Source organism: Panthera tigris, chromosome B3 (assembly GCF_018350195.1).
Source record: "Panthera tigris isolate Pti1 chromosome B3, P.tigris_Pti1_mat1.1, whole genome shotgun sequence".
In the NCBI taxonomy this organism is placed as follows: domain Eukaryota; kingdom Metazoa; phylum Chordata; class Mammalia; order Carnivora; family Felidae; genus Panthera; species Panthera tigris.
In genome coordinates, this window is record NC_056665.1 from 128,033,908 (window position 1) to 128,105,996 (window position 72,089).

Genomic DNA, 72,089 nt, shown 5'->3' on the forward strand with positions numbered 1-72,089 from the left:
AGAACATATTTTCCCTAAAATTCACTATTTGACTCAAGTGTCTATTAACTCAAGTTAACCCAAATTAATTCAACTATCTGTTTTCAGCAGTATTTAGAGAAATAAAAGATAATTGTTGTTGATTTATATTTTTAAAACCAAAGATGTTAATATGAAATAGGGTGGGGAAAAAAAAGCAGAATGGAAGTACAACCCAGTAGAAAGGAAGCTATAATTATCTAAACACATTGTGGCCAAATCACGTTCCAAATTATCATTATAGATACCATAAAATATATTTTTTACAGTCTTTAAACAGAGTGCTGGGATCAGACATTTCCTCTCCTGTACATACTTCAAAGAATATGAAATTGAAAGAAAAACAAAACCAATAGAGTAGAATATCCATAAATAATATCAAGAAATTATTAAGCTGACCATCATAATTGTTTATCTACACTTTAGGCTACCAAAGATCCCATCAAACCAAAAAAATAGTCACAAATCATACCACTCCTGACAGCATCTCCTTTTGTCCTTCTCTGTTTTCAGTTATACATAAAATTAAAGAATCACAGAATGTACCAGATTGTATTAGATATGTAATATGAAGAAGTTTTCCTTCATACTCAGATCACACACAAATAAAAATTGTCACTGTACTGACTCCAAAGTAAGGACATGGTCCCAATGTTGGATTCTCATTGCTACCTTAAATTCCAAGAGTTTAGAATAAATTGAGAATACCTTTCAGAATTCAAAGTAGGAGTCCGCCATTATTTTATAGGTTTCCAAAAGAGAATATTTACTGTGCCCCTCCCAAAAGAATATTTAATCTGAAAATTACCAAGTTCTCTGAACAAATGGGGAAAATGAGTAAGTTTTCAGTTCATCTTGTAAATATGCAAGAGTAATTTCTGTACAGTTGAATTAAGGATTTTAATGATTTAAGTACCCTGTATATGAAATATTTTACCTGTAAAACTTTAGAGCCTTTGTGGAGTTTTAAATTATATTTTGTTACTTGATAGTATTATGGTGCTATTTTAAGATGTCTATCTTGGGGCGCCTGGGTGGCTCAGTCAGTTAAGCGTCTGACTTCAGCTCAGGTCACGATCTCACGGTCCGTGAGTTCGAGCCCCGTGTCGGGCTCTGGGCTGATGGCTCAGAGCCTGGAGCCTGCTTCCGATTCTGTGTCTCCCTCTCTCTCTGCCCCTCCCCTGTTCATGCTCTCTCTCTGTCTCAAAAATAAATAAACGTTAAAAAAAAAAAATTAAGGTGTCTATCTTAAAAAACCCAAGACACAATAATTCATAAGGCCAATCTTTCATATAAAAACAATACAAAGATTCCTGTAGCTGGTAGAAGGAGTCAGAATGGATCCTTAGATCAAAAAGAGTAAATTCTTTTTTCTTTTTTTTGATGTCAAGTATCTGTTATTTTCAACCTTATATTTTTTTTTAATTGTAGTTGATATACAATGTTACATTACTTTTAGGTGTTAAGATTACATTCTTTATCCTCCCTTTTTCTGTTGTTATTTTGTTATTCTATTCTTTGTTTCATTTCATTTACATGTTCAAGGAATATTTACCCAAGATGCATATTTTGTGTTCTACACTATTCAGGCACCTGGATACAAGAAGGAAAGTAAGACAGAATTCTGTCACTACATTTTAATGTAAACAAAGGAAATACATACCGGGGTATGTCAGAAGGTGATAAGTATCAGAGAGAAAACTAAATCAAGAGTTTGGACAGGATGTGCAGAAGACAGAGTTGATTGTAATTATAATTACAGTGGTCTAAGGACACTCTTTGTATCATGGGACCAAAGAATTGGTTAAGTTCAGCTAAGAGTAAGTAACATAGGCCTACACTTGAGCAGATCCATTTCACCTTCAGAAGTACACAGACATGGATATTTATCCCACACAGCTGTTAATTACATGTGGTTTCTCCCATAATTAATTAGATATGGCTTTGACCTTTGTCTTTTCTTTGCTTCATGTTACAATCTTTGCATCAAGCCAAACCTTTTTTTTTTTTTTTTTTTTTTTTTAATGGATTCTTAATCTCCCTTTGGTACTCTTAGTGGTATTCAATTACATTTTTCAATCTTCTTGTTTTGCTCCTTTCAGTGAGAGACATGTAGCAGTAATGTGAATTCACTGTCCAAAAAATTATCCATTTTCTTATCCAATCTGCTGTAATTGACAGATTACCCCATTTTCCAATAGAATACATGATTTTATGAAGTACATCTTGTGTACTAAGGTCATCACAGAGCTTGACAGAAATCAGGTATCATCTCAAACAGCTGTTCTCAATTGTGGCTTCATTTTCACATCACCTGGGTAACTTTAAAAATATTGATGCCTGCACCCCACATCAAGAGTTTCATTCAATTTTCTGAGTGGGACTAGGTATTGGTAACTTAAAAAATCTCCCAAAGGGCACCCATTAGCAGCCAAGGTATATGACAAACTGAATTGAGCCTTTTACTCAATGAACTAGCAATGCCAGCAGGACCTGGGTGCTTTTTTAGAAATACAGAAAAGTGGGCACCGTTCTAGACTAATTGAGTCAGAATCTGCATTTTTAACAAGATCCTAGGTGAGTTTTATGCATATTAAAGTTTAAAAAACACCGCTTTAGATATACTTATTACAAAAGGACTGTCAGTTTTGTAAGTGACTGGAACCCTGATGCAAATTGGGAAAAAAAAAAAAATTTTCGTATGAACTAATTAAGGAAAGAAGAATGTGTATTACTGTTAAATAAGAATTATGGAGGGGCCCCTGGGTGGCTCAGTCGGTTAAGTGGCCGACTTCGGCTCAGGTCATGATCTCGCAGTCCGTGAGTTCGAGCCCCGCGTCGGGCTCTGTGCTGACCGCTCAGAGCCTGGAGCCTGTTTCAGATTCTGTGTCTCCCTCTCTCTGACCCTCCCCCATTCATGCTCTGTCTCTCTCTGTCTCAAAAATAAATAAACGTTAAAAAAAAATTTTTTTTAAAAAAAGAATTATGGAATATTTTTAACTAAATATCACTTTACATATCAAAAGACTCTGAATAATTAATAATGATGATTTGGCTCTACTCTAAAAAATATAGAAATGTGTTTGTTATAAAGATATTCTACCAACTTTTAGAAATAACTTATGCCAAACAAGTTTTCTCAAGTAGGCTCCTATATCATATTTCTTTTGCTTAGTTTTAGTTGGTTAATCTTTTTATAAGAAATTAAACAAAAGTAAACATTTTATAACTATTATCATAAATTCCAAGGTAATAGAGCTAGCTTTAATGCTATTTTACTCTTCTGGGAAGCTATTTGACTGATGTTAAAACATCTGTATGTAGTTTGGGCATGTAGTATGTTATCAAACCTTTACTCACCAAAGAAATGCCTGGAAGATTTCTTAGCCTAATCTGTCCCTATCCAGCTACATTTATTACCAAAGTAAAGATGTCTGAGCAGGTGGATTTGTTAATAACAACTGGCTGTAACACTTTGCTGTGTGCATTTCAGTTCCTTAATCTTTAAGGATGAATGATGGCTCTATCCCACACACACTACCACAACCAAGTAAAATATGAAATATTACTTTCAAAGAACAGAAATATATATGTGTGTATATATATATATAGATATATATATATATATATCTATATATATATAGAGAGAGAGAGAGGGAGAGAGACATAAAATACATTTAAAATGAGGTAGTTCTGTCATTTACCACAAGTCAAAACTATAATAAAATGTCCTCATATGAAGGCAAAGTGTTACAGTCTATTACATATTCATATCTTCTTTTTAAGTGTTGAGCCATTATTAATTTAAGTAAGCAATTACTTGGGTCCTAACTGAATGCTGTAAATTCTCATCCCCCCCCATGACCCTCGAGAAGTAACTGTTCTCTAAGATGTGTCATTTGTGTCTTACGTGAGCCATTAATCACCTTCATTGATTTTAGATGAACTGAAAGTGATACCTATTTAACAGTGATACCTATGCCAAATTAATTTCACATCAAAAATGTCTCTCTGAAATTATATCCTTCATCCATATTCCTGACTATAGGTTTACATAATTTTTATCATAATTTATGCTCCATTTGACCCTCATAAGATTATTTTTCTCATTTTCACAATCAGGTTATGTTTTACTGTTTGAATGTAAGAATCCTATTAAACTGTTTCTAAGTCACAGATTGCAAATCAGAACTGGTTGTATGAATTCAGAACAAGCATAAAATGCCCCTAAGGAAAAAAAAAAAAAAAAGACTCTTCAGGAGATAAGGAACAAAGCTTCCCACTTTTACTAATATATTTGAAACCCCAAACTTGAAATGGAGATCTAAATTTGCTCAACATTTTAAAAATAAAAATGCATATACATGGTTTTGATATGCAAGCTGTCATTTTAAAAACAACTTGAAAAAACTGTCATTCCTTTTCCTCAACAGTAGCCCTTTGCTACTAACTACAGAAAAGAGGAAAAGGGAATAGGATCGAGGAATGGAGAGAGGAAAACAGGTATGTGGAGGAAGGCAGAGAGGTAGAGAGTGGGCAAGTAACATTTCAAAATGAGAAAGTTCAATAGTTACAAGTGTATATTAACAAAATGTAAATTTCCTTTGCTTGCTGCCAGTGGGAGATGGCTTATATATAATGACCGACACAAACTACATTAAAAGAACATTACAGCTGTTTCAGGAAATTCACAGTTCAGGGTGAAATATACCATATGTCCTCAATACCTACACACAACAGGGGGCATTAAGACAGCTATTAGGCTGACTCCCCGTTGTGCCTAGGTACTGAAGGACATATGGTGCCTTTCACCCTTGACTAACGTTTCCTTCCTTTCATTGTTTCCTGCAGCAACTTGAGTGCTTTCTGAATGCTGTTTTTCAATGGAAGGAAATTGAGTCTTCACCAACAACTATCCCCCACTACAATACACACATATACATAAACATCTTTCTGCTCAAAGTGATTTTTCTCTATATAATACACTGCACTGTATTTGGCAATACACACCCATGACTAATCAATCTGGGAGCAAGTTAAACATATAATAATGAGCATATTTCTATGTGTGAGCTGCAAAATAGAACAATGTATAATCTCTAAATTAACGATGGAAACATTATAGATACTAACAGAAGAAACAAAGAAGATGTGGTTAACCAAGAAGGATTAGCAGAAATGGAATACAAGTAATTCACTATTTTCTTAACCACTTGAAACAAAATGCATTTTCTCAAATTCATTCCTAATGTTCAAGAAGCTACTTTCCATGAGCCTGCTGAATCTTAACAATGTAAGAATCATCCCTTTTTTTTTTTCTCTCTCTTTCTCAAGAAACAAATACTACATATTTACAAACACAAGTTTCAGCAGGAATGACAACAGGAAAAAACAAACTGTAACGTGGAAGCAAACCAAATGCTCTAGTAGTCACTGTCACTTGCCTGCACTACGGATACTTGTCCTTCTTCCCTGTTTACCAAAATTGATGTAGTTTACATGTCTGTCTCAGGGAGGGGCGGTCTTATACCAACCTCAAGATTCAATCTATTTTATTTAGTGGTGAGCATGGAATGAAACACAAGCCAGTAAGGGCTTACGGTTTCCGCAGGCACTGCTCCTGGAAGAAGTTGCCTCACTATTAAAAAGCAAGCTGAAGCAAAGGCCAGACTTCCTTTGCCGCAGTGTGTTGCCAAGCCTGCCTGTGCAAGGCCTAGAACTCTGGCAGCCACCTGGAATGCAGGACAGTTGTTAAAGCAGAAAGAAGAAAACAAACAAACAAACAAACCAATCCCAGAAAGCAAAAACCCTCACTTTGGTCCTTGCTGACCTTGTTGAGGCCCCAGTCAAACTGTATCTAGTACTTCCTACTACAACTCCATGACACGTATTTAAATCACTTCAACAATGTTGTGATTTTTTTTCCTTCAAAAGATATATGAACATATCTTCTGACCATATTTGCTGAGGACTCAAGTTTAATGCAATGCTCACGTAAACATAAACTCCCCCCAGATAGCCATAGCTTGGAATGTTTATATTTCATGAGTATTCAGAATAAGAAATGTTGTATAATACTACTTGGTTTCTCCAGTATGTGAGACTAGGCTAACCCATTTCTTTTTGTTCATTTCTTTTACTCACACTTAGGAAACATATAAAGAAAGAGGAGATAGACTTTATGCTTTTTAAATAATAGTTTAAGAAAGTACATCTATCATATTTTTAACCACCTGGCTTTCAGAAATACTGCCAAACTACCATCAATCATATTTTGTTCACATTGGCTGGTCAGAAGAAGAAGAAAAACTAAAATATTTCAGCTTTATTCCCTCACTTACTTACCTAGTGATCTAGTCCTAACTCATTTTCCTCTTACCAAATCCCTAAAGATACACTACTAAATGGGAAAAGGGACAATGATAAAATGGGGAAAGGTGGCAAGGAAAGCAATTGAAGAATAAGAAAAGTGGGCCGATGGGATGTCAGAAAAGGCACTACATGTCTTCGGGAAGACATAACTACAGGACCACCGCATACTGTGTGTGACCTATGCTTGATCACCGAGGACCAAGTCCCAGGGATACCAAATGAGAACTCAGAGGACGTGTCCAGTGTGTTTTAAGGGACAGCCCTGGTGGGGATGGAACACAAGGCAGCTCATAGCAGAAGGCATGACACCTGGAGGAAAAGGAATGAGTTGAAGTCCAAGTGCTGCTATTTTCTCTCAATGTGTCAGTGGTCCTGGCCAACTGACCTAACCTAACCTTCAACCACTTGTGAAGAATCCTACATAGGAAGAATCATACTTAAAGCAGAGCCCTGTGGGAAGATGAAACAAGATCCCACATAAAACACACACACTGAAATGTGTAATTCACATGTTCAGCACACCCTCCAATTTTTCTGTTTCAACAGCCCTGAGACATCAATTCCTGGGAGCTGGTGAAGTTTCCCAGCTGGGTTGCAAAGACTCTTACCAGGATTGGCCCTGAGCATTGCTGAGAGAAAATTAAAATGACAACATCCTAGGTTTATTTAACTATCTTAACTTTGCAAAATATGTATTTTCCTCATGTCATATATAATTTATTCTAAACCGCCAGGAGTCTTCTAAACTAGACATCATCCCCTCTTTCAAAGCAGAACCCAGTCATGAGAAATCAGTATTCCTATTTAAAACAATCTACTTATTGAATGAGAAAGAATTAGAGCCCCATCAACTAATTCTCAGTCCAGAAAAGATTCAAGACATATTTGAGTCACTGGTACAGAAATATATCAACCTCACTTTTGCCAAATTATCCATTAAATAACTGTCAAGTTTTATTACTGTCATTCCCATGAGGTGATTAGAGTCAGGTGAGCACTATATCTCCTCTTCCCAATAGCCTCATTATCAAATGGTACCTGAGCCTAGGCTACATTTGAGTAAGAAAAAGAAAAACCCAAATCTCAGAAGCTAATATAACAAAGGCATATGTCCTGTCCATTGGAGGCTGACTAAAGGCTCTGACCTTGTCCTTGTTGTTCTCACTCAGAGACCCAGACTGACAGACAGCAACTAAAAGGAACACTGCCAGAGGCCATGGCAGAGAGCAAAGGGAGAGGCCCTGTAATAGCAATTAAATGCTCAGTCAGCTTACTAACGATGAACCTCACCATGCAATGTCCCATGGAAGACGAAGAGGCAGAAGTATTCAGTGCAAACAGTAGTGATTGCCCCCATATTTCACAATGAAAGCAATTCTTAGAAAAATTTGCCAAACAGGCAAACATTTATTACCAATCAGGCATGAAATCAGTCATATGATTATTTTTTTAACCTTTTTTTTTTTTTAATCTGGTCAATCCTATAGTTGAAAAACAACATATTGTTGCATAGAGTAGGGAGAACATAGAGCCAATGAATCTCTAGACCTGATCTAAAGGTACTAATGAGTTAAGCTAGCTGGATTCTCTAACTGGTATGACCCAAATAATTATGGGGGCAGAGCCGATGACATATCTTAAACATTGTTCATTTCATCCATTTCTAGCAAGCCATATACTAATTAACAAAATCTTTGTTGTAGATTTCTATAAGGATCTTTGAAATTTTTGAATAGCCACCTCTGGAGAGGATTTCTGTTTAGAGCACATCAAATGCAAATTGACTTTTTGCTGCCAAACAAGTCACCTTAAAACTCAGTAGCATACAACTATAAACTAGTATTTCTTATGCATCTATAGAGTCTGGCTAACCTCAGGTAAGTTCCTCATTTATCTGTGGTTGGCTCTGCTCCACATGTCTCTCCTCTTTGTCTAGGAATAACAGACTGCCAGGAATGTCCTTCTCTGGCTAAGGCAGAAACACAAAAACTCAGTCAGAAATACACAAGTTACCTTGAAACCTTGGTGCAGAATTTCACACTGTTATTTCCACCTCCTTCATTGGGCCAAAGCAAATTACATGGCTGAGACCACAGTCAATGGGCAGGGAAGTTCTTCCCAGTCATGGTGGGAGATTATCACAAAGTTACAGAGCAAGCCACGGATAGGACAACAGATGTAGAATAAGTACAGTCATTACTGCAATCTAGCACATACTCCAACCGAAAAGATAAAAATTAACTCACATACTCATACGTCACTTTTTTTGCATACTAGTTTTTAAGTTTCACAACTCCCACTGCCTTCAGTGGATTTAGATCTGTGTAGAACCCCACCAACATGACTCCTAGCTAGGGTCTCTGACAATTACTGCTTTAGTAAAAATCAGTATCTTCTGATAGTTGTAAAAAGCGTTTGAGCGGAACACAAAGGAAAGGAATTAGACCATCCTCCCAGCAACCTGAAGCAGAATAAAGACTCAAGATAAAGGACTTAATTCTACATCTATTCTGAGTTAAGATCAAAGACAGTCAATCCTCAGAATGTGAAACAAAAAGTGATATGCTTTTTTGTCCCTTTCATGTATAAAATTATACAGATGACTCACACTTGTTTGACCATACACCTGCAGTTCTTGCTTTGCAGGAGTAGGTGCAGAATTGCAGAGAGTAGGAAAAAAAAAATGGTGCTCTGTGAGATGTTTAAAAATAAGTGAGCTGGAATGATGCTATAGAATACATAAATTTCAGGAAGAATCTAAAGAGAATTTTAACTTTACCTGATACCTGGTCAAACTGTCATCACAAAAGCCTGCTGGTGGGGAGAGGGTTTTTGGGGAGTGACAAGGTGTTAAGTTCTCTTGAGCAGAGAGTCTCAGAATAAACTAGAATAATGCATGTGGTTATCTTGAAAACTGCAAGACGTATCATCATTTTCTCTGAATTTTATTAAGCAATTCTAAAGTTTATTGGCAGCAGATAAAAGCTGATATCACAACTTGGTCCATGTTGGTTTCTGCCATGCAAAGGAGACCTAACAGTGATTTCGTACAGGAAGCATATGCCCTCTTAATTACACAAAGCATTAAGTTACTTACAGAAGAATCGGGAACCATATGGTCCATTAGAATCAGAAGTCAGAAGGTAATGGAGAATAGGATTTCTGTGCTTTCTAGCTAATCAGAGATAGCATGCAATAGGAAGTGCTTTTCACAAACAAGGAACCAGTGCAGAATTTCATCTTTTCATTTGGCTTATTCAAAAGCTCTTTACATTATTCTAAGAATGGCTGTGGGAGTGAAAAACCCACCTTGATTGTTTTGACCTAATTTGTCACATCTCTGGAACAGCACTTACTAAATTGCATCATGATGTCACTGTTTATTTACTCACAGAAGCCTGGGCTCTTCTGGGTCAAGGGCTCCAGCTTATACAGCTGGGTTTATCCATTCTCACTCTTAGCAAATTCTTACTTAAGGCTGAGTTGTTTCTGATATCTCTAAGACTGCATGAAGTCTATCCCAAAGCTAATATTATATTCCTATAGAGAAAGTTGACATTTTGTAAAAAGAAAAAATATGAATAGCATTCACTTTCTGTATATAGTAGATCCTGATGATGAAAGATAATTGAATGACCATAAAGCGTGTGCTGCTCTAGAAGGTAAAAATGGACCAAGTAGCTTTATTTTGAAGTTGATACCTGTACCAAGATTGATTTTTAAGACCTGTTTTTCAAAAAAGACTTTAATAATCATTTTAATTTCTAAGTCACTAAAAACCTATATTTACAGTACATTCTCGAGTGTGTAATGTTGGAACAAGTTTTGTTTTAGATTCTACAGTATCTATGTACTTATGGTCCTTGGGAAGACGCAGCCACAAAAAAGAGGGTGAGCCTTGATTTTGACCCTGAGTTTGTGGTGAAAAGATAGAAGAGTTAAATTTGCTGGCTTTCTATTTTGGTTTGCAAAGCATTTCAGGTTGTAGGACAAGTTATGGGGAGGAAACCCACCATATTCCCCAACATATAAAAGCATTTCACTTCATTCTTTAACAGTATTTCATTAAGTTCAAAAAATATTAGAAATACTTTTGTAAAAACAAATAAGAAAAACACCTTTTTATGCAGTTACCTTACTTACAGTGCTTCTTGGAAAAAATCAAATTTATTCTAGTGAAGCATCAGAATGATATTTTCAAATAAAGGAAAGGACTTCAGTGAGTATCAGTAACCCTTTCAACAAATAAAAGCCGAAATACTTTAAGATTATCATTTTCTAAGTTGTGAAATTAAGTAGCCTTTTTAACGTCAAAAATATGCCATGGGCTGTCTCACATAAAATAATCATGAGTGTATGTTAAATAAAAAATAGATGATGGTAAAAACATACTGAAATCAACAATTCTTTAAAATAAATGTGTAGTTGTATTAACTACCATATCATGAAAATACATGCTTGTACATTTTCAAAAATAGCATGTGTTTCCACGTGTGTGTGTGTGTGTGTGTGTGTGTGTGTACTATATACGTTCAAGCAGACAATTCGTAATTTGCATCTACTTTTGGAAGCAGTTTATAATAATTTTGATGCCTGTCCTCTCTCAGGGCTACACGTGTTAAGATTCACTGAAAGGAAAGTGTGTAAATAAGTAATAGTACAAAGATATCATTTTGTTCAAATGTGGGAATTTACTGACTACATTTTATTGACTTTTGCCAAATGTGATCGTAACACTTAGTGGTTCCATTTCATGAGGTTTGGGCTTATGAAAAGAGCCTCCTCCAGGACTGAAATCCCAGGTTCACTGCTACACTAGCCATGGCCAAACAAGCCCAGAGGTCTCAAGCTCCATCTGTTTGTGTTGCATTAAATATTTATTGGAGAATAAAAATATTAAAAGGCAGTATAAATCCATGGTGACTGCACATGTGGTCCCCATACTGGATAAGTCTCAAGAAGTAGAAAATTAGGGAAGAAGGTGAAGAATTACAATGATGCACATGTGCAAAGGGTATTCTCAAATGTAAAGAAATAAGCACATTATTTAATGGAAAATTCTCATTTTTATTTATTTTATTCTCAAATTTATTTTCTCAATTCTGAGGAAAAAAGTCTTTGAAATTTAAGTAATTATAAAACCAAAAGAAAACCAGAGAAGCACAGAGTTAAAAGGTTATAGCATGTTTTTACCATAATAACATCTTATAGATGTTACTTTATTAATAAAAATGTACGTTGTACAAAGGTCTCCATAACATGTTTTAAGTCCTGTGTTACGTTTCTTCTGTTACACACCATAGCCTGCATTTCAGCTATGCCAAACTACAAGCAGATCTCCAAATTAGTGTCCTTATCCCCATCTTTACACCTGCTGTGCCTGGAATTTTCTCGGTAACTTCATACTCCTATTTCAATCTCAGATCAAATGATTCCATTTACTGAAGCCCATCAGGCTTTTTGGGGTCTGAGTTGCTACCCCTCACCGCTCAATACCACATGCTCCCTCTGCTATACCTCCTGTGACTTGTAAAAGCCAAAATTTTCACACTTTTCCTTAGATTATACGACTCTAAATATAAACACTTCATTAATCTTTGCATTTCCAGTGCCTAACACATAACAAGCCCTATGGAATAAAGTCTCATTAAGTAACATGTATATATTTGAGACGAAGCCAGCCAATTTATGATAGATGGAAGGTGTGTATCAAAGATATCAATGTTTTCAAATATCACACTATTTTTAACAAATTAAATTTAAAAAGTATAGAAAATTTACAACTCCTTTATTTTAATACAAAACAGTATTTTTCAAAGGAAATATATGTTTAAATGTACATATAAGTAATATAATCAGCCTACTGTATTATGCCTTTATAAGATCATTTTAAAACCTGGCATCAATTTTTATCTTTCTAATATGAAACACTAGCTTTACTCATCCTATAAACTCCCCAAGTATATAGTCCATGCCATAGAACTCTGTGTCTCAACAAACTAACTCATTTATCTACAAAAATAAACACCAATAAATGTTTAATTATATTGACGTTGATGATATGAAAACTGACATATATTCCCTAATTTTTATGTAATGCAAATAAGTGTAAGCTGTCCTGCTGTGTGGATGCCTTTGTCTTCTCTGGCTCAGTTAATCATCACAGAGTGAAGTGACTGCTCCTTTTGCCTAAACTCTTTTCTTGGCCCACTGCCTGAAAATATTTTATTTATATTTGAGGATTCAACCTACCCCTTCCAAAGCAAACTCTTTCCAACCCTCAACCAAAATCAGTAAAACACCCCCAACTCTGTGTTCCCACTGGACTTAATGAATGATATGTACATCACACTGGATTATAATGGTTATCTCAAAATATGACTCCTTGCCTTGAAAAGGGCCATGTAGTCTTCATTTACATATCCCCAGAGATTCACATAGTACTCTGCCCTTTGTAGATCTCAACAAATGTGTGTTTAATGAACTAATGAATGGATGATGTTAAAGACAAGCACACATTTCACATCAGTGTGCTGTGGCCATTTCAGTAACATCATATGAATGTCTAAGCAGGAAACCTTGAGCAAAATCAAACGTATAACACTGCTTCAAAAACACTGATTAATCACTGCACACCACCTGAGTCTTAAGTATAAACTGAAGTCCCGTGAATCCTGTAGGAAATCAATAAACAGTAAAAAATGATGGAGAGGCTATTTTATTAAACTGACTACATATTCTTTTTGAGAAAAAAAGTTTTTGAGATCTTTTTGAGAAAAACACATTCCCATTAAAGTAAATATCACTGACAGAATTCAAAGATCAAAAATACGTTCATGATTACTATAGCATACATTATTAGGATATACATATTCTTGCTTGCACGATGTCCTACAGAAATTGTGAAGAAATTTCACATTTGCATATCAATGTATAAGTCACCAGAAGGAACGGTTATAAAAAGAAATCTTTACCTATTATAAGAGGAAAAAGAAAAATCATTTGAGCCATATCGTTTGGTGGAACCCAAGAAATAGTTGAATAAAAATGGCATGCAACCCCCTCTCAAATACACTTATTGTAAAAAAAAAAAAAAAACAAAAAAAAAACAAAAAAAAACACAAAACAACTTTAAATATGACTCAATTGCCACCTTATCCTTAAACAACTTGGAACACAACTCATAATAAAAGATAAAAAAAAAAAAAAAAAAAAAGAAAAGAAAAGAGATCTTTGGCATCAGCCTATGTCTCAAGTCTCAAACTCAAGACCAAAAAATCTATAGGACTTAGGAACATATATATTTTTGTTGTTATACATCAAACAGGTTTTTTTTTTAAATGTTTATTTTATTTTTATTTTCTCCAGAGACAGAGTGTGAGCAGGGAAGGGGCAGAGAGAGAGGAAGAGAGAATCCCAGACAGGCTCCCTGCTGTCAGCATTGAGCCCAACATGGGGCTCAATCTCATGAGCTGTGAGATCATGACCTGAGCTGAAATCGAGTTAGACGCTTAACTGACTGAGCCACCCAGGCACCCCTCAAAAACAGTTGTTTTAGAGAGTCGTGGAACAAGGCAAATAAAAACAGCTAAACACCTACTGTCTCACGACGAGCTGCTTTATCTGCCTGTCCTTGACGTGATTTTGAGTTTCTGACCACTGGCTTAAACAAAACTTCTGTTTCATTTACACCCGTGTGTGCCAACCCCCTCCCCAGTGCTACAAACAGCATGGTCAGCTCCATGGAAAAAAGTGAGACTGCTTCTCTTTTGGTCACAATGATTTAGTTGGTATTTTGCATCATATCTACTATATGATAAACCCTCAAAAATAGCCATTGAATGAATTAGCAAATAAATAACTGAACGAATGAGTAAATGTCATCACGTAGTAACTAACAATCACTGGGAAAAATGAAGTGTTTAGTGGACCACTAGTTAGAAACCTACTTTATATATGAGACTTCTGGAAAATGTTACAATAACAACCATTTCTTCCCATAATGTACTATGTTTACATGCATTACTCCATCTGTATCACACTCTCCACCTGACGGGTAAGGAATTGCATGTGGTATGAAAGGTGAAGGAGAACAAGATAAGAGAACACATTAAAATAAAGAGCAACAGAATCACTGACCACAATTTTTAACAGTCAACAAATAGAAACCAACATAAAAATTATTTTTGTTGACAAAACTGTAGTGAAAACATGGTCACTTAGGTCAGCAGAACATAACTGAATTCTGAAGGAAGAAGGTGCTGAACACTGTTTTTAAGTGCTCTTTCAAGTGGCTCAGGCTCACCAACGTCTGGCCATAGTCAACTGAAGTCCATTATTTTGCTGAGAAACAGGAAGGATACAATTCTCATTTCTGTTTTTTTAATATAAGCTTTAGCAACCTAAGTAAAAATCCTAAAAGCACTTCAATACACATTTTCTCCTGTTGGTCTTGAAGTTATATATTAAGCAACATATTCTTTACATATGTTTTCTCCACATTTCCTTGTTCACGTAAATCAGGTAAAATAGAATCTGACTACATTCTACCTCAACGCTAAACAGAATGGGTTCAAAGTGTATGAAGAAGTTTTTCAGGGCTCAGATTCCAAGAAAGAAAATTGGTTTGTTGACTTAATTATAGAACAATTACATACCAATATTTATTCAATCCATCTTTAGTAGTGTAGTTAAAAGCACAGTTTTAAAACATATACATTTTATTCTGCTTACATCTCATGATTGGAAGGAGAAACAGTCTCTACAGCAAACACAGATATCTCCAAACTAGGAATTGTTTGCTCTTTTCTGTGTTTACAAATGCTTTGTTGGCAAATGTTGAACTTTTTATCATAACATTCCTGAATAATGCAGTGGCAAGATCTTATTTGAACTGTTTATCTGTGCTAAACTTTGCATTTTTCTCCTCATCCATTACAACCAGAAAGCCAACTTCTTAGTACTTCCTTGCCTCAGGGCTTTCTATAAGGAAAGTACAGAAACTACTTATAGCCGTTTTGTTTTATGTTGTTGTTGTTTTTTCCTCTTGATAACCTAAATTCTTTGAAAATAATAATCCCTGATCTTAAAGGAGAAGTTAACAGAAAGAAATGCTTTTAGAAATAGGAGAAAAAGAGGAAGATTCCCTTCTGGTGAAGGCAAAGTATAGGATGCCTGGTGGTCTAAACTGGGGAGATATGTTCCCAATTTCTAAACCCTCTGGTCACAGCTTTCCAAAGCCTCAGAGAAGAATGGCCTCATGGTGCACATGGTGGATAAGCCCAGCCCTAGCACCCAGCTCCGTGCACATACCACCGAGAATGGCACAGAAATTTCAAAACTAATAACATGGGGAGAAAAATGTGCTAAGACACTCTCAGCACAGACATTACTTTACATCATCAAGTTAAAGGTAAAGTAAAAGATGGTTATATCTTAATATATCATAGTTTAAATTTCTAAAGAAAATTTAACGCTACAGATCTTGACTATTAAAGTACAATGAAGTATTATTTTGATATAATTAATCAGATTGTGACTATATAATACTATATTGGAAGAGACTTAGCATATATATGTTTCATCAGACATGAAGATTCCTGACCAGATTAGGGACTATGTACATACAGAATAACCAATCCAGATCATTTATTTTACTACCTCTACTGATCAAAATAAATGAAGTCACTTGGCCCTGAATCCACATGACCCACAGATAGAAGACACTGTAAAATTTACTTTATTAGTGAACATGAAAATTAAATAGGCCAAATATAACCCAAATATGATCTGCATGTCCACTTTTCCTGTGTTTTGATTTAGGAAAATTCTAAATCTTAACTTAATGATACTAATCAATGTACCCCTTATACCTCTGCAGGCTTTGAGTTTTTAAAAGGTGTGTAATGTTTCTTCTAGATATACTTTAAGACAGATTGAGTTTTCATGCAAGACTCATAGTAGGTACCTAATCAATATACACTGAAAAAACAAATTATACTGGCAATACATAATCATTGTAAAATATTCAAATACTTTGCAAATACTTAGGAAAAATATGAAAATGTCCCTTTATTCTCCTTAGACAAAAGCACTGTTGAGTTAGTACTCTTTTTTTTTTAACTTTATGCTTATTTATTTTTGAGAGAGAGAGAGAGAGAGCGCACAAGCAGGGGACAGGAAGAGAGATGGGGAGACACAGAATCCGAAGCAGGATCCAGGCTCTGAGCTGTCAGCACAGAGCCCGGCGCAGGGATTGAACCCACGAACCGTGAGATCATGATATAAGCAAAGTCAGACGCTTAACCAACTGAGCCACCCAGGCTAACACAGAGTTAGTGTTCTTCTATATAGTCATTCCCATGCTTTTGCACAAACACGTATATGTGCATATATACATATTTTTACCTAAATGAGCTCAAAATACCTATTTTTCTATAATTTGCTGTTATGGGTTGAACTGTGTCCCCAGGAAGATATGCTAAAGTCCTAATCCCTGGTCCCTGTGAATGTTCACTTTATGCAGAAATAGGGCCTTTTTAAATGTAATCAAGTTAAAATGAGGTCACTAGGGTGGGCATTAATTCAGTGTGACTGGTGAAGAAATAAAAGGCACAGAGACGTGCAGAGAGAATGCCAAGTGATGACAGAGGCAAGCCAGAGATTGCTGGTGCTACCAGAAGCTAGGAAGAGGCAGGGAAGGGTCCTCCCCTCGAGTCTTTGGAGCAAGCGTGGCCCTGACAATATATTGTCTAGGACTTCTGGTCTTCAGAACTGTGAAAAAATAGGTTTATGTTGCTTTAAGCCACCTAATTGTGATAATGTGGCATGGAAATCCTGAATCTGTTTTTGTTTTTTTTCACAAATAATAATATTTAGACATCACTTCTAGTGTCCATATGTATACAGTTACTCCCTGGTTTTTTTGTACAATTATACTTACTGCAACATGTTTTTAACACCATTTTTTTTTTTTTTTACTCAAAGCTAGTGAATGGCCAGCAGTTTTTAAGGTTTCTTTGTGAGCATATTTCATAATTTACAGAAAGCCTATTTGAACATCAAACTTTGCAAACATGCATCAAAACTCCCAATTCCCATAAATGCAAACATAGCCAAACATGTGCTCCCGGACATTCATTTCAATAATGTTGTGAACTTACTTAAACACACAGATTTATTTTCCCCTTGACATTTAAAACATTAGATCAGCCTATCACTAGTAGGTTATTTGTGGATAGAAATAATTCTGTCTTTCCACTTACATTTTTGTTAAAACGTAACACACAGGCCATAATGTTAACCACCTAATGAATTTCCACAAACCAAATGCAGCTATATAACACAGATGAAGAATGGGTACGTTATCAGCACTCCTGGAACTATTCTCTTGTTTCCCTTCCGTCATTACCAACACCTGCTCCAAATTTGAGATTTTTTTTTTTTTTTTTAATCCATTATAAACCAAAACTGCTTGGTAATTTTCATTTCAACCTCAATATTTCCAAGTGTTTTAACCACTAGTCCACCAACCCCACTGGGCCCTGCTAAATTCTCCTGCTCATTTCCTGCCATTTGCCACCTCCCACTCTGTGCTTCAGCCACACTGAGCCACCACAATCCCAGAAACCCACTTTGCCCCCTCACGCCCCTGAATCATTGTTTTTCTCATTCTTTGTGTCTTAAATGCCCCTCCCTACCCTATGGGCTCCTTTTTCCCCTGGCTAGCTTGTACAGCATCACTTCCTCCAGACTTTTTCCTATTCCTTTTCCAAGAAGGGGGTCCCCTTCTGAGTCCTTCATGAGCATACTTTTCTTTACCAGCATTGCAGCACTCACCACACTTTCAGAAATTTGCCTGGATCCTTCTGTTGACGGCTCCCACCAGCAAGAGGACCTCCAGGATCACCTGTGGACCCAGAAATGCCAAAATGTGTATACTGCAATAAAAGAGAATACCTCCTTCTGCCTCAACTTGTATGTCAGAGGGGGGAGGTTAAGGGGCTCCTGGATGGCTTAGTCGGTTAAGCACTGGACTCTTGATTTCGGCTCAGGTCACAATCTCCGTTTGCGAGCTCGAGCCCCGCCACCAGACCCTGCACTGGCAGCACAGAGCCTGCTTGGGATTCTCTCTCTGCCCCTCTTTCTGTCTGTCTGTCTGTCTCTCTCTCTCTCTCTCTCTCAAAATAAACTTCAAAAAAAGAAGAGGGAGGTCAGGAGCAGATATTTAGGAGGTCTTGGGATCTGGGTGCCAGGAGTTTAAGGTAGATCTTTCAAGTTTGGGGACTAACTGGGACTGGACAAAGTTTGTGACATAGCAGTTTATCATCAGTGGACACGGGGAGGTGAGGACCTTGTCACAAGCCCTGAAAAGCAGTTGTCTGAAAAGTGACCTGTTTGCCCAGATGAGTCATAACCTGTGATCCTGAGATGCAGGCTTATTTGTTCAGGAGAGTCCTCCTTTGGTCAAATACACTAGGTTTCAGGTAGTTCTTGAAGCAAAGATAAAGTTCCGTACCGCATGCACTCAGTGTCAGGGGACCAGTCACGTCCACCTGCGTCGTCAGGTCACCAGGTAATACAGGACATCCAGGAACCGCGCACCCGCCCACCACTACGGCTGGGCTGCCCGAGGCAAGCCTAGTTTTCGGCGTCCTCTGCCGCCCTCCTCCCGGCGCGGCTGCCAGGGTGGGACTCTCCCGCGGGAGATCCCGCGGGAGATCCTGCGAGCTTTCTCTCGTCTCGCGAGGTTTCACGCTACTTCCCAGGGCCAAGATCCCTCCTTGCGCGTTTGTCTTTCGCCGTCATGCCTAGGGGCAGATTGCGCTACGGAGACTCGCTGAGGTTGGAATGTGTCCGCAACTCCGCTGGGGGTGACTTCCGTCTTATTCAGCCACGTGACTGGCAGGTGTGTGTACGTGAGCACTTAATGCTGGGTATTGTTGTCATTTGGAAGGCTTAGTTACGCTCAGGATTATAATCACAAATCCGGGAGCTGTTATTATTCGGCTTTATGGGTGGTGGCATCTCCAGGTATCACACCAAAGTGGCAGGGCTGAGGTTCCAGCCAGCTTCCAGGATCCATGCTCTTTCTTTTCTATTCTGTTCTTTTGTGGGGTCTGTTTGTTTTTTTAAGATAAAATATCCGAGGGGTGCCTGGGTGGTTTAGGAGGTTAAGCATCTGACTCTTGTTTTAGGCTGAGATCATGATCTCATGGTTTGTGGGATCGAGCCCCACATGGGAGCTCTGCACTGACAACACAGAGCCTGCTTGGGATTCTCTCTCTCCCTCTCTCTCTCTCTTTGCCCCTCCCCACCCTCTCTCAAATATATATATTTTAGGCATAGCCAAAATGTCGACTTCTTTGTTGATCAGGATGTATTTTGGGTTTAAAACACATACCATGGGGCACCTGGGTGGCTCAGTTGGTTGAGCCTCCGACTTCGGCTCAGGTCATGATCAGGTGTGTGGGTTTGAGCCCCAAGTTGGGCTCTGTGCTGACAGCTCAGAGCCTGAAATCTGCTTCAAATTCTGTGTCCCCCTTCCTTTTTGACCCTCTCCCACTGGTGCTCTATCTCTTTCTCAAAAATAAACATTAAACACACACACACACACTCACTACAAATGGTTCCATTGAAGAGTTACTTACACAAACTAATTTTTTCTTCCTTATGTCCAAATACTCACAGAGAGCCGATTTCCAGAGTACCTGAAATATGGCACAGGCCTGTGAATTGGCTCCATGGAAGATTTTTGTGTAAGCAACACAAAAAAGATGGTGTTTGTTTCTCATCACCTGGACATATCTAATCAAGCCACTTGCTTATTTTTTAACTCATCTGTGTCCAGAAGCACTGTCATGTTTTGTTTGGTGCCATTCTCATTCAATTCATACCCAAAAAGTCCAGAAGTAACTCAGAACTAGAAAGTGGCTGGAATGCTAAGGCTGACCAGGGCTCTTGCTACATGATAGTTGCCACCTGACTGGAATGTCTAAGAAGAATGACAGGAATTACAGTGTTCTGCTCAATTTGAAGAGGACTTCCCAGAATGAGGTGGAGGACCAAGAAATCCACCTGCCTGCTTGGTGGTAGCTCTCCAAAGGGCAAGGCCAAGAATCTTCTGGATGTTTTGTCAAGTTGACATGGTACAGAAAATATACAGAAAAGCAAGGGTGACCACCAACCATGTGGAAACAGATGATCTCAGTTCCCTCTTCTCTAACTTTTCAATGCCATGGTCCTCAAGGATAAGCACTGAAAGTGATTCACTTAAATTCACTACTTATATGAGCAAATTAATAAATAATACAGATATCAACTCTCTAAGGGAACGGGTTGAAAGTGAGTAGAGGCCACTGTGAGCTACAAATTAACCTGAGCATATTTACTGAGAGCCGTTGTCACTGTCTAATTCCTCCCTCAGAAGTGTTGAACTGGAGGAAATGCAATTAATGGTGAATGCTGAGTGAGCTAAGGTCAAGGCTAAGAATAACAGTCAGTGCTATGGTGAGAGTAGGTTAAAAGGAGGTACCTTAGAAGTCAGAGATCAAGAGCATGCATGGGAGGCAGGGAAAGCCATCCAGAGCTAGGGGAGGTGTAGCAGCTGAGGGTCACCACCTCCCAGAAGACACTGAACCAGGGAACTATTTAAAGGTATGAAAGCAGCCATCACTCCATGGAGATGGGCGGATCTGGAAATCCAGGACAAGCTGACTTCAGTGCAAAGCTTCTTTTACTTTTTCTGCTCTAGGAATTGTTCAAACTATAATACATTCTTGGGGCTTTGCCCTAGGAAGCCACGTGGCTCCAGTGCCACAGCTGACAACTGCTAAGGACTTTCAGCTTTCCTCATAAGGCAGAGTTCCCGTCTGTTCTAAATCCCTCATGATTAAAACTTTTAAAACCTATCTGGCTACATTTCAAATAAGGAAGACTTTTGACACTCATAGAACAAACTGGGATGTGTAGTCTGCAGAGATAGTTAATAATTTTAGGATTTGATTCATGCCATTGAAGAGAAAAAGGTTCAAAGGCCAAGGGAACCGCACACTTCATAACAGAGTTATTTTCCCACAACAAATATGGGTAACAAAACTTGAGCAGTGATATGATAGAGATGGGAATGTATGAAGCAGAATAGCATCTGCAGTTTTATTAAAAATGCATATTAACCCAGATTAAAATTACATGGGCTATCAATCCTCTTGTTTCAGAGTATGTTGAATGCCAGCTGGGTTCAAGGGAAAAAACTTACCTTTTCCCCTCCCTGCTAAGTTCTAATGTTGCATGGTTTGCCAGATGCATGAGGGACTTGATCCGTCCCTGGGGAATGCACAACAGGCCAAGAACGGGAGTTAGACACCTGACCTGGGTCCCAGGATGGCTCAAAATTAACTCCATTTGCACCCAAAACTGGAAGGCAACATTTTTCAAGGTGTGGTTGTCAGTCCTCGCAGCTAGGTGCCTTTCTTACTATCTAGTTGGTTGTCACAGAAAAACAAACAATGCAAAGCCAAAATACCACACCGAAGTCAATTGGCCTCATGCAACAAAAGAGATGAAGCCAGATATTTGATGCAATTATGTAACTGTCTCAGGTAAAGAGATTTGTTTAAACTGTTACGTCAATTACCTGAGTGTGTAGAACTAATTCTATGCCAGAGAGTTCTGCCAAAGTTAACAAGGCATTAATCTATTAATTCAAATTGAACATTAAGAAGACTGAGTTTGACTCTAAGACCTGATATTTTGATTTGTGCAATGAGGCAGGAGTTCTGTTTTGATTTCTTCAATGATGTTAAATTTGACTGTATTGAGCTGCAGGGACTAAAATGCTTCTGATCCAAGGAAATAATGATCATATAACTCAGATTTTAAAGTAATAATAAAAGCTTACATAACAATATAGTTTGAACATGTACAGTAGCAGAAAGGTCATTTTCAATCCCTTATTTATGAAACTGACCCAAATACATGAAATATTAGACAATTTCTCAGTAAAATTGGTTCAGGCATTGTTTCCCTGAGTAGAATGTTTAAAACTGTGTCTTAAAATGTCTCAGATATATTAAATTTCTCTGATCTCTCAATTTTGAATTTTTAGGAATATAATAATAATCAAAACGATTCCTCTAGTAAGATCCCATAGTGTCAACACATTTTGTATTTTGTGAACCCTCTTTTATGTTAAGAATTTTCCACAACTTAAGCTAAGCAGAATAACCCTATGGGGAGAAATAGATTTTTTGAATTCGCTAATTTTTTCAGACGATTTTGGGGAGGTAACAATTTCTGCCTAATTGCATTTGTAGCTAAGCATTACTTTCTAGAACAATTGATGGTTTTAAAGATATCTCATTGTGATTCTAATGATTTTTTTTTTATTTTCTCTTTCTCCCTCCCTCTCTCCTTCTCTCTCTCTCTCTCTCTGTCTTTACCCTCTAGTAGTAGTAATAGTAGTAGTTACATAGCCATGAGGTTGAAAAACAGAAGTGTACCTTTGAAAGTTACCAGATTTAGAATCTGTGGTACAGTATAAATATGACTTCAGAATCTCCTTAAACTAGGAGAAACTGCGACCTAGGCTAATTTTTTTTTTCCCATTAAAGTTACAGTTTTTATCAGCTGGTTGGCCCATAATAGAAAGGAGAGCATTTCAAACGTGTTTAGAAAATGGTAGGTAAGCAGGTCATTGCTGTAGTAAGTTATTCAGAGAAGGTGACTGACTGCTTGATTGACTTATGAGCTGGACCCAGCCACTCATCTTCTCCCCTGCCCAAGGGATGCATGCTCTGCTCAGCATTCCCGTAGTGGGGGGCACGTCCAAGAATGCAATTTGGAGAGGACAATGTGTTGTTGAGACTACCTGGACAGTATATGTGGTGACTGAACCCACGTAAGGCCTCAGCAGTAACTTTTAGCATCCTGGCTGGTAGGTACGGAGATCCCCTCATCTTGCAGCTGCCCAGGATGGGCTTCCTAGATAATGTCCTTTGCTCGTTAAACCTGCTCACCTACCACTCTGGAGTGGCCAGCCTCTTTCTGCCATCCCTCCTTGCCCTTGAGTGAAGGGGCAAGTTTGAGATTTCACTTGCAGAACCCCGCGTGTTTGGAAAAGACCGTAATTAACTCCAACTTTACCTAACTGCATCTTAAGACAAAAGATTTCACCGTATGTGTGATTCTAGGCAGCGTACTTGTGTTTTGTGACCTTTGGCTGCCACGAACGTAAATAAAGATTTCCGAAGTGACTTCTAAACCTTTTTTTCCCTTTTCAATGTCCTAAGACAGCCTTTTTTTTTTTTTTTTAGTACAACTGTTAGATCCTGGCATTTCACATGTTTTTCTTGTATACCCCTCTTATTAGTACTACTTGGGTTACCAACCATTATCTAACTGATGGCACCAAAGGATCTCCAGTGTTACCTCATCCAACCACATTTTTTTTTCCTCAAAACTTCCAACCAACCTGTTTAGAACATTGTCATTAACTTATGATTTAGGCAAAAATGGTACTACCACAGATGCCCTGGGCAGCCCTCCTTTCAACTTTATATTAGGATATGCCCTGTGCTCTGGTCTCCAAAGTTTCTAGGGAGAGCGAAATAATAATCTCATATACCACATCCATTGAATTGAAATTTTGTCTAATTAGCACATTCCGTAAAAGAGCACAGACTAGCTGTTCATCCAAGACATAGGCTATCCTGAAATAAGAAGCTCTTGTCAGAAGCGAAATATAAAATCCACACCCACACCTACGTCACTGGGTGCTAACCTGTGGGCTGAGTTTCGTCAAAGGAAAACGAGACATCTGACAAAGTCTACTGCTTTGTCAGCCCCATTCTCATTTTTGCTATGCGGCAAAAATCTTAACAGATCAATCCTATCCCCTTCGATTTGAAAAGGAAACCTCTACTCCCAGCTAAGTGCAAAAGTTTCTGAGACCAATCCTTCAGAGTGTGTTTCATCATAAGTGAGTACGAACCTCTACACTTGATTAAAATAAAAGTTGAACACACTGATGTCAATTATTACCGAACACAAGAAGGGTTCATAAAAGCTAGCGAGAATCATTAGATTATGGAAATGATTTTTATAGGAGAAATGATTCTCTCCCCTGCTTTAAATGTGTTTTATGTACATATATGTGAGAATGATTATGACTTTAAAGTTTATTGCAGGAAATGTCTATTCTTCCCAGTTCTGATTTTTTTAATTCATGATATTTTCACATTTCCTTTTGCCTTTGTTCTGGCATTTAGCTATCTGGAGCCATTATTCAAAGTGATACTTAATAGCCCCAATAAGAAAGCAACATCTTTCAGTAATACACATGACTGCTTAATGATGCAAGATCATCTTAATTCCCTCTCCCTGTGTTTTATTTTCCTTTAGGGGGCAACAATTCTAAAGGCTTAACTCTGTCTCAGCTGGTGAAAGTTGAATTGCCCTGCTGAGTGCTGTGGCATTCTTTCTCTCCTCAGTTGGTCCAAGGAATAAAAACCCTAATGGTCTTTTGAGAGTGAACCATTTGAAGAGTGTTAGTGGTTTGTGTCCAAAACTTTGTTGCTGGGGGAATTGAGTTAAGCAGGAGGGGACAGAGAGGCTGCTGTTTCCAAAACCTCTTAAAAGACATAAAATCACACCAAGTGATATGTCATTTTACAGATTTCTCCCTTTAACACCATTTTCCCAAAGGCTGACCTGCTAGTTAAATCAGGAAAGAGGAAATATGGCCGATCGCTTGGAATAAAGAGGAAGAAGCCCAGAGAGCAACAGAGTGCCGAATTCCAGGTTTATTACAAAAGAATGAACAATGGGTATGCTGCAGGCGTGATTAGCCCTGGGTTACCTTTTTATGAATATCCAAACTGTTCTGGCTTCAAACCCCGTGTGTTATACTGTTGGCTCCCCACCTCCCCACCATAGTTTTTTTTGTTTTCCAGATAATTCCCAGGTTCCCCAGCGGTGCTTGATTCAGTCCTGGTAGTCAATCCACTGCAGCTGAAGCAGAGATTCTGACGTGCTCACGGAGGCCAGACTCTGTAAACTCAGTCCTGCCCGTTTTCCCCAAGGGAAGTTGGGTGGCTCCAAATGCTTTCAGCCCTCCCAGAATTATACAGTGGACAAGGGCAAGGGACCAGTGCCAAAGCTCCAGCCCTCTGGTAATTACAGGTTTCTGACCAGGCTACGGTCTCCCTCCCACCCAGTGAAATCACACATTGGCTGCTTAACTGATTGTCCTAGTGCTGGTGCTGGTGCCCTGGCAGGCAAATGGCACTTCAGCCAGGCTGATCTGGATAAAAGGAAACTCTTCCTTCAACATTGCCTTTCTGCCTTACGGGTGAAACCATGTCAACCACTGAGACTAGGTTCAACTTTACAAAAGTTTGTACGGAAGTGCTTCTGGATAAGATCTTTCCGGATCCTCAGGGTTGAGGGGCATCTTGATGGGTTGCCTTACAGCACTCAGTGCAGCCCCTGACCCCTACCCCGGCCCTCGCTGTCAGTTTCCTAAAGCGAGCCCGTGCACAAGAGCAATTACGTGTGCAGCGCAGTTTAAACCCCTGTACTAAAAAGGAAACAAATTAAGTCTTGTAGCTCTGCCTCCGTCATTTCAGCTTTTGTCACTAACAGAGCTCTGATCTGCTCCATCTGAAATGCCACATGTAGGTTAATTAGGCTCATGAGGAACAACACAGGCCCATCACTGAGCGCATGTGAACGAAATTCCCCTTGCATGATCCTCTGGGCCCCATTTTACTCCCTTAGTCCTCACTCAGTGACTGACCCTCAATTGGTGACTAACACAGAAGGAACAGAATATGTGGCTCAGCTCATCTTGGAAATTTCAGGTGTGTTACATTATTTCTAAGGCCTGCTTTAAAATGGACAGGTGGAGACCCTTGTCCAAAGAAAAGGAAAAATGTAACATTAAAGCTACTAATATATAAAACTATTTTCTCTTCTGCGGTCTCCCTCTTAACCTGTCATGATGTCTTTGATCCGCTACTTAATGCCACACTCCCTTAGGGGTGGTGGTAGTCATGAGGCCAGGGTAGATGCTGCCGGGTTCCCAGGTGAGGCCCCGTTCTGTGATTCAGTGATGCACACAGAGCATACTGCTTCCAAGTCCCCCCTCCCCGCAGCTGCAGAACTGATGCATTGGGTGGGGAGGGAGCAGCCGATATCTTCCCTTCCCAAAGGGCCACCTGCATTTCTAAGTCATATCAACGGGTGACCTAACAAATGATGTGTGACATGCCTGAATCAGGAGTGACTAAGAGGGTTGATCCTCACCTCCAGCCACTGGGTAAATACTCCCAGCCCTGAGCAAGGATGACCACCATTATGCCCCATCCCAAGATGTTGCAGGATGCCTGTGTCTGACCCAGACCTTCCCTCCCTGTACCTAGGTCCAGGTCCCCACAGAGTGAATTTGGGGAGGCCGGAGGTGGTAGTTGTCGGGCAAGGGCAAGGAGGCAAAGGTCAAGATGACCTGGGATACCATGGACCCAAGAAATAAAAGGTTTTCCTCAAAGAGATGGAAAGAAAGCCAGAGATGGGCTACGAGTGAGCTGAACATGTATTTTAAAATTAAATTGTTAAGAATTCCAAGGCACCGGCCACACATCATTAAACTCCAAGCCACGGCCCTTCTGAACTTAGCAGCCCTATGTAAATTCATGGATCACATCTACTGCAATGGGCCTTATTCAGGTGGTCTCCATTCTCTTGGCCAAACTCAGCAAGACTGACTCAGCCCCTCTGGGAGGGTTGGAGTGGGGCTATGGAGATTTGCTTTGACAGTCTGAGAAATGTTAGTCATGCAGAATAGTGTTTGTAAGTCCATGTTCCCGCATACCTGACAGCTGTGTAGCGAATGAAGGTGACATTTTGATTTGATCTTCAACTGCCTGAGTTCTCTCTTACTCTTGCTCACTCTCTCGCAATGAATTGTGAATTCCCTTGTGCTCCTATGAGAGCAGGACAGAAGGAGCAGTTGTTCTTCTCTGCTACTCCATGGCATATGCTGCACCCGAGAAGCTCCCCAATGCAGGGGGTCCCCCTCTGGCCCAGTGTTGCCTATGACTTGGAAGGCCAGTTTGCCTATCCCAGGGTTCTATTCTAGGCCAGTTTGCTGTATCCCTTATCTTAGTCTTTCAGAGCTGTACAAAGCTGTTTCCCTTATCTTACTCTTTCTGGGTAATTGCATCATTATCTGTTGTTGTGGTTGCTGTCATTCCTTTTACTTATTTCACAATTCAAAGTTGGTCAAGGAAAAGTGGAGCTATTTATTGAATCCTTTTAGATAATCCTAAAACACATGTGATACTTTCCTCAATCCCTCCTTGATTTGACCTTCTTATGACTTTCACACTGTTGGGCATCAGAGCTCCCTGAGGGTAGATGGCATATCCTCCAGGATCTAGATTTCAGAACTCTGTCTTTGTTCTTCTGTTCCTTTTCTGAATGTTCCTTCTCTTTTCCTCCATTTGTTCCATAAACACTCAATCTCCTAGGATTCTTCCTGTTTTATCATTCTATTTCCTCCCTTAAAACCTTTTTTTTTTTCCCTGCCATGTTTCCAAATACCACCCATATGCTGATGGTTCTCAAATTTCCATCCCTAGCTTTGACACCTCCTACAAATTCTAGAACCAATATCCTAGTCCTTACTAAATATTAGTGTCTGGATAGGGAGCGTCATAGAAATATATGGCCTAAAGTAAACTAATCCTGTTTTCCTTTCTAAATTTGCTCCTCCATTTATACCTCATTACATGGTGAGGAACCATAGGCCACAAAGTGTTCCCACACCAGAAGTCCTAATGTCTGAGATTCACTAATCCGCCTTTTCTCTCCTAGCACATTCACCAAATAACCAACTACTATCTGTTGGGTAATCTACATAGTTTGTTTTTTGTTTTTGTTTTTATTTTTCAGTATGCCACCTTCACCTCTATTTCTCTGATTTGAGATCATCTTCAGTATGAGTCTACACTATCCAACTTCTCAAGAGAATGTATAGAGAAGCAGAAGTTGTCATCAGAAGATATTAATTGATCAATCAGTGTTACTACCTGCCTAAAACTGGTATCTTTTTCTACGTATTATCTTCCTCGAAGAGTTCATTTTCCCATGCTTGCAACAGTTGCAAAGTCTGCCTATGCTATGTAAGTTGTACCATGTAAATTGGTTTCAAAATTATCTTGCTTACCTTGCAAAAGAGGAAAGATTCAAAAGAGCAGAGGAGCATGTTGTTGCAGAAGATCTCCTATACCACAAAGAGTTGGGTAAGCCGTGTACTGCAGAATTGTTCGGGTGGTATTCTCTATGTAAACATCATAGTTGTACATTTATTATGAAAATTTTGGCTTTAGAAAGGGGTGCTTTTCTTTTTCCTTTTTTTTTCCCAATTCAACAAGAGTTCTTGCGTGGCCTAGTAGAAGGCTACAAATCATACACAAATCCATTTCAAATGAGAATTGAACAGGCTTAAGCCAGTTAGCAACTTTAGAAAATATAACTAAAGAGGACAAAAATGGTGTGAATCACAAGACATTAAGACTCATGGGGGAAAAAATAATAAAATTCTCAAATATCCTTACCAGTTTGACTTTTCCTGAAGTTAGCAACATTAAAGCCAAATGTAAATTTCAGAACTCAAAATGTATTATCGCATAATTTAATAGGCAGATGTTTACAGAAAGCATTAAGATGTGTAATTTTTATTAATTACAAGAATGACTGCATAGCTTGAAAATAGCACCTGAATGCAATTTAATGTAAGACAAAATAAACTTTCTTCTTAATGTTACTTTTATCTTTTTTAACATAAAACCACCATGAAAGCATTTGTCACATTGTTTGAGATACTTAATTTTCACTTTTAGTGTGTTAACATGAATTGACAATTGTCTCCAGCTATTTGTCATCAGCTGAGAGAAACCTACCATACTTACTGAGCTTTTCAGTGCTCAGAAGTCTGACAGGTTACTCCAATGCGTGTTTCTTCACTAGCTCCTAATGTTTTAGGGGTACATTCGGAGTTCCAACCAAGTTCTCTAAGATTCTACCTTTTTTTTTTTCCTTTTCAAGTCTTACCTTCAGCCTCATGCCATATAACATAAACACAGCCTACATGAGAGCACCACATTCTCAGCAGTGACGATCTACTCATCACTATGTTTTCTTGAACAAACCATGCAGAATCAGGAGTTGGCATTTAGCATGTCATTTCTTTTACTTACAATACTTCCTCTCACCCAAGGTGCTTTACTTATCATTCTTTAAAATCATACTGTGAGGCTACACTTGCTCCAAGAAGTCTATGATGTATTGACAGCCATAACCCTTCTCCTTGTAACCAATTAAGACAAAATGGTACCCTTGTCTTCAGAGCAGTATCTGAACACAGCATGTGCTCCTTTTGCTGCATTTACCACCTTGTACTACAAATACTTACTTAAATGTTTTCCTCCTTGCGACTCTGTGAACATCTAGAGTATGTATCTACATGTATGTACACGCGTGGGCACCTATAATTATTTTAAGGGACCCATAAGAAAAATAAGGATGTGCAACGAAGTCTAGTCTTTCCTCTAAATGGGTCAGGGCTGGCCCAGGTCAAAGGTGCCCTGCTTTGAAATGACCCTGACTGTCATTTCTCCAGCAGATCTTTGGATCCTAGATACAAGGCTCCCTGTAATGAAAGGACCAGAACACTCCAGGGAAATTGATTCCTTAAGGATGGAAGTAAGAAAGCACTACTTCTTGAAGTGGGATGAGAGCTTTATTTCTAGGCTACCCACAGACCACATCCTTCACACACCACAAAACCTCGTTGTTGCTTTTTTTAAAGTCTTGCTCTCTTAAGAAGTAATTGTCAGCATATTTTCACGTCCCACTTTGTGTTGTCTAAACAGCATAAGATCTTATGAGTTAGGTATTTTCAACAATGGGACATAAGCAAATCACAGTATACATTATTTATATTTTTAGCACCTTCATAGATAACTTCATGAGGGTATTTTTTTGCTCTCAGTGAATGAATGCAAGGACAGATAATGTGTGCCTATTTTCTCCACCTGTGAAAGTTTGTCTCCTGTCTTTTCATACTTCAAGACAGTCACATCTGAGCATGTGAAAAATGTATAGGTTGTTCTCAAAAAGGAAGAGAGGTAAAACAGTGTACCACACAGCCACCACCTTGGGCAGGTACCTTAGGGGGGAAAAATCATCTTTATGGCCTGGAGGCAGAAAAAGAATCTTAGGGATGGGTTAAAATGGGCATTGGACAATTCAATAGAACAATAACTCAGATTCAGATATCAAAGAAGAATTGAATTTACTTAAAGGTTGAGTTACACTATGGGAGGATCATATAGAACCAAACTGGTTAGGTTTAGAGAAACCGCAAGAGTAATTTGCTTACATACTGGGGATATAGTGGGGATAGGGAATGGAGGAAGCAGATTAAAAATCTTCCACTCCCACCACAGATTATAATCTGTTCTAGATCTTGATGGTCAGGATGAAACTTTCAGGTATATAAGATGCGAGCTGTGAAAAAGATGTGGAAGAGGTATATGAAGGAGAAATCAAAATTTAGAATTAAGTTAGATATAGCATTTGACACTTTCTTTAGAGACGGAAACCGGGGTAGTTTAAAGCAGGGATCTGCTTAAACTGCTTAGTGAATAGCATCTGAATCATCTATGAATTATTCTAGTTGAACTCAAAATAGTTTGGGTAGGTTGGAATCTACCGGCTCAAATATCCAGACAAAGGATGAAAACAGAATTATAGAAGGTGATAGGTCCAGTCAGTACTCAAGAACAGGGACAACCAATGAATTTAACACCTCTGAGACTCGGTTCTTCCCTGAGTTTTAATCTGTGTTCTCCTCTGGCTGTCAGATGACATCTCTATCAATGAGGTTAGGCTCCCACTTCATAGGGAGGAAACAAAACCACAGTCTCCCCCACTGCCCACCCACCCCTGCCTTGCATCTTACTTCCCCATCCACAGCTTTTGCTGTCAGGGGAGAACATACTCTGTCAGGTTGTGCTTTGAAATACCCTGGAAGAGACCACATTAGAGTAGGTTAACAACTCTTGGACTGATTTGGAAAGAAAGGCAGGGCGTCACAGTTGTGAGCTGAATTGTGTCCCCCACAAATGCATATATTAATATTCTAACCCTCAGTACCTCAGAATGTGACTGTATTTGGAGACAGAGGCTTTTAAAGAGGCAATTAAATGAAAAGTAGGTCATTCAGGGGGTGCCTGGGTGGCTCAGTTGGTTAAGCGTCTGACTTCAGCTCAGGTCATGATCTTGCAGTCTGTGGGTTCGAACCCAACATCGGGCTGCGTGCTGACAGCTCAGAGCCTGGAGCCTGCTTCATATTCTGTGTCTCCCTGTCTCTCTGCCCCTTCCTCCACTCACGCTCTGTCTCTGTATCTCAAGAATGAATAAGTGTTCAAAAGTAGGTCATTCAGGTGAGTCTAAATGCAGTACATGGCTGATGTTCTTATAAGAGAGGAAATTTGGACACAGATGTACAGGGGGAAGACCGTGGGAGGACACCAGAAGACCCTGTCTGCAAGCCAAGGAAAGAGTCCTCAGAAGAACCCAATCTTGCTGACACCTCGATCTTGGACTTCTACCCTCCAGAACAATGAGACAATACATTTTTGTAGTTTGTCACCCAGTCTGTGGTACTTTGCTATAGCAGCCATAGTAAACAAACACAGAAACAGACCCATGCTCCCTACTGAGCGTCACATCTTCATCCACAGCTTCTGCTGTCAGTGCAGTATGTACTCTGCCATCTCTTGATTTTAATTGTCCTGGAAAAAGCCTTCAGTTGGCCACATTTGAGTCAATTAATGATTCTTGAGTGAATTTGGGGAGGGAGGCAAGTTGTGTCTGGGGCTGCTGACCTCTACATGGATGAGCCAACTATGGCTGAAGAGCTAGAGCCAAACAGGAAGTCAGGCACTGAATGGGTAAGATTGTGTACATCGAAAAGTTCTGAAGAAAAGTGGTGTACATCAAGAATAAAAATTGAGTGGGTTAAAAGAATCCAGTACAAGATCTTCATCAAAATTCCAAGAACTGCCTTTGGAGGTTCTAGTTCTTTACACAGATCACCTATATGCTCAGGAAGCTTTATAGATGATTCCAATAATGAACTAGTTTAGGAATCACTGGTTTATAGTCGAGGTGGAGGTTACTCCTCATGTTCTTTTTTCTTTTTTTCTTTTTTTTTGGTTTATTTATTTTTAAAAAAAATTTTTTTTTCAACGTTTTTTATTTATTTTTGGGACAGAGAGAGACAGAGCATGAACGGGGGAGGGGCAGAGAGAGAGGGAGACACAGAATCGGAAACAGGCTCCAGGCTCCGAGCCATCAGCCCAGAGCCTGACGCGGGGCTCGAACTCACGGACCACGAGATCGTGACCTGGCTGAAGTCGGACGATTAACCGACTGCGCCACCCAGGCGCCCCTGGTTTATTTATTTTTGAGAGAGACAGAGACAGGGCACGCACGGGGGCCAAAAGTGGGAAAGAGAAAGGATCTCAAGCGGGTTCTGCACTGGCAGCTTGAACTCATGCGGGGCTCAAACTCACAAAACTGTGTGTTCATGACCTGAGTGAAAACCAAGAGTCGGATGCTTAACTGATTGAACCACTCAGGCACCACTCTCCATATTCAGCAAAGATGCCTTTACCATGGTTTCCCTTCATTTGGTATAAATAGCCAAGAATATCCTAATTTCAGGTTAACAATGAGAGGTTAGTTCCCAAATCAATAAGCGTCATGATGAAGCATGTAAGATACCTCAAGAGAAATGTTTTACATACTTGGTTTTGTGACTTGTAGAAGCACCTCGACGTTTCATTTAAATTTGGCTCTATTTGACTTCCATCTTTACAGGAATCTAAGTTGAATGGAGATTCAATGAAACATCATAGGGAAAAGAAAGTAGATAAAGGCAATAAGAAAACATTTTTGGCACCATAGAATGCAAAATAGAGCCATGACTGGGATAAAGCATCACCCAATGGAATAAATTCCTGAAATTTTTGCTAAAATTGAAGTCCACATTGCTATGGTAGATGCCCTGGACACTTCACAGCTAAATAGATGAATTAAATTTCTGACAGCTTCATGTATGGCAATATAATAATTTGTTTTAGTAAAAATATATCAAATTTTTATTAAACAATTTTTATATATTTTCTTTACCTCTCAAGCAGAGTTTAATCATTCACTTTATTCCCACCTTTTACTTACAAATATTTTATATGTTTATAATGGGAACGCATTAGGGACTTAAAACACTGAAAGCAAAGTGAAAAGACCATCCTCATTAGCATTAAGATATGAAACAAGTTAAATAAACAGTCAGCTCTACATATGGCTAAAGTGTACATAATATCTACATCAGGATAATAAACATTGAAGCTGATTTGGAGACTCAAGTTACCTGAATCCCAGCTTAGTGGGATGACAGGGATGTGTGACCATGTTGCCACGTATGTGGCAGAACTAGAGGTAGCAGACTTTATGCTACAATGTATTTCATCCAAATTTGTTCCTCTGGAACTCTCTGATATAGGTAGACCGGTCAGGGAAATTGGCTGTAGCACATCTGTTCTGTTGAAGCTGCACAAGTGGTATACAGTGGCGCCTACTAAAAATGAGGCAGCTGCTGGGGCACCTGGGCGGCCTCAGTTGGTTAACTCCTGAATTTGGCTCAGGCCGTGATCTCATGATTCAGGAGTTCAAGCCCCACATCGGGCTCTGTGCTGACAGCTCAGAGCATGCTTGGGATTCTCTCTCTCTGCCGCTACCCCAATTGTGCTCTCTCTCTATCTCAAAATAAATAGATAAACTTAAAATAAAAAAATGAGGCAGCTGAGGGCAGCTCTAATCATCACCTTAAGGATGGAGTGTGACTGAATGACACAAAGTAAATGACACAAATAAGAGACGCAGAAATTCTGCATTAGTGGAGTGGTAGTAATGAGAACTTTTCTTTTTAAAAAAAAATTTTTTTAACATTTATTTATTTTTGAGAGACAGAGTGTGAGCAGGGGAGGAGCAGAGAGAGAGGGAGACACAGAATCCGAAGCAGGCTCCAGGCTCCAAGCTGCCAGCACAGTGCCTGAGGTGGGGCTCGAACTCACAAACCATGAGATCATGACCTGAGCCAAAGCCGGATGCTCAACCGACTGAGCCACCCAGGCACCCCTTTTTAAAAAATTTTTTAAACATTTTTATTTAAATGAGAACTTTTCCATAGCTAGTGAGTCGTCAGTCATGAAGAAATCCAGAACTGATGAACTGCATGCTCCAAAGATGTGAAGAAACTAGCTACTAACCATAAAAGGATGAATCCAAGGCCAACTGCATTCTGTTGAAGGTTTAATAAAATCGTGATGCTAATATACCAGGGTAAAATGGACTATGTATTCATTCTTGGTGCCCATTATAAGAGGGGGATGAAAGGTTATCAAACTTGCAGTTTACCTTAGACACCCACAAGTTTAGATGGGAACCAATAACTCTATTTAACACAAACTTCCCTCCTAGGGAAAGAACCAATGCCAATTTGATTCACCAGTCTTACCTGGTTCTTAGCACAATGCCAGCACATCTTAGGGACTCAATAAATAATGGATTCAATTAATAATTCACAAGTGAATCAATGAATGATGAATGAATGAATACATGGATAAATTTGGAAGCATCGCAGGGGATTATGAAGCCTTAGGCAGCAATCTTGAAATTATAAGAGCAAGGAGATATTTCAGCTTCACTTTGGAAGAATACTCACTATAAGAGTAGCAAACAGCTGGCTGAACAGATGTTTTTGAAGAATCAGATTTGGATTTCTAGTCCAAGCAGAAGCTGAGCATTGGAATAATGGGCTCTTGGCAAGGCATAAAGCAAATCTCTGGAGGATATAATTGAGGATATTTATCCATAAGCTAACTGCCCTGCTCGCCGTGCTTTGCACTGAGTCCAGAGGGGAGGCTTGTCCTGAAAAAAGAGTAAAACCAGTCACGATAGACCATTGACATGCTCAGACTTCATATCTATATGAAGTCTGTTCAACTATATGAAGTAACACAAAAGCTGGTAACTTGTATAGATTTTGCATATTTTGAGGTATGAATTTATTTTTTAAATCTTTTTAATGTTTATTTCTGAGAGAGACAGAGAAAGAGAATAAGCTGGGGGTGGGGCGCGCAGAGAGAGAGGGAAACACAGGATCCGAAGCAGGCTCCAGGCTCTGTGCTGTCAGCACAGAGCCCAGCACTGGGCTCTAACTCATGAACTGTGAGATCATGACCTGAGCCAAAGTGGGGTGCTTAACCAACTGAGCCACCCAGGCGCCCTCCAGTATGAATTTGAAGTGACAGCCCTCTGAGCTGCTGAGCAGTTGCAAGTCACTTAGCTTAGGAGTGAGTTCATCGCCCTTGGGAGCCAACATCTCAATAGGACTTCCTTTCCCACCTCCATGAAGCAGAGAGCGTTGCATTTCTTTCAGTCGTTCATGGATCCACAGCCTGGGACATAGTCACAACGGTAGAAACACTCCCCCATATCCCATGGAGTCTTAAAGGATATTGATCACTATTTTCTTCAAATACTTAACTGTCTAATGTATAATAATTATTATTGTAGAGATTATGATTGATACAAGACTATAAGACATGATACCTTCCAGAATGGAATTAGACTGTAATGATATGCTATATATATATATATATAGGCAAAAATGTGTGTAATATGCATTTAAAATCAAAGATCAAAGGTCAGTTAAAGACAGGGAGAAAATTGCAACTGTGGAATGGGAATATTATTTTCTTCTAGGGAGCAATAAGGAATAGACTGAATAATGAAAATAGCTTTTAGTGACCCATGAAGAATGGGTAAAATCTGATCTTGTGTAAATAATAATAACGGAAACAACTATTTATGAGCTCCTACTACGTGCCAATCACAGTTCTTCTAGATTGTGAGGAAGAGAGATAGCTAAGCTAAGCTAAGCTTAATAAAGAGATGGCAAGCATTCAGTTTCGTAAAGTCCAAGAATTTTCTATCTGTAATGTATCACAAGTCTCAACATCACATTAGGTGTTGCTGTTCAAACATCAGCTTCAATCTGCACTTCTCTGTACATGGCTCACATACTCTGTTGTGCTAGATTTTCTGCCTGGGAAAAACTTTATTTACAATCTGTGTACGTTGATGAGATGAGATGAGCCCCTTGACTAGGGTGGTACTATAGGAATGGAGAGAAGAAATAGGTACATTTTTTTTCTTTTTTTTAAATTCAAACTTGAGTTTAAACACAATGAATAGATGGAGAGAAAGAGAGAAAAAAATATGACCATCATTTATGAGACTGGAGGCACCTTGCTATAGCTGCCAAAAATGTGTACAAAACAAAGACATTTTATTTACTTTAAAAAAATTTTTAACTGTTTTTACCTATTTTGAGAGAGACAAAGACAGCACAAGTGGGGTATGAGGAGGGGCAGAGAGAGAGGGAAAGAGAAACCCAAGCAGGCTCAGTGCTGTCAGCTTAGAGCCCCATGTGGGGCTCGAACTCACGACATGTGAGATCATAACCTGAGCTGAAACTGAGAGTCATAACTTGAGCTGAAACTGGGAGTCAGAGACTCAACCCACTGAGCCACCCGGGCGCTCCATAAGACATTTTAAATATATATTACTCGTTTGGTAAATGAAGAGTAAGTTGTATATGGATGAACAAATATGAGTGGATAATTGAGGAAGGTAGACAGATTAGAAACAAAGATAAAATAATTTTAAGAGGGTAAAAATTCTGAATGCAAGGTTGTTATAGATATTGAAATGTCAGCATTCCTCTAGTAAATAAAATTTTAAAAGCCACATATATTTTCCAAAACATTAAAATTTCCCACTTACAGCTTGCTATTTCAGTATTTTGAGAACTTTCCCAATTTACTTCACTAAAACTAAAATTGACACTCTAAATAATCTGGTTTTTATTTTTACAATTTTGGATGAATTCATTTAGAGTAAAGCCTATTTCATCAAATAGCTGAGAATTTTGTCCCTAATTAATTAGTTGAAGTGTAAACTTTAGAACTCTACATTTGAGAGCCTCTTAATGGATACATAGTGTTCTAAAATAAAACATCACTGGGGCAACACTCTACAGAACCCAATAGAGACATGTCTGAAAGACAAAATAGCTCAAGAAAGAATAAAGGCAAAAGGAAAAAGTATACTCACGTGTCTCCCATTCTGTATTTTTAATGTCAAAAGTTATTTCACACATCTTATTGCCCTTTCAAGAAAGCAATCAAAAAAATAACATCATTCCCTGGGGGATTTGGAGGATCTAAAGTGTCTCTTAATTCTACAATTTGCAGTTTGATTGCTTTAACATTGTCCTTTTTTAACAGCACTTACAGCACTGGTGGATGAGTTCCAGAGGATCATGACATAGAAGTAGCTGTTCTGTAATTTGTTAGAAAATTTGAGAGAGTCCCTCTTAGCAACTTCTAAACAGATCCTGAAAATCTGCAATATATTCAGGATTGAATTAGGGTTCTGAAACAGCAAATTTAGGAAAAGCTGTTATGCCTTAAGTTCAGTAGGTCAATGATTAGGAGGAAAAAAAAATAGTGAAGAGGAATTTTAAACCAAAGCAAAAAGCATATTATGTAAAAGAGTCAGGGGGTTCCAAGTCAAATGCTTTTTCCCTTGCTCCCATCTCCAACGGAGAAACAAATGTGTTTCCATGGTTTTAAAGCCACTGGTTGAAAATGAATAATTGATTTTCTTTGCAGATATGCAGGTAAAATCATTTAAACTAAATTTTACACCTCCAATTCTTTCAGCGTTGAATAGGCAAATAACGTATAAACGTAGGGATGGACAAGTTAAAATGATAGTGTAAGACAAAGCAACAAAGTCATGAAGCTGAGAAATAAAAAAGAAATACAGAACTTAAGAGGAGAGTCTGAAAAAGGAAGAGATCCAAAGAGTCAAAGAGAAAAAGTGGTACCTAAAATTACGACTATTAATAATGAATCAAGAAGGCACAGTGCATTTATAATATATACTCACATGTCCAATAGGGTGAAATAGTGACTGATATTGACAGCTTTGAACTGTTGTGTGGAAAGATACTGCCTGCCAACTAGAATGATTCAAAGGCAGAATCAAAGTTAAGCTGGATGAGAAGGAGAATGAGGGGGGAAAATGTTGGAAAGGAGATCCCTAAGTAAATGTACAAAGTGGCATATATACTGCTTGCAAAATGAGGATGGATGAAGATTAATGGTCTGCAGATACTCTGCCCGTGCTTTTCAGGAGACTGTTTTGCTTTATTTATCTTGGCTGCCACAAAGAAGTAAGGCCTGGGCACACTCAGATGTGTCCCACATGGCGGTAGAAAGCATGTGCTTTCAGAAATAACTCTGGACTCCCATTAGAGAAGCACATTATCTACACGCATATGATGGACTGAAATTGCTAGGTAATTATATTTCTTGATGTTAATTTGCACCTTTTATATGACGCTGATTGTGGTTTTGTGCTTTTTCTTGATTCTTTTGGACAAATCTCTTCTCACAACTGAAAAATAGTCGCAGATACTTACATGTCGCGGATACATGGTATGTGGTGCTGTGTCTATAAAAGCCGTCATAGGGGATCATTAACAGATTCTAAAATGATTACTCTGCTGAAGTGAGCAATCAGTTAAAAATGGGTAATATAGAACTCTTATCCTAAATCTATAAAACGATTATTACCCAGAGCCTGCAGAATACAAATGATTAGAAAAACAGACGAGGACCCAAACCATGTAGTTACAATCACAACTTACAATAAAGCTGATGCCAACATCATCTTCGTCTAAAGCCTATATGCCGTGAATAAAAACGAGTTTGGTGATATTCATCACGCACCAAAATAGTAATCTGTTTATTAATTATTTTAAGCCCCATTTAAATACAGCCCTGAAAATACATGTTCAATTATAAAAAGAAATCATATGTATGTTGCTTTATGGTTTACAGAGCACCCGGAGTAAAGGCATCTTATTTAATCCTTAAAAATCTGTCAAATAGGAATTGTTATGTTTAATATCTTTGGTGGAGTAAAACCGAAACTGAAATTGATCGAGTTTTCTACAATGTTTCAGCTAAGAAGAGGAGATGTGGGAATTCAAACCAAAGTTGTCTCATTGCAATTCACTGATTAAGCTGAGAGAAATTTGAGGACCTCTCATGGGTAAGGCGGAATCCTGTGCTCAGGTGGTAGGTAACACGATGACAGTGAGAAGGTCTGTTCCCTTGGGGACACTATGTCTCCAAGCAATTATCTACATAGTTGTTTGAATGTAATTGTGATAAGTAGTGTGAAAGACAAGAAACAAACAAACAAACAAACAAACAGTGTTATAACAAGGGACCCGCCTTAATTTGTTAAGGTTAAGAAAGGGTTCCTTGAGAAAGTAAGCTAAGGTGGAAATCTTATGACAAGTTATTTGGCAGAAAGATGAGGGCTGGTCAGGGCAGACGAGGTAGTATATGGGCGGGAAGACTCTGAACCTGGCGTAATTGTGGCATATGTGTAGAATGAAAGGCAGTTCGTCTCAAAGGAACAGAGAGAAGGAAACAGTGCCAACTGAGGCAGAATCAGGTGGTGCTGTTCTCTTATTTTCAGAGCAGTGGCGAGCCATTGAAAGTCTTTACTCAAGGAAGTGATATAGTAGCAAGATCCGATTTGGGTACAAGGCAAAGCAGAGAATTAACTGGAGTGGGATAAATCTCCACACAAGAATGTAATATATTGGGGGGCCTATTTGATATGAACGGCTGATAATCTCACCTGTTTATCCTACACCTGCCTGCTGGGAGAGGAAAAGTCACAGCTAGAGACACAGTGTACTGAACTCAGGAGGTTCTTGCATGATATAAAAACTCTTTTTACTGATGCAACACAGCACTGAATTATGCTTTAGTTAAGTCCAGACTTTCCCTTATTCCAGGTAGCTGAAAATTATTGATGGTTCGCTCACATGGTAGTCCTAAAATTCCTTTAACCTTGAAATTATTAGAGAAAATTGGGGTGGGGGAAAGGATCCATAGGTCTAATATGCAAAGAGTTGCCTAAATCCAAGGCAAGCCACTCATGGAAGAAAGATATCCCTCCTCTAATTATATTTTATAATGCTTTCTCACAAGGGAATGTAAAGCTTTTGCTCACACCATTTTCTCCACCTGGAATGCTCTTTCTATAAATTTTATAAATTCCTCATGGCCAAATCTCATTCATTCCTAAGGCTACCACATCTGAAAAGCATTTCCTGGTGGTCTGCAGCATTCTCCTCCTTCAGAATTTTATAATTTCCATGTAATCATTTCTGAGTTGTTCAGAATATATAAAATATATAGAATGCATATTATATATATATACTGTATGTATGTAAATATATATACATGTATGTATGAGAGCATCTATATACTCGCATATATACTTATGTTTGTGTGTGTGTGTATGTGTACTCCATCTAAAACCTTCACTTGCATCAGGCACTTGTGTATTTTTAACAGATATGGAAAAGATATAAAATTCTTATTTTAAACAAGCAAATGGGGGTGCCTGGGTGGCTCAGTCGGTTAAGCGTCCGACTTTGGCTTAGGTCATGATCTCACGGTTGGTGAGTTTGGGCCTCACCCCCATCCCCCACTTGTTCTCTGTCTCTCTCTGTCTCTCAAAAATAAATTAATGTAAAAAGATTTTTTTTTAAAAGCGAATGGAATTTTATATAGCATTAAAATATAAACAAGAATGTTTAATGATGTAATACTCTTATAAATATATGTGATATATATTTAATTTATAATTATATTATATGTTATATTATATATTTATTTTATTATATATTATATGTATTTATTATATAATAAATATATATGATATATAATAAATATATATTATATATCTCGTCCAAGAATTCTAATGAGGCAGAGGAGGGAAAAAAGCTTGACCCTCTGATACCTATAAATTGTTCTTGACCCAAATTCCAACAATTTAGCCTCTGGAAGTCCATAATCTCTCTTGCAAACATATGATTAATTTCAGCATGTCAAATCCCTATCAGGTTCTCTCTTCTTCAATGTACCTCTCCTTGGTCTGCTTTGCAGAATCGTATCATGTGCTATCTCAGGTTATGAACTCAGATTTTGGTCACTTTCCAACCACATTTAATTCTACTGTATGTTTGTGAGTTTTATGATTGTTTTTTTGGATACCTTGAGAGAGCCACGAGGAGGCTTCCTGTCAATCAACAGTTTTGGTGTTTCTTCCATCTCTGCCTCACTGCCCATTTTCTTCCTCCCAGATTGCCCATGGAAAATCCATATTATTCTTATTCTATAATTCAAAGCAACTTTTTTTTTTCCCTGTAGTGATTATGAAACCCAGGGGTTAATATCCAAGGGCTCAGCAAAACAAAGACCCTTCATTGAAAAGGATTCAAGCTGACTCCCATTCTTCCATGCAGTCATGAACATAGAGGCAAATGCTTCCCACTTGCCCCACCACCCCCCACAAGACAATCGCATAAATACTCACAGTGAAATGTAAAGGATCAGCATGTGCTTCTTCACCAGCCCAAGAACAACGCTTATGGAACTGTAGCTGTCAGTTTCTCAATGTTTCTTGATTGACTTTGACTGACAAAAAATAAGTGAATAAACTAATAAACAAGTTGCACACTCCTCAGGGCCAGGGAACAGCCGTGTTATCTATTATCCTAACACACTGCTGGGCTCATATGAGCTTACGTGTGGGCTCATATGAGCTTACCATTACGTGTGGTTGGATCCAGAGCTAAAATTTGGAAGAGTTTATTATTTGTATTCCTAAATACACATTTGAATACTTTGCAAATGTTTGTAAATCAAATTAACTGTTAATGCCCCTGCACACTGTGGGATTTCACCGAGCCCCTTAGTTATCATGATTAGTTATCATTTATTCAGTTTTTGATGTTAAGAAGGCTTTAAACACAATAACACCCTGCTGTCCTAAACATTATCAAATATGTGCCTCTTGCTTTGAATTGTTTGCAATCGGTAATAATCTAATATTAGATAATTGTCACATAATAAAAAAGATAATTGTGCTGTTACTGGTTATACTAATGTTGTCTGTATTAGAGGAGGGAGATGAATTACTTAATAGAGAAAGAAAATAAGACACATGGTCCACGTGGATGGAAGACCAAGACAAACTGACCCCATGTTTCAGTTTTTAAAAGATGGCATTTCAAAGTATGAGTCTGGTTTTCCATAGGATCACTATATTTAATTAGAAACTTTATTTTTTTAAACTGTTTTTATTTTTTTGTCAATAAAACAATAATTTATGTGAATCTTTAGATTGTGACTGTATGAATTAAGGTAAACTGCAGACAGAGTGGATTTTAAAATATGTGGCATTATTGGCTCTCAGTCTAAGAGTTCCGTGAAGCACCTCCCTGGCGTGGGGCAGGTTGGGGGCCGAGGGGTGGGGGTGTAGAGGACAATGTTGTTCGACACACTGGTGGATTCTCACTCATATCAAGTGCGCATGTCATTTCCGTATAGAAATACTGGGAGCTAGAGCTAAGCATATTTCAGTTAGTTCATAGAAAAACAAAAACAATCAAGCCAGGTGGACTTTGCCCCTCTGCTGTAAGGAAAATCAAAGGTCAGGGGGAAAGGGAAAAGAACAAGGACTGAAGTAAAACCAAGGCCTATAAATGCTCTTCATTCTTATCTCATGGCCCCAGTGAATCGTCCTGAATTATTGAACCCTGGGCTCTATTCCAGGCACTATGCTCCAATTTGTATTCATTTTCTCCTTCACACCTCAGCACAAGCCTTTGACATGGGGATTATTAGTGTTCTTCTCCTTTGTAAGATGAAATTGCAGAGAAGTGATTTGCCCCAAATCATATGACTAGAAAATAGCCTAGTAAGAATTCAAATCCAGGCTTAATGGATGTTTGAAACATCCGTAAGATTGTAATGGTGTAGGGGAACATAAATGGGTCGCCTGTTGTTTATGGCAGATCTGGAAAACAAAAACTGGTAGTATCAGTAAGCTATGCCTGAAGAAAAAAATAGGTAACGCAATTTAAAAAAAAAATTGATCATGCTATGAAAGGGAACGGATTATTTATGGCTATTATCTTAATTAATCCTCACAGTTATTCTATGAGTCAATCGTGTAATCACGAATTTACTGCTGGGGAAAGTAAGGCTGAGAAGTTAAATAACCACACACAATTCCAGAATTTTTAGCCTGTAAAGCAAGGATTCAATTCAGAACTGCAAAGCTCATAACACTATGCATCACATGGGGGACATTTATGTTTATCAATAATGACAAAATAACATTAAGTATTATAAATACAGATTCCTCTAGAAGTAATTGAAATAGTGACTATGCCTAAGTCTTTGTTTTCTGAGCATTTGGCATTATCACAGATAGTAGAATGGTAAGCAAGAAGAAAATACTGTTACTGCTCTGAAGGAATAAATATTTTTTTGTGCCAGATGCAAAAATAAAAGAGCAAATAATTCAAATCCCAGATAAATAAAAAAAAGAAACATAAGAGACAAAAAAAAAAAGCACTGGCTAAAACTATGGGGGAGGGCATTCAAAGTGAGAAAATCGGTCAAAGCAATTTTCTGAGTGAGATGTTGTGAGAGAAGATTGCCCAAGAGAAGTGGCTATATTGGGCATTTGTGGAAATTCAGTTTAAAATATAAGTCTTTTATTAAATATAAATTTTGTTAAAATATAAAATATATTTTATTTTAAAATATAAATAAGAAGAAAGAAAGAAAGAAAGAAAGAAAGAAAGAAAGAAAGAAAGAAAGAAAGAGGGAGGGAAGGAGGGAGGAAGGAAGGAAGGAAAGAAAGAAGGAAGGAAGGAAGGAAAGAAGGAAGGAAGGAAGGAAGAAAGGAAGGGAGAGAGGGAGAAAGGAAAAACAGAATGACAGAAAAGATAAGCAATTATCGAGTATCTTAAATAGCCTTCCAAGGATTATAATTGATCTGCTAGGCAATATATAGGCACAGTATAAGATATTTATAATTATTCTTTAAAATACCTTTTAAGACCTTGGGAGGACAAGGCTCCTGCAGCTTTCCTTATAAATTCTGTTCAGATTGGCCCAGGGAATAATGCAGTCACTTGAATTAAAAATGAACTTAAAGACCATAAGTAAAAGATAATGATTAATAGGTACAGAGCCTTCTGGGGGAAATATGGAGTGGGCTCCTTCAGGTTTGCTGCTAATGATCTATAAGAGGGTGCAGACAGCATGTTAATGAAATTTTTTGATAACATTAAATTGGGAGAGGCTGGAACATAATTCCGACCAGAAAAATATCTGTTACAGAAATGACTGTGAGAAAGTTAGGAACATGAAGGAAATAATAAAATGCATCCAGGGATACTGAATTCTAAGTAATATATCACAAGATAGATCTTTAATATAACCAAAGTAGAGGATATCAGTGAAAGAATAACTACACCTGTCTTGAAAGCTAAGGGTACAAGACAAATTATCTATAGGACATATGAGCATGGTTGTTTTTATATGACCCAAATAGGGTATTGCAACTATTGGTCCTTAGAAGAGAAAATTTGGGGGGTTCATGAAGGCCTTTTGTTTGTGTTGGAAACTACTGAAGGAGTGAGAAGGTCATTGGAAAAGAGGGCATCAAATTTATCTTCTAGAGTCTTACTGTACAAGTGTATACATAAATTCATTCTGGGCAGGTAACATGAGAATATTAGTTTTCAGAACAATCTTTTGTGCTCACAGAAAGAATTATGGCCCGCTCAAAGAGTAAAGTATCATAAACATAAAGGAGTTTCCACATTATAATAAATTGAGGCCTAAAAAGGAGGAAAAAAATGGCTAGGCTCACTTACACAGATAAAGAAAGTGGAATAGACTACTTCTCCCCAAATTCCTAAGAACAAAGAACACTATCATGTTGACTTCCAATAGTAAAGGCTTTCTTTTTTAACTACAGATTTTTTTTTACTTTTATTCCCATGAAAGTAACTACAGTGACAAACATTAAGCAACTTCTTTTTTACATACAAAAATTATTTTATTATTAACAATAGTATTTTCAGAAAAATTGACTTATTGTAGCACTGTAAGTAAGTATAAAGTTTCTGAAGCCAAATATGAACTCCAATCCTGGGTCAACAAATATTTAGCTATGCAATCTTGGGCATGTAATCAAACATTTTCTGTTCAGTGTTCTTAATCTGTACACTAATATGACTACCTTAAAGACTCAAAGACTTTTGGGATTCAGTGAAAAAAAATGCATATAAAACCTTTAGATGCTCAGCAATACTTATATAGATTGTGTTTGTGGAACATAAAATCATCAACTGTTGTGGCTGGAAGAGATTTTAGCGATTATAAGCCCAACCTCCCCAATATACAGATGAAGAGTCTTAGAATAGAGATGCATCCCTTTTTTTTTTAAGTTTATTTATTTTGAGAAAGAGAGAGAGTTGAAGAGTGGGGGAGAGGCAGAGAAAGAGAGGGAAAGAGAGAGAGAATCCCAAGCAGCCTCCGTGCTCACAGCACAGATCTTGATGTGGGCTCGACGTTACAAACCATGAGATCATGACCTGAGCCGAAAAGGAGAGTCACTTACTTAACCAACTGAGCCACCCTTGTGCCATAATGTCATCACTTTCTCAAGATTATGGAAATAGTTGGTAAAAGAATGGGGACAGGATTCTTATGTCATAATTTCTTATTCAGGGATATTGTATAGTTGTCCTATTATACATACCCCAGATATTTATGGAGAATTTTAGAAAGTTACAAAATGCACTAATTTTATTCTCTTCCATAGGTTCCACTTGTCTTATCTACTGTCCCCTCACCCAGAAACAAATTCAATAGAACAGTGAAATGTCCTATGAAAAGTTCCATTAAGGCATCATTTCAGGGACAACCTTCTATAGGAATAGTACACTGTCTTTCACAAGGCAGTATATATGCTGAACCAGTGGCCTGTAATTGTGCTCAGCCCTCATACCTAGAAGACTCAGGTCCAGGAAATGAGAGGAGGATATAAAATAAACCTCTTAGAACATGACTTCCAGTGGTACACTGTGGAATTTGTCCTTTTCTTATCTGCCTTGAGTTCAGTCGGGCTATGCATTTCCCTAAGATATTTTTTAGTATGGAATCCAGTAAGTGTTCAACTGAACTTGGAAATAAAACTATACCTGAATATTTGGGCTCCTCTTTCCAGGGGTCTTTCAGGTCAAGCAATATCTTTCTACACTCATGGAACAATCCATCTTAATTAGCAGAGGACATAGTACGTATGGAGCCAAAAATGACTATGTCTAAAACCTAGATGATTCACAGGAAGTCTTTTTGTCTGTTCTCAGTAATAATAGTGAATGGGAAATTACATGGTACATGGTCCAAACAGGGCAAGGTAACTAAGGGTTCCGAACCTTTGAGCTTGAAGATATAAGTCAATCTTTCAGGAAAGCAACCCACAGTCAATGAAGTGTCAATGTAAAGGAAATCTAGAAAGGGGAAAAATGAGTGATGAAGAACATCACTCATGGAAAAGATGTTTCTTCACTAACCCTCTTGTATTAAGTATTTGCAGAGATTGTGACATTGAAGGGGTTTCTAATTCAAAGGATAGATAAGAAAGAGACACACAAAAAAGCTAAGTAGTGGGACACTTGGTGGCTCAGTCTGTTAAGCGGCTGACTTCAACTCAGGTCATGATCACAGTGCTCATGAGTTCAAGCTTTGCATCAGGCTTTGCACTGGGGGTGCGGAGCCTTCCTAGGATTCTCTCTCCCTCTCTCTCTCTCTCTCTTTCTCTCTCTCTCTGCCACTTCCTCACTTGTGCTCTCTCTCTCTCTCAAAATAAATAAATAAACTTTAAAAAATCTAAGGAGTAACAAGGGAGGCTTCCTGCACAAATTACTTGTCTTTAAAAAAATAATGTTTTTATTTATTTTTGAGAGAGAGAGAGAGACAGAGACAGAACATGAGCAGAGGAGGGGCAGACACAGGGGCAGACACAGAATCTGAAGCAGGCTCCAGACCCTGAGATGTCAGAACAGAGCCCCACACAGGGCTTGAATCCACAAACCACGAGATCATGACCTGAGTCAAAGTCGGATGTTTAACCGACTGAGCCACCCAGGCGCCCCACCAATGACTTCTCTTGATTCAACAGCAGGACTTTCATGGAAATCCACTCGACACTTGTGCATACACCTTCAGAAGCCCAGAAACTCAGGAGGTCAACATCCCAGAGCCAAAAGGAGATGGCAACCAGTGAAAACATGCACAATCTTTTCTCCCCTGAGACCAAATTATCCTTAGATGGATTTCACATCAACCCTCAAATCAAAGAACAAGTGATCTTTACAGGTGATCAGTTCAATATTGCATTAGATCTTTCCCTATCACTCTCCTCCTGTCTTCACTCTTGTTTTCGGATCACACTCCTCATGAATTACTTGTATTTTGTGGTTAACCCAGTTTTAATTTCTGGAGATTCCAGGCTAAGACAATACCTAACAATAAACACCAAATATGGCTCAAAACCCCTCCTTCCTCAGTATCCTCTGTCTTTAAACTAGCAACCCCAGGCTTTCCACTGTATAAGCCAAACAACTTTGGAATCATCTTTATCTTCTCTTTATCATAGTTCACGTCCAATTTGTCACCATTTCTTATTGTCACCAACTTAAAAGTATATTCAGAATATAATCACTACTATGATCCTGGTCTGAGACACAAGTATATCTTGCTGGACTTATGGAGTAGCCTCCTGATTAATCTCTAATTTATCCTTCCTTCTAATAGTCTACTTTCGGCACCGTAGCCAGACTGATCATTTTAGAGCTTTAGTAAAATGTTCTACTCATCTTTTCAAAACCTGCCAAGGTCTTCCCATGTCATTTGAGTAAAGGCAAAAAACCCTTTAGTGGCCCACATTTATAACTTTGACCTCCTCTTCCACTGTTTTTCCGCTAGACCACTCCTCTTCCACCATTTTGATCACCTCATTGGTTTTTGAATATTCCAAACAGAAACTTCCCTCAGGCCCTTTGCCATTTCCTCTGGGTGGAATATCTTCCCCAGAAAACTACATGCCGTATTTCTCTATTTCCTCCAAGTTTGTCAAATATGTTACTTCTTATTTATAATTCGGATTCTTTGCCATTACTATGGCCTGGCATTCCTTATCTTTCTCCTTGCTTTTTATTTTCACCATGACACGGATTACGACCTAAGGTAGATTCGTTATCAAAAGATGCCATAATGCCATAAAAATCTATTCCATCCTTGTATACATGTTCATTTGCAACAGTTCTTGGACATTTTCTCATCAAAGGAGGAACTATATTTTTTCCTTGAATCCACATTCCTTGAATCTGGGGTAGTTTTATGACTTTCTTTGACAAAAAGAATATTGCAGAAATGGTCTCGTGGGAACTCTAAGCCTAGCCCTCAAAGGGCTTCATAGGTCTACTTTTTCTTTCCTAGAACACTGTCCTGGATTCACCATGTGAAGAAGCCCACTGGAGCATGAGGCTTCTGAGGCAAGCTTCCCCAAACCAAGCCTGCTGGACCAGGTAACACCAGCCAGCACCAAATGTGAGACATGGGACAGAGGCTATCCTAGACCTAGAGCCCTAGATGAGTCACTAAGTGGTTGTGGCTGCAAGATTGACCTTGGGGAAGACCCTGAATAATACTCAGCTGAACCCACCCAAATTTCTAACCCACAGGATCATAAGCAAATCAAATAGCTTCCATTTCAACCAACTAAGTCTACAATGATTTGTTGCACAGAAATAAATACCGATGTCATCACCTGAATTACCATTTCTTTTATATTTGCAAATTGCTATTTCTTTCTCTCTCCTCCAAATAAAATGTAACCATCACAGGACAGGGATTTTTTTTTTTTTTTTAAATACGTTTTCTCTTTGTTTAACTGCTGTTCTCAGAACCTAGAATTGTTCCTGGTATATAGTATGTGCAATAAATATTAATTAAATAGTAGATGTTTCTTGGTAAGTACAACCTAATGGTTACAGCAGAAATGCTTAGATGCATGAGAAAGTCTTTTATAATCTGTGAATGTAATTCCTTTGATAAACATTGGTTAGGAACACAATGAGTAGCCTCTTTAGCCTTGCAAATCAGTGAAATGGAGAAAGATTTAGGGAACGTCTATTAAGTTACTATTTTATATTTGCTCAAAATCTCCAGTGGTAAAATAACCACTTAAATGATTTCAGAATCATTTTGCTTTTAATTTAGTCTCATCTGGGGTGTAGTTTATAGAGTGATATCAAGCTTTTCCCATATTGTCTGATCAACTACATTAAGTGAATTTTTTATTAAATAATCATCCAAGAAATTATACATCTTTATACATCATTGAGGTGGAACATTCTTTTTCAGTGTGAAAATCCATAATCATCTTAGTCAAATAGAATGGAAATTCATTGACCAGCTATATTCCCATTGACTAGAGACAGAGAGACCAGCTGGGAATAAAGTCATTGATCTCAGGTCTCCAACTAAGCATTTACATTCTTTCACTTCCTGGGGAAAAAACTAGAAATTCAATGGATTTTCTAGACATTTCCAAATGTGTTTCTTTCTCATACCTAGATAAAGAATGTTATATTTGTGAAATCATTCCAATTTCCCAATAGATTTGGTCTTAAAAACTCAGATATGTTTACGTCAAGCAGGAAAAATCGTACTTTAATGAATTTTAGCTGCACTTAAATATTCATATTAACATGTTTCACCAGTCATATTGAACTTACAGAGAGTGCATTAGAGCTCTATAACCCAAGTAATTAAAAGGATGATGGTGATGTCATAATGGCAACCTTGAGGCATGCATAGTTCTATTAGCATTTTGTTATTTTCATCATTCTAATTCCTGTTATATTTAGCAATGAAATTATATGGTAAAACTGTGTTCTGTGTAGAATATAATTTTTCTTTCCTTTTTATTTTATAGAAGCTTATAGCAGAGCCCAAGCTTTCAGACCATTTAAATTATTCCTTTATTTCTCTAGATAGATTTTTGTCAAATCATGTACCGTGTACTTTGCAATTAGTACCAAAGAGCAATTTTCCCTCAAAAATAATGTTTCCCCAGGCTCAGAAATAAGGATGCAATATTTGTATTATGAAATCTGCAAAGAAGAAAAGGAAATATTCAATCTGGTAAACTGTGTATGATTCCAGGAAGGGGTGGAATACGAATCAGAACAATGAGTTAATACTTAAAATGTCCAACTATAGACCACATTTTGAGGGAAAAATAGCATCACAAACTCAAATTATCAATAATCACCCAAGGGAAATAGTGAAAGACTTATTAGGCAAGTTTTAAAAAGCTACTGAGCACTTGAAAAAAAAATCCATTCTGACAGGAAGGTACATTGCAAGAGAGCATCATGGGTTTTTCTTTTCCAATGCTTTTGATCCCTATGAAAAGCAGAGAAAGAAGAAATTGAGATTTGAAATTCAGGCAAAATAGCAACCATAGTCATTTCTACATATTCATTAATAAATACCAACTGTAAGATGTTTTGGTTTACTTTTAGGAATAAATGAATCTTAAAAAAATTAATCAGAGCTTGATTCTGGCAGAAGTCCATCTTTTGTATTATTAACAGTACTCTCCTGACATGTAACAACATAACATACTAGTAATCTCCTAAATAAGAGATGCATTTTTTATGTTGATGGTAGAAACATCTGGAGAAGCAAACGACCTTATTTTGATTTTATATTCCTTTGGTCTAATAATACTTCATCCACCCTCTCTGTATAAGTAACCATTGTATTTCACATAAAACTGCCAGTTGTGTGGCTAATAAATACGACCCCATTATCTGGGCAAAGCATCCCTTGATTCAGGACTCTGTACATCTAGAGATGAGTGTGATCTCTAGGAGAGTTTAATAATAAATGGTATGGAAGCCAGGTGTAACTGTCAAGTTTCCCACCATTCCCTGGTATACCGTTTCGGATAGTGAAATTTAAATCAAAGAAAAATGTGAACTTCGTTTCTAACTATAGATCACAAAATATACACTTATATCAGAAATATGCTTCTATAAACAGCCCAGAGAGTAACCATATTCAAATGATTAAGTGTAGCATTAGCCAAAGTTTTCCTATGAATGTATCTCCAGATAAACCCTTTCTTAGGACCAGAGCTTGACAAGGGTGGTTTCTTCTCTGCTGGGCATTTAAAAGACGGCAACTTGTCCCCTCTATTAGGAGACAAAATTGTGTACTTGGCAAACCTATTATTTCCAGTGCTTAAAGGGATGGTATTGAACCATTACAACTAAATCAGATGCACATAGAAAAGAAATGTTGTGAAAAAAAGTAGGTTTTAATGAATAGAAGTTATTTGATAAAATCAGCAATAACACGGACCAATATGTATTAAGCATGTAAAGCATGACAGGCACTGTGCCCACAGCTTTACAGATATCATCTGGGTTTTGTCCTATTACAATCCTATAAAGTGAGCACTATTATGCCCATTTTACAGATAAATCCACAAGGATAGGAAACTCTCTCAAGGCCACATAGTGGTCAGTACTGGAACTGCACTTCCATTCCTATCTGGCAGTTACATAAGCAGTTCAAGGATATTGGCACTTTTCCATTCATTCATTATTTTACTCATTTAACCGATATTTATCGAGCACTTACTCATTCAGGGTTGAGTGCTTATGAACCTAGGGCGAGGACCTGGAGTCTGGCTACAAGCCTAGATAAAGACAGGGATCGTAAACCGCTCCTATCTCAAGGGCCAACTCTGATAAATTGGCAGCAGTTGTCTGAAAAGTAAGTTATGGATTCTATGGCTCAGGTCAGGTCAGAAACCAACAATGGTGTAGACAGATGAGCAAAGTCTACCATGCATGTTGATGTAGGAATAGCCACACGAGTCTCGAGTATCTGACTTCCTTGAATTAGTGGATAATGGAAGAATAGGAGAAAAGCTCAGAAGTCAGAGGTCCAATGGGAGCTGAGTAAATGGAAACGTGAATACTTTAGAAGTGATATTAAAGAAATGTGAAGGGTAATTAAAAGAAAGAGATAAAATCTGAACCTACCATGTAAGGCCAAATCAAGGGTAAGCATAAAGCAGGCAGATAATGAATTGGATACTAAATAAATAGGTGCAACAGAGAAGGTGCCACCATTCAAGATAATGGTGGACGTGTAGTCAGGAAAATGGGCTGTCCCTAGAAGAGGAAAAAACAAAAGCAAAAACAAAAACCTAGTATTCCAGAGAGATAGTGTGTGGCTTTCTTCCCAAGAAAGAACTTGGGTAACTAAGATAATATACCTGTTGTAGGCTCTAGTGACAGACTATCACTATGATCTGTCTAGACTAAGAGGTAACAGTTGCACTGGGTAGAGGTGGACACAATGGAGAGAAGGATGGTTGGGCTTTGTCAGGCTCATCTTAATATTCCCCAACTCGCATGACTGAAACGTCAACTCCAGCCCAGCCATAGGGCTGAGTTTAGTTTCTCCAGGCCGGCTTTTTGGCCAAACAACTTCCTGGTTTTCGTATTTCTTTTGGTGATGCACAACTCTCTTCTCCCAGGTAAATATGGGAGTTGACAGCCGTTAATCCCACTCCAGTAGGAAAAGACCCCGCCAGTGCTAGCAAGGAGCAGGTGCATTTTCACTCACCTGGATCAAACTAGAGTCCCCTGAGAATACACTTTGTGCAAACAGCCCTTATCCCACTTGGCAACTGGAGGATTTAGCACAAATTGTGAAGCCTAGAGCCTACAGTTTAAGACAAGTGGCCTGGAAGAGAGATAAGCACATACTTCTGAGATGCGTGTGGTAATTAGCTCCCAGCAGTATAAAACATTCAACTCTGAATGATGAATTTTAATTTTATTTCAAAAGCCTTTTCAAGGGGAAGGTGTCAGAGCTTAACATTTCCTACTAGATTTTACATAAATGGCTACCTGCCAATTAGAATCTGTTTTCCAATCATTTGTGATCTAATATATGAAAATGAATTATGCGGTTCAAGATGAAACAAAATCTATAATCCTCTGTCCAGTGCTGAAATATTAAATCACATTGAAGGGGTGAGCAGTGAAGGGGAACAAGCTGTTGATTTGTACATAAATAACAAGTGTGTTGTGCAATCAGATCTCAACTGAGCTAGCAAAGAATTTGGCTCATCTCGTTGTGGGGGAAAATGCGGACTTCTAAAAGGTTAGTGGCAAAATTCAGTATCTGGGAGACCAAATCAAGTCATATTCTCAGACAGGAGGACTCAGATGATGAGTCTGGCAAAGAGGCATGTTTGGTGAAGAAAAGGAGAAACTACCAGTCTACCCTAATTTGTTAAGAAGTGTGCTGCTGCACCATCACAGGGCCCATGGGGCTGAGTATGGCTTAGCATTTTTTTTTTTTTCTGGGGAAGGCATCAAACAGAAAGGGACAGCTGATTCTGTACCTCGAGGCAACACATTTTAAGGCAGCTTATTTTCCATTGGAGCTGTAGGGCTAAGTGCACTTGGTCATACCAGGGTATTTTTTAAAATTAAAACTGGATAGAAAAGCCTGAGGACTCTGTGGGTTTTGTATTCTCTAATCCAGTGTCTTTGAAGCCTTATTGGATATGATCCTGGTTTCAACTGTGTCCTCCAAAAGGATACGTGAAGTTCAGATCCCCAGTATTTATGCGTGAGAATTTGCTTGGAAACAGGGTCTTTGCAGATATAATCAAAATAAGATGAAGTCATACTCAATTAGAGTGGGCTGTTAATCCAATATGACTGGTGGGCTTACAAGAAAAGGAAAATTTAGGAGTGTACACAGATAAACAAGGGCAGAATATTCCATGACAACTGAAGCAGAGATTGATGCATGGCAGCTACGAGATAAAGAACACCTGGGGCTATCAGAAACTGCAAGAGGCAGGAAGAAGCCTTTCTCAGAGCCTTCAGGAGGACCATGGCCCTGGGCAAACCTTGATTTCAGACTTTCAGTTTCTAGAACTGTGAGATAATAAATTTCTGTTGTTTTAAGCTATCTGGTTTGTAGTAGTTTATTAGGACAGTCCTAGAAAACTAACACAGTTATCCTTATTCTAACGGAATATATTCAGAACGCTGACATATCAAACAACAAAGTTGCTATGGTCAAAGCTGGGATGAAAAGTCACAAATCACCACCTGAAACGTTCCCAGTCCATTGTCCAGTGTAAAGCCTGAGGCGTCTCTGAGGAACATTTAGCTCTCTCAGCAGCATGAATTAACCATGCTGAGCCTTTTGTTTTAATATTAAAAAATGTATTTCTAAATTGTCACACATCATGAATATTCTAAATGAATTTCCATAAACTGGGGACACCCATGTAATGAGTACTCTCATCAAGCATTGTGACATCACTGCCTCTCATATTCCTTCTATACCCCAAATGGCGTCTCCTTTCTTGACTGCTAATTGCCATGTCCTTTTGATTTTTGAAGTAATGGGCAGCCCTTAAATCATTTTTGAAGGCAGGGTTGTTTAAAAAAATTGAACTGATTCTCTGTCAACTTTCTTAAATATCCAACAATCACCTTTGTATTTTTCATAATGCTTAGAAATGTGGCCATCTGCCAGCCCATGGCAATATCAAACCCATATGTCAATTTAATTTAAAAATATAAATATCTCCACTTAAGAAACTTTTAATACTTATCTAATGCAATTATAAATCTTTTTTCCTCTTTTTTAAAAATTCTGTATGACTTCAGTAGGTTGTCCGTGTACCTTAAAAAATTACTATCTTGCTGTCTTGTTAGGCAAGATATTTTCCAAAAACAATTTTTTAGTCCTATTTCTTAAAACGCTTTGCATGTGAGGAAGTTATGTATAAATTAAAGGAATTGAATCTAATTAATTTTAATGTATTTATAGGCACTCTTCTGTCTAGAGGAAAGCTGGATATGTATAGACAAAGTAATATTATTATTACTGTACCTACATCTTTTCACAGAATTGTCAAAGTGAGTGGCACTCATTCAGTTGGTTAAGCGTCCAACTCTTGTTATTGGCTCAGGTCACGAGCTCATGGTTCATGAGATCAAGCCCTGTGTCTGGCTCTGGGCTGACAATGTGGAGCCTGCTTTGGATTCTCTCTCTCCATCTCTCCCTACCCCTCCCCTACTTGTGCAGGCATTCTCTCTCTCTCTCTCTCTCTCTCTCTCTCTCTCTTTCAAAATAAATAAATGTTAAAAACATTAGAATTGATAAAGTGACTTCTAAAACCTTCTAACACTCGATTAATGTTCATTCTGTGTCAAGTATTGCTCTAAATGCTTTTACATATTTTAAATTGCTTAACCACATAACAACCCAATGAGATAACGGTGGTTATTTTTCACATTTTACCACTAAGGAAATAGGTCACAGAGAGTCTGGGTAAATTCCCTAAGGTTATAGACAAATAGAGCTCAGATTTACACTTAGCCTGGCTAACAGTTGGAGTCCAAAGCTTGTTATACAAGCTTTTGACAGAACAACGTTCAGCACAGTGATAACATTATAGAAATAAAAATGAAGACAAGAAAAAATAAATACAAAAAAATCCAACCACAAAAATCCATATATTTATGATGTTGAGCTCCAAAATGTTTTTATTTGTGCCTCTTCAGAGTAATCACACAAACAAACCAAACAAACCCAACCACTCAACTACATAGATCTTACAGAAACCCATCTTTTTTTTTTTTTAATTTTAAAGAATAGGAGCTTTTTAAGAAGCTTTTCCAAATATTAAATTTGAGAATTAATAACTCAAATTACAAATGCATGAATGTTTTGACCTGGCAATCCTACTCCAAAAGATTGATCGAACAGATAGACCTGTACACACACAGAAATGATTCATGTGCAAGGCTAATCATGAAAGCCCTGGGTTTAGTAGCTAAGAGTTAAAAACAACTCAAAGGTCTGTTATTAGGGATTAGTTGGAGACTGTGCATCCTATATGCAGACATGAGAAGAGCTCCAAACATATCCATAAATGAAATGAATAAATAAATGCCCACATCAAAGTATGCAGCCTAATGCACTTTGTAAAATAAATTGAGACAAGAAGTACATCTACTTGTACATGCATGAAGATACACTGGAAGGATACATACAAGTTAAAAAAAGACAAAGGTCTTCTTTTTCTCACATGACACAAATCTACTTCTAACAACCTCCCATCACTACTGTTCTGGCCCAAACCACCATTATTTTATGCCCAAATAAATATAACAGCCTCAACCCTTGAACCTTCCAGCCATTTCAGCATGGCAGCCCGAGGGAGCCTCTTAAAAAGATGGGTCCCTCTTCTGCCTAAAATGCTCTCATCTCAGAGTAAAAATCAACCTATTTTATGACTTAGAGAGCTTTATATAATTTGGATCTAAGTTATGGCTTTTATCTTAGTTCCTGATAATCTTTCCCTAACTCACTTAGCTGGCCCTATTGCTGTCTGGAATTTAGAAACGCACTCATTAATTAACAAAACAATGCATATAATGCATATTTTTCTTCTGTAATGAAAATATTATACTGCTTATCAGATGCTCTTATATTTTAATATAAGATGGCATGTGTGAATACCCACATATTTATATACACAAATACCCATGCACTCAAATATATAAAGAAAGAAATTCTCATAATGCCAAGCACAAAATAGTGTTATGTTTTGTTTTTAGGGTTGCTTGAAAGTCTCTATGGATAGGCAAGAGATTGAGAAACCTGAAAACAATTTTGAGAACAAGATTCAATGGTTGGGTGGGAAGGAATTCAGAAAATAAATTACAATAAGATAACAGATTGGTTCAAAGTAGTGGAAATATTGCTAAACAGCTTAATACTGTCTTATCCATTAGAAGACCTATTATCAAATCTTAACAATGAATTGTTTAGGTTTTTTTTTTCCTATCAATTGTATTAATAGTTTCCAAATGTTCAAAACCACCAAGCCACCTACAATTGTGTGGTGATATCGAAGTATAAGTTCTCATTTTATATCTCCTTATGTGTAAAAATAATACCTTAGAAAAATTTCCGCTGCAAAATAATCTTTTTAATTCTTTTTTTTTCAACGTTTTTTTTTTTTTTATTTTTTATTTATTTTTGGGACAGAGGGAGACAGAGCATGAATGGGGGAGGGGCAGAGAGAGAGGGAGACACAGAATCGGAAACAGGCTCCAGGCTCCGAGCCATCAGCCCAGAGCCTGACGCGGGGCTCGAACTCACGGACCTCGAGATCGTGACCTGGCTGAAGTCGGACGCTTAACCGACTGCGCCACCCAGGCGCCCCACTCTTTTTAATTCTTAATTTCCCTTTTGAGAAGGAAAATAATTCATGTTTCTGAAAGAAAGGAGAAAAGAAAAACTCTGAAAAGGCTAAGTTCTCTGAAAAAAATCCTTCCTTCACTTACTTATGCTAAAAAATCAATAACAACAACAGCAACAACAACAACACAACAGCAGGATATGCTTGCTACAGATGCAGATTGAACTTTTGACTGAAATTGTGAGTACGAACTATCTCAGGTAATAAAATTTAGGCTGGTAGAGTTTAATAGCAAGGAAGTATAAGTGAGGCCAGGAATGAAGTGTGGTTGTGGACCCCACGTGGCTCTAGGATCTTCTCAGTTAGCTGTTGACAAACATTCATTCCAACCGTCCACTGTTAAAATGATTCAGTCTCCGTTTCCATTTCTTTCTGATCCCCCAGGCCTCCAACTTCTACTTGCTTAAGAGTAAAAATTCTGTCTCAGCTCATCTTTTTATGTTGAGTCTCACATTGTGGGTTGTTGCCCAGTATTCATTCCTCACAATCTAACCAGCTACTGCCAGGGAGGCAAAATGACATGAACCATTGCCCAAACTGTGGTGTGAGCAAATTTTCTGAAAAAGGAAGCTAGATGAGATAAATCCCCAACTGCTTATTTAACATACTCCAACCCAATATGTCTAATACATGTTTCCCACTCTCTAGGAGAATGCCAAGTAAATAGGTGATCAATAAATATTTGTAGAATGAAAAAAAACATCCATGTGTGCTAGGCATATATGCCCACATTCTTGGGACATCTATCCAAAGCTCTTAATTCCCAACATAACCCAATGCTTTTAGGCACAACTACAAGGTAATGACCCCTTCCACAATACAATAATTGCATCCAGTTTCTGAATCTATAGGTCCATTGTCTATAGACAATGACAAAGTGTTGTTCTTAAAGTCATTGCCAGTTGCTGAGTTCTTTCCTGCACTTGCTATCTTATAGTCAAGAGGTTGGCAAGTTCCAACCAGTGGGCCAAGTCTCTCCCACTGTCTTTTTCTTATAAGCAAAGTTCCATTGGAAAACAGCCATGCTCATTTGTTCATATATCACCTATGGCCGCTTTCAAAATACGTTAGCAGAGTTTAGTACTTGTGACAGAGACCAGAGACTTTATGACCCAGAGGATTAAAATATTTATTATCTGGTTCTTTACAGAAAAAGTTTGGTCACTGCTGCCCTAGTTAATTCATTCTATTAATTCAACAAATACTTAACAAGTACCTACTATAAGCTAAGCATTGGCCTAAATGCCAGGGATTTAGAAGTCAACTAAACAAAGTCTTTGATGATTTACAGGTTATATTCTGGGTGGGACGGTGGACAGACAATAAGAAACGATTACATATTATGAGGAAGATTTGAGTACTTTAGATAAAAATTGACAAATGATAAAGTAGTTGGGTATTGGGGTCACCTCTCTTGCTCTTTTATCCAGTGTTAGGCTAATCATGAAAAAGTCTTCCAGTAAGGTGATATTTGAGTAGAAGTCGAAAAGAAATAAAGAAGAGATTAGTGTGGATATCTGAAGGAAGTGTGTTCTAGGGAGGTAATAATAAATTCTTTCTCTAACAATAGAGCTCTAAATACACAAAATTGAAAAGTTTAAGGGAGAAATGGGAAATTTGAAATAATAGTTACAGACCTAAATACCCCCACTTTCAATGATGGGTGGAACTATGTGGAATATCATAAATGAAATCGAATATTTGAATACAGTATTAAACATAACAGATATCTATAGGACCCTCCACCCAACCATAGTGGAATACATATTCTTCCCAAGAACCCATGGGGCATTCTCTAGGATAAACCTCATGCTATGCCATAAAACAAGCCTCAATGAAATTAAGCGTGTTGAAATAATACAAAGTATATTCTCAACAACATAGAATTAAAGTAGAAATCAACAGAAGGGTATTTGTATAATTCAAAATACATGGGAATTAAACACACTGCTAAATAACCCGTGGATCAAAGGGTAAACCAAAAGGGAAATTAGAAAATATTTTGAGATAAGTGAGAATACAGATAAAACCTCAGAACTGAGAAGATGCAGCTAAAGCAGTGTTTATGTAGAAATCTATAGCTGCAAGCACCTAAATTTAAAAAAAAAGATCTCAGGGCACCTGGGTGGTGCAGTCGATTTTGTCTCAGGTCATGATGCCAGAGTCATGGGATCAAACCCCGCTTATGATTCTCTCTCTCTCTCTCTCTCTCTCCTTCTGTCCCTGTCTTCCACTCACACGTTTGCTCTCTCTCTGCCTAAAATTTAAAAAAATAATAAATAAAAAAAAATCTCAAACTAATAAGCTAGCTACTGAAAAGAGAAAAAGAAAAGGTAGCTGAACACAAAGCAAGAAGAAAGAAGGGAATAAAATTAGAACAAAACTAAATGAAGTAGACATTTGAAAAAAAATAACAGAGTAAATCAATGAGCAAAGATTTGTTCTTTGGAATGATCTATAAAATCAACAGTCTTTAGCTAGTCCAACCAAGAAAAAAAGGGAGAAGACTTAGCTTATAAAAATGTGGAGTTTGGGGAACCTGGGTCACTCAGTCGTTTAAGTGCCTGACTTAGGCTCAGGTCATGATACCATGGATTGTGAGTTCCAAACCTGCATCAGACTCCGAGTTGACCGAGAGGAGCCTCCTTGGGATTCTCTCTCTCGCCCTCTCTCTCCATGCTTTTCCATGACTCACACCTTCTCTCACTCTCAAAATACATAACTAAACTTTAAAAAAATACAGAGAGAAAGAGAGGACATGACCAACCTCACAGAAATAAAGAGGATTTTAAGGGAGTACTGTCAACACGTGTATGGCAACAAATTAGATAACTTAGATGAAAGTTCTTAGCATCTTAAAAAGATACAAAGTACCAACATGACTCAAGAAAGGAGAAATAGAAAATCTGAATAAAACTTTAACAAGTAAAAAGATCAAATTTGTAATTTAAAGCATCCCACTTAGAAGAAGAACCCAGACCAGATGGCTTCACTGATTAATTTCACCTAAAATTCAAAAAATAACTAATGCCATTCTTTCACAAGAAGAGACAAGAACAAGTTCTTTACTCATTTATAAGACTAATGTTGCCCTGATACCCAAACCAGGCAAAATAGCCAAAGGAAAGGAAACTATAGCCCAATATCTCTTATAATCAATATCTCTTATAGACATAGGAATCCTCAACAAACAGTGACAAACAAAATCTAGGAACATATAGAAAGATTTATATAGCATGGCCAAGTGAGATTTATTTCACCAACACAGTTTGACTTAACAACTAGGGTGAAGAATGAAGTATTTACTCCTGTTTCAGCTGTAAAAGAAACTTACATCTGAGAGTTTGAAAACAATGGAATCAAAAAATGGAAACATAATATGAATAATTGCATTCCAATTTCATGGCCATATATTGCTATTCTCTATTCAACTGATGATATCAGAAACATTATCTCCAATTGGACTCACTATCCGGTAAACTCACAGCAATCCTCCATCATTCTTGAAAATCCGACAGTTTTTTTTTTTCTCTAGCAAGATTTGGAAGCCAGTCTATTGCAGTGGTGTTAATATCTTCAGTTCTTACGGGAATATCTTTGACCTCATTGGAGTAGGGTGGAAGTAAGCAGACTTCCAAGTTTTTTAATTTACCCTTTGTCCATAAGACCCAATATCAGGATTTATAATATTTAGAAACTGGAGAGATAATTTATGTCAGATAAACTTAAACCAAAAGCTCATTTATAATCAGAGCTTGATTTATAAAGTGAACCTGACCTCCACCAAATTACATTTGTGTTCTGGACATAGGAATTACATTGCCCCGGGCATTAGTAGTTGTTTTTTGTTTGTTTGTTTCATTTTGTTATTTTCCTCTTCCTTCAAAAACAGACACCAAGATAAAAAGTTACAGGTCCTAGCAAAAAAGGCTACAAAAAAGTTTCACATGGCGATCTTGTAATATTAGAGGCCACTGCTTTCACAACCACTCCCAGGCCAGTTTTACTCAGGAATTTAAGGGTGATAAATCAATTCATGGTTAGAAACTGTAGGATCCAATGAGTCGTTTGAATCAAAGGACCTATTTCCAAGTCTTGCTTTTGAAATTAAAACAAGAAAAAGGAAAAAATAAAATAAAAAATTTAGTGTACAGCCCTACTGAATATATTTTTTCCCTTAAGAAAACTTTAGTCCATAAGATCTACCAAAAATCTCTACATGTTTAAGAGTCATTCCTCTGCTGATAATAAATGATCATCCACTTGCATATACCGTTTAACTGGCCCTGCTTGACCAAGACATTATTTGATGCTTCTCAAACTTACTGAGGTTGCCATTGAGCTGCCACCTTCATCACCAGGATTCCTGGCTGAGAAAAAAAATGGTCAAAAGTGTCAATTCCAGTGTGTCAGGGCTACTTTAACAATTCTTGAAAAAATGGGAAGAAGAGAAAATACTGCGAGTCAAATAATTCAGAGGTCAGTGGACAGCATACCTGGGACAGGTAAGTCTAGCATCCCTGGCTCTTGAGTTCTTTAAATTCCTTCGTTTAAATCGTGATAATGGTTTCGGTCATTTGATGTCAGCTATCACAGCCAGCCTTGAATGTAAATTGATATCGGTTGATTCAGCAAATTCTTCCATCCACAGCTGGCTGCCTACACGAACACACTGAAGGCAGAATCACTGGAATGAGACACCAGTAAAATTAATTTGGCTGAATGTAAAATTATGGTCTGTTTTGGCAGTATCTGTCAAAATGCAAAAGATACATTCTCTTTTGCCAAGAAGTTCCACTTGAAAAGGTTCAGATATTCTGGTATAAAATTCCCAAGATGTATATAAAAATGTGTTCGCTGAAGCATTTTTTGGAGAGAGCAAAAACCTGGAGACACAAGTTGATCAATCGGGAGCAGGTTTCATAAATCACAGTGTATTGATACAATGGAATTCTAAGCAGTCTTTTAAAAAGATAAAGCAAATCTATACATACTGCCTTGACTGGTGTTTATGATAAATTTTTTACTAGAAAAAAATTAACTTAAGAACAGTATACATAATACGAATAAAATGATAGCATTAAGGTACCATATCTGTTGCAGATCAGCAATGTTAGCAATGTCTACCTACCTCTGGTGATGAGATTATAATTGGGGGACCTTTTATTATTTACTTTCTTCACTTTTATACATTTGATTTTTACAAAGACAAAAATTAATTCTATTAACTCAATGATAGAAAAGTACATAATATCATGTTCAGTTTTTCCCAGAAGAGGTAATGAAATTTTTTACTCTTAAATTTTACGTCAACACTTAAGCTTCCCAGGATTTGCCTTGACCATTCCTATTGTCCACGGGACATCTTTGTGAACGAGAAAATTTCTCTGGGGTTAGCGGCGCATCCTTGGACTCTGAGTAGACTAAAGATATTGATCACTTACTGTCAATTTCCTAGGAACTTTGCTTTAAACAGCAGAGCTAGCCAGCCCCAGAGGCCAATCCTTCTGAGATCACTTTGGGTAGATCATATAACTGGTTGATAAACTGACATAAATGATAAAAAGAAGAAGAATCCAAAATGCTTATAGGGGTGATTTTTATTAACCAAAGGATTAACTCTTGTTAATTTACTACAGGCAAATAACTGGAGGCTATCACTCACAACTGAACTCAGGGAATCATAATCATGTCCAGTGGTTAATTTGGACCTGGCTGGCTCAGTTGGTAGAACATGTGACTCCCGATCTCGGGGTCATGGGTTCAAGCCCCACGTTTCTTGTGAAGCCTACTTAAAAAAAAAATATGTGTGCCTTAATAACCTGGAATCATCACTATTATTTCATTATTACTTTAGACATAATAAACCCACATAATAACCCTGTGAATATGGCCTCTAATCTCACTTATTTAATTAACAACAACTAAAAAAAGTAAAAAAAAAAAAAGCCCATATTGTTTGAAAAAAAAAATCATTGATTCATGAGAATATATTTTTTTTAATGTTTATTTATTTTTGAGACAGAGAGAGACAAAGCATGAACGGGGGAGGGTCAGAGAGAGGGAGACACAGAATCCTAAACAGGCTCCAGGCTCCAAGCTGTCAGCACAGAGCCTGACACGGGGCTCGAACTCACGGACCGCAAGATCATGACCTGAGCCGAAGTCGGCCGCCCAACCGACTGAGCCATCCAGGCGCCCCAATGAGAATATTTTCAAGATGTTATGCATATACACTTAGAACATAATTAATGATCTCATTATGAATATTCTAAAATCTATGCAAGTGTTTAGTAAGTAACAAATATCATCCCATAGACAGCCGTGTCAATAAACAGTTTGGCATCCAGAAGAATATATTCTGGCAATCACACATTTCTTTCTTTTGTATTCTATCCTTCCTTTTTTTAATGGAAGTGTAACTGACACTTAATTTTTCACTAGTTTTAGGTATGCAACATGGCGATTCAACAACTCTAACAAGTGTAGCACCATCTGTCATACAACACTATTACAACACCGTTAACTATACCCCCTTTTCTAAAAGCAAGGTTTTTGAACAGCATTCGCTTACGCCATTTTGAATGTGAATTCATTGCCTTATCTGTCCTTATCAGAGAAGGCTGTGAAATATAACTTGCCTTTTTGAGTACATTAGGATAGGCTGGGATAGGCTGCAGTAATAAATAAACCTTAGAATCTCATTGGCTTCTCCCTAGAAAGATTTATTTCTTGTGCCGCATTTGGGGCAGCTCCCCTCCAGCTTCAGCTATTGCTTCTGGAACAGGTGGTCTCTAAAATTTTTAGAGGAAGATCTGGAGGGACATTGAAGGTGTTTCTAAAAAGTAAAGTGTGCCTGAAGTCAGTCTGTATCATTTTGGCCACATTTCATTAACTTGAATTCAGAGAGATGGGCCCAGGCTCACTGCATGGGAAATTGCTGAGTTACCCTGGCTGCGTGCTTAGGGAGGCCAAGTGAACTGAAGAGCAGAACTTTCTCTTTGCCATACAATCCATATACACAAATGTGCAGGTGATTTGGAATTCCGCACGTTGATGAGCGTCAAAAGTAAAAAGCAAAATCATCTTATCGATGATTAGAATAGGGTTCAGAGCACAGCAGTAGCTCTAAGAATATTGGATTAACTGATGTAAAACCAAATCTTTTTATTAAACTAAATAATATTGAACTGATTACCTCTAGGACTGACTAATTACAAAAAGTACCTCCTATGCAGGAATTTGTTTTCAGGCATGCTTTAAAAAAATTCGCATTTGCATTTCATTTTTTTAAATGTATCCCGTTATTATGATTACAAGGAAATTATCCATACACTTACCTTAGTTTCTGGGAACAATACTGGTTTTCCATACTGGGTACTGTGTGTGTTTCCCTTAAAATCATTAAATAAGACAAGTTATGTACATTATATAACAAAATATGTTAACTATTTAATCATACAATTGGTATAAACACATAGCAAGAATTGTGTTTGCATTCCTAAAATAACTGAAGTTTGAAAATCCCGTGTCTATAAAGCTTGACTTCAAGTTACATATTCGTCATAAATTTGAAATAGAACTGATATGTGTAGGTAACCATTAGAAACAGAGAAGCTCATTTGGACTAAAGCCAATACTAAAAATAGAAAATGAATTCACAACTCACTTCTCAAGTCTACCCTTAGTGTTATGTAAGTCACTTGTCTAAATTTACATACATTATTCAAGGTTAGTTATTGTTTAAGCTAAACAGACAGTTAAGTTTAAAAATAAAAAGAATAAAAACAATACATGAATTGGCTAATTTCCTCTACTTGCCCTTAACAAGGTCAAGTATTTGACATCCTCAGTGTTTGTGTGTATAGATGTATGCCTGTGTGTATGTTTGTGAAATGTTCCTTAAATTAGAATGGAAAAATACCACTTTCTAGAAATTGTGTTTCAAGTTAATTATACTTGATAGATGTTCAAAATATTTCCTGAGAGCCATATATTAAGGAAAACTTATTTGACGTGATACTAAGATATTATAAATAATATATAGTATTGTAATTCAGGATAAATGTTGGTTTTCAACAAATATTTATTATCTGACCGCATGTGCTAGATTCTGGAACTATAGAAAAAAACAGGCGCTGCCCTTCAAATAAAGGGGATGGCAGACACCTATATCAATATGCTAAATGCCAAAGAGTGGGAGACACCAATCATCCCGGAACAACATGGAAGGAATGCCTAAATCTACTTGGAGGTATATAAGTGGGGATGTTTGATTTATCAGAAGGAAATGTGTAATTGTGTTATGTTAAGAGTGCATAGAAATTTTCCAGGTATTCAAATGTGCTAAAACTGTTACAGGTAAAAGAATATTGCCAGTGTGCAAAGGTGGTGTATTTGAGAAACTCAGAGAACTTCAGTACAGCTGGAGGTAGGCAGAGGGGTGGGGGCCAGATACATAATTTGAAGACCTCAGTGTGAAATGGAACTGTATGCCCTTGCCAAGGAAATATGTCTGTGGCAGGCGGGGAAGGGGGGGGGGGGTGGGGAAGGGAACTTTCTGTCCTCACAGGGTCTGTTGTTCCACCTACCCAGGGGATCACAACTTCCATGCTAGAATGTACCCTAGGCGCCGGGTACCTAGACAAGGGTGGGTATAAACTTCCCACCAATTCATCTGCCATGTCATAGAGCATGTGGCCCGTGGTGCTGCCTGACCAAGTGGGACAGCTTGCCTTTCGCGGAGTGCCATGGGGAGTGTGTGGGACCCCTACCTTTCTCTACTCTCCTCAAGCCCAAACCCAAGACACTCCCCGGCCAAAGCCAAACACAGTGAAATGCAAGTCTGGCTCCGGTATTGTAATCCAGTCATCATCCCCAGCTGAGAGTGGCAGAGATGACCACGTGGGTGTGGGGAAGGGGGCCTGAGAACATGTTCTGGAGGTGGAGGAGGGGATGGATGGGCCACGTGTGAGCCCACAATCCAAGACCCTGACACATGCTCCTCTATCCCCTGAATTTCGCCTATAAAACATAAATTAATAATAATAAGCATCTGAAGACGGCGACTCAAAGCATCAAAACTTAAACTGCTCCGGTCACATGCCAGGGAAGCTATACCTGGGGCAGCAAAAAAATTAGAATGATTAGAAGTTAAGACCACCTATGTTTTCATGTTTATGTGTTTGGACTTTATATTACAGGTAAACGGTTGGCAGCAAAGGACTTTATTTAGGGGCGCCTGAGTGGCTCAGTTGTTTAAGCAATCGACTTCAGCTCAGGTCATGATCTCGTGGTCTGTGAGTCCCAGCCGCACCTTGGACTCTATGCTGACAGCTCAGAGCCCAGAGCCTATCAAGGGATATGAATGAGGAGCGCCTTGGTGGCTCAGTCGGTTAAGCGTCCGACTGTAACTCAGGTCATGATCTAGCAGTTTGCGAGTTGGAGCCCTGCATCAGGCTCCGTGCTGACAGCTCAGAGCCTGGAGCCTACTTTGGATTCTGTGTCTCCTCTCTCTCTCTCTCTCCCTCTGCCCCTCCCCTGCTCATTCTCTGTCTCTCTCAAAAATAAATAAACATTTTTAAAATTTTAAATAAAAAAGAAAAACAAACAAAAGCAAAGGGCTTTGTTTAAACCTCAAGGACAAGTAGTAGCATTATAAAATTGAAAAGAAGTACAAACTAAGAGTCTGAAACATTGCAGAGTTCTCACAGTAAAAGTGACCTTAGGGGTGCTTGGGTGGCTCAGTCGGTTGAGTGTCTGATTCTTGATTTCAGCTTGGGTCATGATTCCAGGGTTGTAGGATCCAGCCTCGCATTTGGCTCCCTGCTGAGGATGGAGTATGCTTAAGATTCTCTCTCTCTCTCTCTCTCTCTCTCTCTCTCTCTCTCTCTCTCTCTGCTTCTCCCCTGCCATATATATATTTCAAACTCTTATTTTTATGACTGAATGAAGTTCACCATCACTATATTAGGCCATGCTTCTATTGGGTCATATTAGCAGAAATGTATGATGATTTGATTTCAAAATCAAATAAATTTTGTAAAATGCTGAGTCCCTACAGATTGAATTTCCTTCACATGTTTAATCAAATGAAACCAGGAGATGAGTATTGCTAAAATACAAAATCTCAATGCATAACTGCCTTCTTACAAATTGATATTTACAATGGAGATTATATTTAAAGCCTTTCTGTTACAAAATGTGTACACAACAACTTTGTCGGAAACCAATAAATAGACTGTATTAAAACCACAGGATACTATGCCATTTGAGTCCTAGAAATTAAATTAGCTCCTGGAATGTACAAACGCTTGTCCCGCCCCCCCCCCCCCAGAATTTTATAAAATCAAGGTCATGATATTTTCTAACAGTTTATTTGATAGAAATCTCAACACATTAATAATCTGATTGCTCCAAATTTACATGCAAAGACTTGCATGCTAAATTTAAAGTCATTATCTTCACTGAGCCAGTTACCTACTCTTTGTAGAATTTAAATAATTTTTTTTGTGAACACGGCTGCAGTGATTTTGCTACAGACTTATTGTCATAATATTTACAAAATGCTTCTGAGCCAGATTTTTGTCATAGAATTTCAAGCTTAATTTAACTTGTCCTACAAACAGACAAAATAGAATGGTGTCATAGCCAATAGGCAAACACAGAAATGCGTCAAACTCATGTTTCAAGACCGTGAGTTTATCTAGGCTAACTTCTTTGTGGACCCTGTGGCCCATCCGTGAAACTTTAATTATGAGAGAACTCTTACTCTCACTTGCTCCTCCGGCTGCCAGATAAAACTTCTGCAGTCAGTGAAAGCTTTCCTGGTTCCTGACTTTCATGGCTCCATCCCCTGGTGCCATATTTAATCTTGTTCTCCAACCAGTTAGTCTGCGTTTCCAAATCTACTCCCCTTGTTATACATTATGGAGACCTCTGTTTTGAAAGATGATATTAACTAGACAAATTTCACTGTGGGGAAATGACTTCTTGCTTCAGTTTTTTTTTTTCTTTTTAGGTCAAAAATTTTAAATATTGTTTAATCAGTCTCTACTTGAGGAAAACAGGTAAGTGTTCTGTAGTGACTTTAAAATGAAGAGTTCAGGAACACTTTATTATACCATTTCCATCTTCCTGAATTCTAATAAGTAAATCAGGATTCTCTAAGTGAGGAATAGAAAACTACGACTTTTGAGGACAGATAGATGAAAGACTGCTGGTATAAGACAAGAGAATATGATGGAAAACTGGGGAATCCATACACTCCCTAAATCCATTCAAATTGCATTTAACATTTTTAGCTAACTCTACTAACCAGCAGGGGCAGATTATTTTCAAGAATGGTCATGAGGAGGGTACCCGCGTGGCTCAGTTGGTTAGGCATCCGACTTCAGCTCAGGTCATGATCGAAGTTCTTGAGTTCGAGTCTCACATCGCTGTCAGAGTGGAGCCTGTTTCGGGTCATCAGTCCCCCTCTCTGTCTGCTCCAGTCCCACTTGCACACGATTCCTCTTTCTCCTCTCTCTCTCTCTCTCTCAAAAAACAAATGAATTTTAAGGGAAAAAAAGAAAAAAAAAAAACAATGGCTATGATGATAGCTCCCTTCTCTCATGCCTTTCACAATAAGACTTTGTCATTCTCATAACCGAAGACATTACCATCCTCATCTGCCTTTGAATTTGGCCTGTCCCCCTAACTAATTTTGGCCACTAGAATGCAGCCAAAGCTGTGTGGCTTCCAGAGCGCATCTTTATAAGCTCTTGTAGTTTCTGTTTTCATGCTTTCGGAATGCAGACCACTGCCTATAGACCTGCATGCTATGAAAGAGGCCAAGTAAGCCACATGGAAAAACCGTAAGGAGGGAAACCAAAATGACCTTGACAGCCTCTGCCTATGTCCTCTCCTCTCCCAGTAAAGTGCACCCTTAGTAGTGATCCCAGATGAGTCCAACAGAGAAACCATCCAGCCATCCAATGGAATCATAAAAAAATAAATGAATTGTTGCTGCATAAACCACTGAGTTTGGGTTGTTATTCAGCCATAAATAAATGCTACATTACCATACTCTTATCTCCCCTTTTGTGACCCCAGCTCTAAACCCATATGAATTTCAACTAAAACTTTAGGACCTAGTGAAATAAAATTATATTAATTAATTAATTCTATTAAATCGTTTAATGCTTAGGCAGCTTTTCTTTCAGTCATAATGTAAGATCTCATAACATGCCTGATATAAATTCACTTTATAGATATTTTTTTGCTCTACATCAATTCAAGTTTTTGAGCCTGGTTTACAAATGATAGGTGGCAATTAATTTTTTTTAAAGTGTCTTTTTGCTGACAAAGGCTGAGTTAACATAGTAATTTGACCTTTAGCTATAAACTCACATTATTATTATTCACACTGTTTCCTGAATCATATTCCTCACTGGGGGTGGAGAAAACAATTGGAATTCAATATGGATTTTAATATAAGCCCACACACATGTCACATTGCACTAAGCCAAAACCCAATTGCACAAGATATTGTATAGCAAAAGTCTTGAACCTTACTTGATGCGTAGAGAGTATATTTAGTAACACATTCCTTTCTTCTGTCCTTTCTTCCTTGAACCCCTATGGTGATCCTATTTCAGCCAGGGGACATCTCTCCCTGACTACCCAGTCACGATGGTCTACCTAGAGAACTCATACCTGGCAAGATGCGATTTAACTATCAGCTCTGTCATGAAATCTTTACTGATTCTCTAAAGCAAAGTACATTATTTTCCTCTGTGTAGGCCACTCTGCCTGTGCCTGTGTCTGTAACAGTATCCATAATATTTATTTCAATGTATTTGTTAACATGTGCGTATCCCTTCCCATAAACGTTAAATTTCCTAAATCAAAAGACCACTACCTTACTCATCTATAATCTCTAGCACATAAGAAAATACTTTGTCCGTAGTTAGAAACTTGATAAATGCATTTTAAGGAGTGAATAAATGAATCCCCTATTTATTTTTGTGACTATATAATCTTTATTCACAGTAACCTTTACCTTAACCTGCTTCAGCCATTCCTATTTTTGCCTTCCAATTTTTATAATATTACATGTAATGCTGTATCTCCCAAGACTTCATGAATGTTATCCCATCACATGCTGGCACAGATAGGATAGAATATGAACGTTATTTCAAATATTTCCAGCAGGGCTAATATTTTTGTTATTGTTGTTTGTAAGCACAGTGCTAATTATTTGCATTAATTCCCATTCAGTTTTGAACTGCCACTCAATAGCTAAATGAATAAATAGGTGACTTAATTGGTTAAGCAAATCCCAAGTACTGTATTCATTGAGTATATGAAAGCTACTTTAGACAATAAGAGTCTCATCAGTGATTAAAATCACACAATATTATCCTATTGAAAGATGTAACCCCTTTGACAGTTGTTATCTTTATGATATAATTTACTGGATAAAACTGCAGTAAAAATGCACCTACCCATATAAGAGACTATTATGTGCTACATGAATTCTTTGGCTTTACATCCCCTTTAATTACACACATAATATGTGACTTTTTTCTTGCAAAAATTTAGCCTACAAATTGCAAAATCTTCTTTGAGTACATCTGCAACTTCTATCTCCTTTACTTCCATCCTAGGTACTTTCTAGATATTGTCAAGCTGCATATTTTTTAGTATATCTATAAAGCAGACTTACATGGTTAAGTTCAATTAAACTCTGCCTTTATGAACCTGTCATTTTGCCCCAAGGGGGGAAAAATGAAAAGTAAGTTCCATTAGTGGCATGAGAAGACCTCAAATCTTAAATATGTATTTTCTTTGAGCACACGGTTAAAAATCATAAAACCTGACGTTCATAATTTGAAATTGTGTTTTTAAAAGCCCACTTCATTTCAAATGGTATTTATCAGGTAAAAAGAAGCCAGTCTCTTATGTTTTGTGATAGCTTGCTTGGATGTAGTCCAAAAGGTGAACTGAATGAATTTATAATCTCCTAACTAGCAGCATACCAAAACAGCATGGGGTAGCAGCAGCAATGTGAGGTATATTTGTTTGTCTTGCTTTTATCAACATTAACATCTTTTGCATTGCAAGGGGGTCCTCTTCAGGTTAGAAGGACAGCTATG

The 72,089-nt window shown here is 38.0% G+C and overlaps 1 long non-coding RNA gene across 2 annotated transcripts; it reads left to right on the forward strand.

Annotated features, from left to right (window-relative positions):
* The first annotated feature begins 27,970 nt into the window (after positions 1-27,970).
* On the forward strand, positions 27,971-49,380 carry LOC122239678. 2 transcript variants are annotated; one of them, XR_006219025.1, is made up of 4 exons: positions 27,971-28,571; positions 39,623-39,711; positions 47,737-47,933; positions 49,056-49,380. It is a non-coding gene; the product is annotated as an uncharacterized LOC122239678 (long non-coding RNA). The 2 variants fall into 2 exon arrangements; XR_006219026.1 differs by having other exon boundaries at positions 47,740-47,933.
* The last annotated feature ends 22,709 nt before the right edge of the window (positions 49,381-72,089 follow it).